Genomic DNA, 72089 nt, shown 5'->3' on the forward strand with positions numbered 1-72089 from the left:
ATCAGGTCTTGGTTTGCTTTGAGGTGCCGAAGGTCACTTTGATAACTGCTTCCCTAACTCCTGCCTATGGATGTTTTAAGTTTTATTTTACAAAATTGAATTGAATAATGTATATATGCAAATAGGACTAACAAAAACTCTACCTACCTGAGGATGCAGGGGAATCTGATGACACAAGCGGTATTTCTATTGTCAGTGGTCGTGGTTGTTGTAGACCTGAATAAAAAGCAGAGTGGATGTTGGGAGGAGATAAAACGGACCTAGCAGATGGGAGGCTTTGGAAGAGACAGGTGGAGGAGGTGGGAGAGTGGAAAACCGACAACCTCTAGGTCTTGAGCAGTTTTTCCCGCAGCTTAACTCTGGTTCGCTCTCAGGCGAAGAGGAATCTTCCCCTGGCAGTAAAATTATTTTTTTCTTTTCTCTGTCTTTTCTTAATTCCAACACTAATTTCACCCTAAAAATAAAAATCAAAAGTTATTATTCATACATATCTTAATTTAATAAATTTATATTTATATTATAATTATCTTTAAATATTTTATGCAAGTCAGTCCTTTAATAAGAAATTAATGTTTTAGTAAAATTATTTTTTTCTTTTCTCTGTCTTTTCTTAATTCCAACACTATTTTCACCCTAAAAATAAAAATCAAAAGTTATTATTCATACATATCTTAATTTAATAAATTTATATTTATATTAAAATTATCTTTAAATATTTTATGCAAGTCAGTCCTTTAATAAGAAATTAATGTTTTTAACTAGCCTAAATTAGGCCTAATGGAATTCCTAATTTGTTTAGTAATCTATATAAATAAAATTAGAGTTTTGTCTGTACATTGCTCAGAATTATATATTTTTAGGTTATTTTTACGTCTTATACATTAAATAAGCAGAAACGAGTCTTATCTCAATTTCTGTCTGTCTGTCTTTCCCACTGTCTGTCTTTCCCTCTGTCTGTAACACTCAAGATGGCATTTTACGCTATCTTCACCTGGAAAACGAGAGTACCTATCAAGATTCTAAGTCATTTTAATGTATTCGCTGGATTGGCGAGATTGTTTTTAGCCATTAAAATATGGCCTCACTACTTTGTAAATAATATTACGAACGTTCAAAAATGTAGTTTTGTGCGATTTATGTCAAGTTTTCGTCCTATTTTTATTGCATAATCATCTATGAAATAACGAACATCTGTTCGGATCAAGGTTATTTTTCCTAGCTTTCACTGATATGTTTACAAATGTTGTTTACAAATACCACAACCTTTTTCAATCACGTTTTGAATGCAAATCCCAACCAAGTGAGATTAAAAACGTTTTTCTTACATAACGGATTTAATTAATCGAAAGTGCAATAATATAGTGTAATAGTGTAACCGTGTAAATGAAATTAATAGGCATCATCCAGTTCAGGAACCAGAGATTCTTTGTGTATAAATTGTTCTTGAGTTTTGATAACCAGAAAGAAGACCTTGAATCAGTGTTGTATATGGCTGAGAAACTTAAATTTAATCATGATCGTCGCCAATAGCTTAGAAACATGGTTTCCACTCATTGACACGGCGCTTCAATGGCGGTTGTGTAAAGTGTAAAGTAAAAATCTCAACTGCAGTGGGTGATTGTAACAGAGGTTTACGGACGATGCTAAACTCGCTTTTCTAATTTGTTATTTTCTGTTCCTACCATTAACTATAGTACCTACTCACCGTGTGATGCAATCGCTGGACCATACAGCCTATAGGCCCATAGCCCATCTCTTGGGTACGTACGCCTACCCAATTATTCATAACAACCTTTTCGACGATGATCCTTGATACCGGTACTTTTCCCTAGAATACACGGCCTACCTTCTTAAGAAATATAATTACAAACGTCCAAAAACCCAACGTTGTGTGATTTTTGTCACATAATCTTCTAATGTTAATAGATTGCCTTTACCAATCATTGTTTAGAGAATAGGTACGTAATCTATTAAATAACAAAAAGTTTTTTGTATGAGATTGTTTTTTTTTCCAAACTGACACCGATAATTTACATTAAAAGTTGTTTACAAATAAAGCAATTAATGGGAAATAACTTTGATTGCCGTTTTAAAACGTTTTACGAGAAAATCCAAAACCAAGAGATCAATAACCTCGGGACTTGCTACCTACTTAAGAAATATTATTACAAACGTCCAAAAACCCAACGTTGTGTGATTTTTGTCACATAATCTTCTAATGTTAATAGATTGCCTTTACCAATCATTGTTTAGAGAATAGGTACATAATCTATTAAATAACAAAAAGTTTTTTGTATGAGATTGTTTTTTTTTTCAAACTGACACCGATAATTTTACATTAAAAATTGTTTACAAATAAAGCAATTAATGGGAAATAACTTTGATTGCCGTTTTAAAACGTTTTACGAGAAAATCCAAAACCAAGAGATGAATAACCTCGGGACTTGATTAACTCATATAATTGGTCGGCTGTACTATAGTTCTCAACTGTGAACGTTGGTTTTTGGTACCGGTTTTATTCCTTAGAACCGTTGGTAGGTACTGTTGGTAGCAGCAAGAATCATTTTTAAGTACCAACACATCACCGTACTTTACAAATCAGTTATCTTTGGTGTTGCACCTTATTTATTATTACAGGCGTATTCAATTTAATTGATGTCTTAACTGTACATTTTTTGCTTTTTCTTTCTTGATTGCAAAATGGTAGTGTTAGATATCAATTTCATTTAGTATAGCATATTATTTTTATTTTCAACGCATACTTTCCATTGCCCTGAGCTTTGGTTTCACCGTTTATCTTTTAACCCATGTCCGGCCGATAAGAATGAAATTTCCCGACCTTTGTACTTTTCCATCGTACGATGCTCGGCCGCGGCACAGTCCGCTACTACTCCTCTCGACATTAAGTCACTTTTCATGCAGCAATACGCTCACCGCTATCATAACCTTTCATATTTCACTACAAATCAAATTCAACCCTCATTAGGCCATAAAAGATCGTTTTGTTTTTGCCTTTTTATAACAAGAAGTGAGTTTTAAGTTTATTTTTCGTGTACATAAACTATTTCTAACTGACTGGGGATACAAATTCTAGACCACTTCTAGATGAGCTAGAGACTTGAAATTTTCGGTGTTTTGTAGGTCTAGTGCCCAAACCACCCATAAAATTCCAAAAAGTCGCATTTTCAAGTTTTAACCCCCCCCCCCGAAATTTTGAATTCCCCCCCATGTTATTCTTATGGGGAATAACATAAAAAATGGCCGACTTTGGTGTGCCCATCTGAACGGTTTAGAAACGTGCTAGAGACTTCAAATTTGCGTAGTATTTTACTATGGGATCTTAAATTGACGGTGAATTTCGCAAAAGTCCCATTTTCCAATTTTAACCCCCCCAAAAATCCAAAATGGCGGACCTCTGCAAACGACAAAACACGTTTTTTTCAAAGGGATATAGCTCGAAAACGGTAAGAGCTAGAAAAGATTTGAAAGTATATCCAGGAACAGGAATTAAATTTTATACTAAACCTCCTCAAGCGTTTTCCGGAAATCGCACTCCTTAAGCTTCAAAAAACGCCCTACTTTCAAAATTTTGTAAATTTCTTTAAAATTTGTATCGGTTTTCGCTATGTTTTCGTACCTTAATAATTATTTTTTGCAAATATTATTAATGTTTCGTATTCTCCTTAGTTTACTTTACATTTCACCCTCTACATGTTTTTTCGTAACTTTACTCCTTGACCCCCAAAAACTTAATTTTAATGTGAAAATTTGATTGTTTTTTACCGCTTTTACCAGCCCCATGTTATTCTTATGGAGAATAGCTATGACATTTTAATACTTTGGTATGCTCATCTGATTAGTTTAGAAACGTTCTAAAGACTTTAAATTTTTTTAGTATTGTAGTATGGGATCATCCGTTTATGGTGGAATTTGCAAAAATGCCTTTTTTAAATTTTAACCCCCAAAAAAATCCAAAATGGTAGACGTATAAAAACGACAAAACACGGTTTTTAAAAACGACTATATCTCAAAAACGGTAATAGCTAGCAAAAATTTGAAAGAATCTTCATGAACAGGAATTAAATGTCCTACAAGACACTATTATGCGTTTTTAGAAAATCACACTCATTCACCTAAAGAAAACGCCCTACTTTCAAATTTTGGTAAATTTTCTTCAATTTTTTTTACCGGTTTTTGATTATTTTTCGTACATAAAAATTTTTTTCTTCAAATATTATTAATGTTTTGTACTCTCCTTAGTTTACTTTACATTTCACCCTTTACACGTTTTTTCGTAACTTTACTACTTGACTCCCAAAACGCGTAGGTCAGTAACGCTGTATAGTCATTTGGTTCTCGCTCTAATTTTTGCTAATGGATTTGGCTACCCATGATTAAGTTTCACTGTCACTTCTTCCTATTTATTGGACTTGTTATTTTGGCGATTTTGCTGCAATTTTCTGTAAGCATGGAATTCTCTTGCGTTGCGTCTGGGTCGTTCCACCAGGGAGATCCCAGATTTACCGAGAGCAACAACGCTCAATGCATGGCAAATGCAACCTGTGCCCTCGCATGGCAAGCATTCTGCGGCGGATTCAGTACCAACGCTATTGACGCTATACTCATGGCGGGCGATAGCTTGTATACACTATCTCGCCGTGAGCACAGCATCACTAACCGGTATCTGTTCCCTGGGGACCTTGCCAGGCACTTCGTGGTTGCACACCATCGTGTAACCATCGAAGAAATTTCTTGTGTTTGGGACGGGTTGTATCCGTTACGAAACGATGGCCTAGATGAGGTGACAACTTCCTTGTCTTCGGTTTTGGAAGCAGCTATGCCCGGTGACTCCGTTGATAGCGGTTTTTTGTTTACGGGACAGTTGGTGACAGTCGCTTTTTGGCGTTTCCAAGGGCGGCTGTACCTCTTTGATTCCCACGCGGTAAACGAAAACCGTCGTCGAGACATTGATGAGGCGAGAAATAAGGCTAGGGTGTTCGTCTGTAATAGTTTTCCTTCTCTAGCTTCCCTCATTTTGGTGAATTCTGCGTTCGTCGGTGGGCAGTACTCCGTCACAAAAATAAAGTTTTTCGTCAACGAAACTCAAACTGTCCACACGGTCGACTGTTCGGACAATGACTGAACTCAGTTATCAGAATCTGCCTCTGAGACAGTTGTTCAGAAAACCAAATGTTCTGGTAGACCAAAAACAATAAAGCGTGGTCGTCCAAAGCTTTTAGACACGACCCGAGAAGAGCAAGTGGATGCGGCGAAGAAGAAGTATAGGGAGACGCACGCTGACAAACTCCGGGATGACAGTCAACGTTACACTCAAACCCACCCTGAGGTGCACCGAAAGGCTGTTCAGCAATACGACCTGCGTAATCCCGGTGCTTCTGCTGAGAGAGTTCAGGTTTTTCGCCTGAAAAATCCGAAAATGTCTGAACTTCGCTTTATGCCCGCATCACTTGCTCGGTCCGTAGTCACAAATGGCCCCATGTCTGTTTGGAATGGGGAGCCACTCAATGAAATACAACCATACAAATTAAAAAAAAATCAGTCTCTGGGTTGATGACGTTTTCAGATCATTGCCAAGCACGGCTCTTCGAGGAGGAGAAGAATAGAAAGCAATGGTGCTGCGGGGAAGGAGCGTTCAACGTTCTCGACCTTCCTCCTTTGCAAGAACGCTTTTATTCTGACCGTCTCTTCCTGGAAAGAGCCCGTGCGTACAACGACCTGTTTGCTTTCTGCGCGCTCGAAGTGTCAGGCGGGTATCGTCATCCCAGTGGTCTTTCTTTTTTCAAGATCGAGGGAAGAATGTACCACCAGGTCTACAATCTGGACGCCCCAGGACAAAAGTTCACCACTCGTTCTGGGAACGTTCAGTTTGTGAATCGGTCCCGCCTGTATATTGACGATGGCGAAGAGCGCCGTAACATTGCGATGGGTAGATCGCTTGATGCCGAGATCATCGACGGTATTGCTGATTTCCTGTCTAGGGAAAATCCTTACATTGAGCATTACCGTCGATTGAGCAACGAGCCTTCCGTAACAGCTCACTTGGATTTTGAAGTAACAAGCAGGTCTACCCATGGCCCTGTTCTCGGTGATCGGCAAACAGGCGTCGAAGTGCACGCCGTGCTCAGCAATGATGAAAACGACACTGAGCCCCGGAGACTGACAATATGGAAATCCGGTTCCGATAGACCTACATTTATTGATCTTTTACACCCCCTAATGGAACCTTTCCAATATCCCCTACTCTACCCGCAAGGCACTGTGGGATGGCACGTTGGTCGCCTTGATAACAAGGGTGCCAAACTGACTCAATTTAAGTACTCGCGGTGCCTCCTACTTTCTGAACCTCGCTTCTCTCACCTAGGCCGTCTCTCACAAGCTTGGCAGGTTGAGATGTTCGCGAGGTACGAGGAGCAGAAACTGCGTTATATTAAGTTTACGCAGCTGAAGAACACCGATAGTGCCTTGCGGGTGGGGCCGGTTGACGAGATTCGGAATGCACAGCAGGTCTTGAACGACATCGCTCGTGATGAAACCGTCCAAGGCGAGGGTGGGGTGCAGGCAGGAAAAGTCTACCTCCCAAGTTCGTTCACCGGGGGGCCCAGGTACATGAAAGAAAAATACGAAGACGCTATGGCAATCGTATCGCGCCTGGGTTCCCCCACTTTCTTTTTGACGTTTACGTACAACGCGACTTGGGGGGAAAACAAGAAAGCTTGCCCTCGTGGAGGTACTCGCAGTGACCCTCCACAAATGGCGAAGAGCGCCGTAACATTGCGATGGGCACTGCTTGCAGAGTTTTTAGCGGATATTCCCTCGGAAGAAGAGGCCGGAGGCCGACTGAGGAAGTTGGTCCTCAAACACATGATCCACGGTCCATGTGGTAATGATCATAGGACTGACTTTCTCTGTTGGGACTCTGCAAAGGGTTACTGCACCAAATACTTCCCCAAGCCCTGCTGTGAAACCACCCACGTCGACGAGAGGGGATTCGTCCAGTACAAGCGAGATTATACCAATCGGGGGACAATTGTATCACGCAATAAGAACATTATCGTACATGACGGTTGGGTTGTGCCTTATAATCCCGCACTGATGTTGAAATACGAGGCCCACATCAATTTGGAGCTGGCGTCTACTCGCCGCGTGATTAAGTACCTCTTCAAATATCTTATGAAGGGAGGATCTCTCCAGAACGTCACAGTTACTCCCTTCAGTAAGCAAGATGATGAGGTACAGCATTACGTGACGAAGAGAATGGTGGGTGCCAGTGACGCGTGCTGGCGTTTATTAAACTTTCCAGTATCAGAATCTGAGCCGGCTGTTGAATGTCTTCCCGTCCATCTGGAGGGCAAGCAGTCCGTCCTGTTTAGACCTGGCCAACTGGCAGAGGCAGCCGCTAGGAACAGCTCAAAACTCACCATCTACTTTGACCGGCCTCGTATTTCACTGTTTGACGACCTGACTTATCAGGGGTTCTAGGAAACGTTTGTGGTTCATGTCAAGCGCCCAAAAACTGCGGAGATATACGAGCACCCCGATGGCGTCCATTTTATCACTGCCCGACAGCGTGGCGAGAAGGTGTGCAGACTGTTTTGGGTCTCTCCGAGCAGGACAGAACAGTATTACCTGCGTATCCTGCTTATGACTGTATCTTGCCATGGTTATGCCGACCTCCTGTCCCGCGGTGGACCAAACTGCCGCACTTTTCAAGGGGTCGCGCGGCATCTTGGCTTGGTGCAAGACTAGCAGGAGTACCACTACGCACTGCGAGAGGCCGCCACTTTTATGACCGGCCCGAGACTTCGTTCTTTCTTTGTGATCCTCTGCAACATGGGGGCTCCTGCAGCTCTCCTGTGGGATGCTTTCCGTGATTCCATCTGCGAGGACCACATAGAGCGTAATCCTCTCGATGTTGAACTGGCCTACAAGCTAGGTCTCATCGATATTGATCGGAGTCTTCGTCGGCAAGGTTCTTGCGTCGCAGATCACGGCCTCCCCGATGTACACGATGACACGACGGAGTTGGGCAGAGAACTGCTCTTACACGGTGAAAATCAACAGAGAGTGTTTGTTGAGGAGTGGGTGCCAAAGCTCTCTGAAGATCAAAACCGCGTATTTGAGTACGTTACCTCCGTTCTCAATGCCCCTGCCAGCGGAACGTCGTCGAAAATCATTTTTCTTGACGGTCCGGGAGGCTATGGGAAGACCACTCTGATTCGTGTCATTCTCGCATACGTGAGAGGTTGTCGTCAGGTTGCACTCGCAGTCGCTAGCTCTGGGATCGCCGCGGGTAACATGCCTGGTGGAACTACAGCTCACAGCATGTTCCGGTTGCCACTCGACTTCGGTGACGGCACCGGCTTTTGGAACATCACCAACGGCTCCCAGCGAGCAGAGCTCATCAGGGCCGCAAGGCTCATTGTCTTTGATGAGGCCCCGATGGCACATCGGTTCGTTTTCGAGGTTCTTGACAGATCCCTGCGAGACCTCATGCGTTCCAGTGAGCTATTCGGTGGTAAAATATTCCTCTGTTGTGGCGACTTTCGCCAGATCGCGCCTGTCGTTGTAAACGCTCGTACTCCAACTGACATTGTTTGTGTCTCACTTCGGGCTTCCCATCTGTGGCAGCATTTTAAAATTTTTGCCCTGACAACAGCTCATCGGACTAGTAGTTCCACAGCCTATTCCGAATTCCTTCTTAGGGTAGGCAACGGAACTGTCAGTTCGACCACTTTCTTGGAGGGACGGAACGAACAAAGTCTAATTCCGCTGCTCGGGATTAGACAAGTGACGTCTTTGACTGATTTGGTCGATTCCGTCTTTCCCGCAAACGTCCTACTCGACTCTGATATGTGTTCGCGACGCGCAATCCTCTCGAATCTGATAGTGAACGTCAAGGAGATCAACGACCACATCTTGAACTCCCTTGACGGTCATCTGTACGAGCTGAGGAGCGCCGACACAGTTGACAGAGAGAACGACGATGGCCTGGATCTCGACGTTCAACTCCTGAACACGGCTACTGGCAAGGGCGTACCAGACCATGTTCTGCGGCTGAAGATCGGCTCTGTTTGCCTCATTATGAGGAACCTCAACATCGCTGAAGGACTCGTCAACGGCACTAAAGTCATCGTAATCGGCATCACCAACCGCCTGATTACAGTGAGACTTCCCGGACAGACGCAACCTATCGGAATTCCCCGGATTACCTTTACTTTTGCGTTTGTCGAGGGTTCGCCGTTACGTGTTCGTCGACGTCAGTTCCCCTTGACGGTCATCTGTACGAGCTGAGGAGCGCCGACACAGTTGACAGAGAGAACGACGATGGCCTGGATGTCGACGTTCAACTCCTGAACACGGCTACTGGCAAGGGCGTACCAGACCATGTTCTGCGGCTGAAGATCGGCTCTGTTTGCCTCATTATGAGGAACCTCAACATCGCTGAAGGACTCGTCAACGGCACTAAAGTCATCGTAATCGGCATCACCAACCGCCTGATTACAGTGAGACTTCCCGGACAGACGAAACCTATCGGAATTCCCCGGATTACCTTTACTTTTGCGTTTGTCGAGGGTTCGCCGTTACGTGTTCGTCGACGTCAGTTCCCACTGATGTTGGCCTATTGCATGACCGGACACAAGAGCCAAGGTCAGACAATAGATTCAGTCTGTGTTGATTTACGGACCGATTGCTTCACGCACGGGCAACTGTACGTCTTGCAAGTAGAGTCAGACATCCTGACCATATTGTCGTTCTGGTACATCCCGAACGTGTCCGAGATGGAATCGCATACGCGAGGAACATCGTGTATGACGATCTCCTTCTCTAAACTGGACTTGACACCAGCAGTAGGCTAGGGGATCTGCTTCATCAAAACTCCCCGTCGTGACTTGACAACACCGGCAGTTGTACATAGGGGGCCTTACCAAAAGTCCCCGTTTTTGTATATTTTTTTCTTTTTTTACTTTCTCCCCCTATACCATAGTATATGGAGAAAGTATTGTTTTCGTCAAAATTTTCGAGTTTGAGTTTTGTGTGGATATATTCGTTTTGGGCCCCCCTGGACCCAAAAGAGTGGTTTTCGAAGTGATGTCTGTGTGTGTGTGTGTGTGTGTGTGTGTGTGCGTGTGTGTGTCTGTGTGTCTGGATGTGTACAGAGCTAGAGACTACACCTGTGGTCCGATTTCGATGAAATTTGGTATGTAGGTTCTAATCTATGGTATCTCCAGGCGTTTTAATGGGGATTTTCCCATAAAAACCCATAAAAACCGGAAAAATAGGATTTTTCCAAAAATGGCCCGAACGATTTTGATAAAAATTTAGTATGTTGTAGCCCTTTAAATTCTGAACAGAAAGGTACAAATCCCATATCTGTAAAAATTACGGTTCAAAAGTTATGGTCAAATATGTTATTTTCCCATAAAAATCCCATAAAATAACGAAAATAGGATTTTAGGAAAATATACGGTTTTAATTCAACATAGTATGTTATAGTCCTTACAATTTTGATAGTTTTTTTACTTTTTAAAATTTTTTTATTTTTAATAGGGATTTTCCCATAAAACCCCATAAAAAACGGAAAAATAGGATTTTCCCAAAAATGGCCCGAACGATTTTGATAAAAATTTAGTATTTCATAGTCCTTTATATTCTGAACAAAATGGTACAAATCCCATTTCTGAAAAAATTACGGTTCAAAAGTTAATGTAAATTATGTCATTTTCCCATAAAAACCCCCATTAAATAACAGAAAAATCGGATTTTCCCAAAAATGGCCCGAACAATTTTGATCTTAATTTAGCATGTTATATTCCTTTAATTTCTGAACAAAACTGTACAAATCCCATTTCTGTAAAAATTACGGTTCAAAAGTTATTGTAAATTATGTCATTTTCCCATAAAACCTCCATTAAATAACAGAAAAATCGGATTTTCCCAAAAATGGCCCGAACGATTTTGATAAAAATTTTACATGTTATATTCCTTTAAGTTCTGAACAAAATTGTACAAATCCTATTTCCGTATATTTACTCTCACCGCTTACACATGATAAAGGTTGTTGACAAACTTATGGGAGAAAGTATGTGTCAGAATGCTGATACCGTTTATTAGTAGTTAGTTTAGTTGTTGTATATATTTCCTTTAAGTAGTTAGTAAAGTTTACTAACTTGTACATTTGTGAATAAATTGTAAATATGGTTCCGACGTTTCCTGGCCTCCTCGTGGCGGAACTGGATATGCCATAAAGTTTATGGCTAACCGACAGGGAAACAAACATTACTTGATCTATTTTCATAAATATATACATGAATATCTACTGTTATCTATTTACTTCATATAATACTCTACAATTATCAACTTATTAACTTGTCAATCTACTCTAATATATATTGTGAAATAATTATTACTTCAATATCGATTTTTGCTATTCAATGCTAAATTATATTATCACTTCGTTTGACCAAATACTCAGTTGTAAATATACTTAACTAACGTACTCTCTTACCGTAACTTTAAAATTAATGTTTTATAATGGATTTTTTAAGTTTGAGCTGAAAATTAACTTGCCAGCCTCCTCAAATATATTCGTGAAATTGTTTTCATATAACTCAATATAGACTGTTTCAATGACTGCTTTGTTACCCGCTTTGTTACAACTATACTACTATTCTACTAATGACGACTAACAGCTAGGGGGCCTGGGGCGAGCCAAAGGCGAGTAAATCATTATAAAATTGAACTATTTCTCATATTTAATATAAAACGATCTTTTGAAAATAAGCTAATTTCTGGGTAGGCCTAAGAGCTCATTGCTCACGTTTTATTACAACACATATTTTGGTTTTTCTTCTCCTTGACTGTTCTTCAGGTGTCTCAGTAGCCCTTTTTATGGCCATTCCCTCATGTATTACTCAGCGGTGAAACGCCTTATCTGAAGTGAAGTCTCGCAAGTTCGTTTTATAAAAACCAGCAGTATCTGCTCAACCAATCAGTCTCACCCTCTTGAGGTACAGCTGCCTCGACCTCAGCCATTGGTAAGCTGTTTCTAGCCTGGGCTTCAGAGTCTTCATTATCCAAATTCAAAGGGACATTGAACTTTTTCATTATCCACAGACCAGTTATGTACATGATCCCTGAACAGATTTCTGTGATTCCAATGCAGGTCAACTGCGTAAATGGGCTCACAAAAGTTTTAATTCCCGCCATGGTTGTAATCATAACTTGGATAACAAGACTCAGGGTGTTGTTTAGGCTAATAACTAGCCAATAACTGTCAGGGTTAATTCTGGATGCTATTTCGGAGTTGGCTATTATTTGGGTGACATTATGTAATATTCCACAGAATATATACGTAAAGCACACCACTAGCCAACTCCCAGTTCCCGCACAAAGCAATAAGGTACAACACTGTAGTAAGCCACACGATCCTAACAGGATATAAGTTGTTTTTTTGGACTTGAATTTCAAGCCAAAATAACCCATTAATAATGATGATACAAAGCCGCAAATAATATTAAGTATTTGTGGAATACCAGTGGCAACAGGTGACCCATGAAGGAATACTCCAAGCAACTGCACGCATATAACCATCTGGCTAAATGCTGCAGTCATCATAACCACATACACACAAAACCCTAGTGTATAGGGATTGTAGTAAGCGGCCTTGAAGTCTTCCCATAGCAGCTGCTGTACGACTGTGATGGACGGCTTTGGAGCTGGACCAGCTTGGATGTTTTCAGCCTGGCCACCTAAGCTGACGATCCTAGCTCTATGAAAATAGAGGGTCGTTTCAGCGTTGGGCAGCAAAACCAGCCAACAAACAGCGAACGCCAACACAATGATCGTCACGTAGTTGCTCCATAAACCGGGAAGTGGCCATAATGAGACTAGAGCAGAGAATATGCCTCCTGCCACGGCGGCCGCCTGGCAAAAGCTTGTCACCTTTGTGTAGTTAATTTTTGGCACCTTGGCATAGATGTAGCTGAAATAAGCCACTTCCGCCGCCTTAGCTGCTCCATACAGGCATTGCCTACCCATCAAAGCAAATGTGTCTTCTGATACCAAGTTTATGATCTGGGCCGCCAATCCAAAGAGAGCTCCAATCACAATGAATGGTTTGTATCTGAAATAATCTGCACAGAAAAACAGCATGGTTGTCAGGATCAGCTGGGTCAAGACTTCCCAAATTCTGGCTTCATTTTGCTCTCGGTTGTCCAAGTGATGCAGAATGAACGGGTCATCTGGCCCAATCTCTTTCATGAACCCGTAGACACACAGAAAAATGGTTAATTTCACCCATTCATCCATATTGATAATAGGTTGTAAATCCAACGAAGGTCTATGGAGGTCTAGAAGATAACTCCTCGGTATGTAGGTTTAGAAAGTGAAGCGCTAAATATCGGTTGTCTCAGGAACTGAAGCCTTTTACAAGGATAGAAGCGCCAAAGCCATCTATCTTTTAGGCCTATGCCAAGAAAAAGATAACGCATTTTAGTAAAACATTTATTCAGCAAACCATCATTAATTGTTTAAACGCTTTACGTTGTTTATGTATCAATAGTTCATGGCCTATTTTGGTAATATTTACTATAAATTACCAATTCATTTCATTTAGTAAGCCGTCATTTCGGGTCATCATCGGTCCAAGCAAATATACATTGTTATGATGAAATTTGATGACATTGACAAATATTTCAGATACTATTAATAATTTTACAAGTACTTTGTTAGTCTTAAAGCGTAGCAAATTCCCTAATAAAGTTCTGAATTTTTGTGTGTATGTCTGTTAGTAACGCATTAATGTCCTTATTTCCAGTGTTTCACGGAAAGGACAAAAGTACCTTTATAATGAAAATGTCAACACGAATAAAGTGTTAAATTGGGAGGTTGAGGTAGTACATTAAATACTTTTAACCATTGTGGAAGGTAACTTTCAATTATAGGCCTACATTAGGGCTATGCCTCATAGATCTATAAATCATTTTTTAGTTTAATCATTGGATTTAACATATGGACCATCACGACCCAGGTTACATTTAATTTCGAAGGATTTGTTTTGGCTTGAAACTGTCAGATACTGTATTTGCGAAGGCTTATATACAGAGTGACCGTTAAGTCTTAGGACGACTTTATAACTTTTAAACGACAAACTATATCACAACCACATTTTTGGTATACCGTTACTTGAAATTGTAAGCTACTTTTCTGTGTACATGGTGGTCGGACATCACCTTTGGGGGACGGCCCGTCGGGGGTCAGAAGAAAATCTTTAATGACAGCCTATGTTGAGTTGTACATCATTTTAAAGGTCTACTTCAACTGAAAACAATCCTGCAAACCGCATTCAAAAGGTTGATCCTGCGCAAAATGGCAGATGTTCAAAGATTTTCAAAATTAGCCAATTTCTTTAAATTAAAACACTTTTTTAAATCTTTAAACAACTGTCATTTTTTAACGGATGGTCCTTTTAAAGTGCGGTTTGCGGCATTCTTCTTTGCTTAAAATTCCCTTTCAAATGATCCCCATAACTTCACATTAAGTAGTAGAGAGTAAATGTCTGTTCTGGAACTTGATTTTTGGAAAAACACTGTCTCTTCTGGAACCGAGCTTTTTGTTTCAAAAGGCGAGTGCTGGTTGAAGCTGGGAGGCAAGAGCTCCGCTGATGAGGTTTAAGTAGTGTAGCGTTGCAGATTTTTTTTACATTTATCCTAACTAGAGACTGCAACTATCCTACATACCAAATTTCAACTCTATATCTCAAATGGTTATGGAGATATTAATTGTAAGGTGAAGGTAAATAGTTAAGCCCAAGTCCTACATTTATGATTTTTTTTCAAATCCTTGCATGCGAGTCAACTGTATTTTATGTCCTTAACATATGTACAAAATTTCATATAATTCGGTTAGTAAATAACCAAACGCAAGGCAACTTTAAAAAATTCACATGATCGTGTGTAGTGTGCAAGCTTATCAACCATTCCGAATTTTGTTTGCACTAAAACAAACTAGAGGCTCTAACCGTCCTACATACCAAATTTCAACTCGATAGGTCAAATAATAACGTATATATTAAGCATTGGGCAAAGGTCAATAGTTAAGTCCAGCCTAAACACGTCCCAGAGGAATGGAAGTTATATCAGTATATGGCTCATATATGAAAACCTTCTTTATGGAATTTCTTAAAAATTTTCTTATTTTTGCTCTATCTCTTACCGTTTCCAAGATATAAGCGATTAAAGAATTTATTGGTAAAAACAAAATTAAATTTAAGTATAAGTTTCAAAAAAGTTAAAGTTTCAAAAAATATTTAAGTTTCAAAATGATTCTAATTCTTAAATTGTGTTTTACTCACCAAGTAAGTGAAAGGAGATGCTCACTGAAGCTAACACAAAACCACAACTTGATTGAACAGAGACAACAAGTAATGTACCCAATCTATCACAATTTCGGCTGACGCAAATGAGTGATAATCACGAGCATGTTGTAAAGGACGCACGTGGTGTTAACAGTCCACTGTGCAATAAAATTTTCCACGGAAGTACAGAAGTTCGCAAATGCGCTAATGAGTGATTGGTAATCAAACATGGTGACCTGGAGGTCAGCGCGCCGCTGATAGCTAAAGATTGCTACAGCATTCTGTTGCCCTGATACCCAAAACAGTAAAAACATCTGTTAACTTCGATATATCGGTATTTAGTTCGATTCGATATATCGATATTTAGTTCGATTTGATATATCGATATTAATTTCGAAAATCGATTTATACAGTTCGATATTATTGTAACTATATTCCTACTACATTCTGCCAGCCGGATAACTGTTTCAGAATTTTTCTAAATCTTTTCTTCAATATTTTTGTTTTAAAAATTAGTTAATTTGTTTGAGTTTTGTTTCAAATGTTTCCTACTATATCATAGTACCTTAATACTTTTTCCAAATTATTTTTGTTTATTTTCTGCGTATTTAACTATATTACTTCAGTGACTATGTTGATGCAACTTGTACTCTGCCCACATCAGCTTTTCTGATGCAACTTGTACTCTGCTCACATCAGCCTTTTGCTGATGTAATTTGTACTCTGATCACATAAGCAATCATTTAGTGACGCACGAGTGTTACTATAAATAATGGCTAAAACGATGGAGCATTCAGCTTGAACACTCAGTTGCTCCAGTTCGTCAACCCTCACTACGCCTTCAAGCTCCAAACCATGTAAGTTTATTAAGACTTATTGTTAAACTAAAATACTTTAACATATTTTTTAACTTAAAACTTTAATGTTGGTTTAATTATTTTATAACTTAAAGTCAAAATAACATTTGAAAAGTTGGTTAATTTTTAATCAAACTTTTTTAATTTTATTCTGTAAGAATAACTTAATTTGCCAAGTGTTTACTAGTTGTTTGATATTAATTATTGTTTGATTGCTTATTGAAAAATAATTCTTAAACTAACTTTGCAAAAGCACAATATTGGTTTGTTAGGTTAGCTAAGTTGTTTACTAAACGTTTTAGTGTAGGATAGTTTTGTACTGAAAATTCTTTTAAATTATTAAATGAATATTTCTAAAATGCTAATATGTGTTTTTACTATGGAATAACATTTGTTTCATTATTTTTGTAACTTAGTAAACACAGAGTTTAAATATGTGAAACATGATTAGCTTCTTTATTTTCTTAGTTAGTAATAAACTTATATTTTTAAATGCAAAGTAATAGTGATCTAATAATATTGATTGATTCCAGTTTGAACATCTTGCTGCTTAGTTCCGGCTTAGTACACCATCTACCATCCTACACCATCTTGTTGCTCAGCGCTACTCCACTACGTCCATACGCTCTACACCGTAAAACTTTAAGTAAGTTTGTAATGTTCAAGTAATTATTTTTACGTAAACTTAATTTTTGTTTGTTAACTATTCCATTATGTTTCTGTTTTTTGGCACACACATTTTAACACTTATATTAATTTAATATCAAAACTATAATGCCATTAAAATTATATGCTTATTGGATTTTAACACACATATTAATTTTTTTATTTAACTTGTATATTGTGTTATAAACTGTAACCCTGATAAAATACAATAGTTACCAGCTTTAGTTTTACAATTGACTTCCATGTAACATAACTAGTGAGCCAAAATATCTTAATAACAATAATTTTTGTATCTCACCATCCCTGCAATATAAATATCTATTTTATTTTTGCTGCATTTCAAATTCAATACTTGAGCTTAATTAATTTAAGCTTAATAAAGGTTTGAACCATCTAAGTTGGTTTGAATATAAACTAAACTATTATATATTACTGATTACAGCTTACTAATTTACTGTTATGGTTTCAGGAATCTGCGTGTGTAAATTCGCTCAACCTCCGACCTTCGCTCAACCTCCAGCCTTTGCTCAACCTCCAGCCTTCGCTCAACCTCCGGCCTTCGCTCAACCTCCAGCCTTACTCTTTAACCACTTTCATCTCCCAGACTTCTACTCTCAATTAATCAGGTATGTGCATAGTTAAATTATTAAAAATTCAGTTTAAAATACCATAAACTATTAATAGGTTTAAACATGCCAACGTTTACAATTGTATCTTATTCTTAATTTCAGAATGAATTCAATTGGGTTTCTAAAGCTGTCCGAGCACGCTTTCATCCCGTATAGACACACAAACAAAGCAGCAGGCTTAGACCTAAGATCACCAATTAGGGTTACTATTCCTGCAAATGGGAGAGCTTGTGTGTTGTTAGATCTAGCAGTTACACTCCCTGCCAATTGTTATGGCAGAATTGCACCGAGATCTGGTCTCGCGTTAAAAGAATGTATTGATGTGGCAGGCGGAGTGATTGATGCGGATTTCGCTGGTAACATAGGGGTTATACTTTGCAATCATTCAGATGAGGATTATATGGTAGAAAGGGGAGACAGAATCGCGCAATTAATTTGCGAAAAGATTTGCTATCCGCAGGTGTATGAACTAGTTTGTATAGATGAAACAGAAAGGGGTGCAGGAGGTTTTGGTTCTACTGGACGATAGATTGCAATCTGTAATGTAGCAGAAGTCTAGGATGGGAAATTTAATTTTATTTAACAATACATTTTATTAACAGTTTAATATTATTACTATATTACTTGTGTAATAATAATAACATTAGTAATTTTACTTATTTACAGTAATGGCTCCAACACGGCCAAAACAAGAAGGCATAGCTTCAAAATATCAAATTAAAATATTGCAGATATTTAAAAAATATAAGAAAAAGTTTCATAAGCTAATTGTAAAATAAGATTTCTGGATAGACAGGTTTCTTGTGTTAGTAATTCAATAGATTTTTAGTGGGTTAGTTGTGAGAATTTAAACTACATTTAACTTTAAAACCCAAAGCTCAAAATCAAATATTACTGTTTCATGAAATGCTATTGCAAGTTTAAAAATTGTAACATTTTTTTTACATATTTGCAGTCATGAATTCTCAGACACCATCTAAACAGTCAGTTGAAGAGGGCGTTGTAAAATCTGCAGTGGGCATGATCAGTTTACTACAAATAGTACAAAATCTAATTACTCTTGGATTAAATTCAGTAGAACGATGGCTGAATATAATTCCAAAATTAAGAGACTCTGAACGATTCTATTCTCATCCTGAACTTGCGAATCTCCAATTGCTGCTAACTCAAATATCTCAACATTTACATTCAAAACTATTTGAATTTTTTCCTAATGATCTGTCACAAGAAAAACTCCCAAGACTCTTGGCTAAGGAAATCTCATCTAAAGATCTAATTAAATGTGTCAAACCTTTGCTAAAGAAAAAAAATTTCAGTGATAGGTTCTTCTCAATTGAAACCAGCAATTTTTTGAGTAGAACAGTGGAAGATGCTTTGGCTGTTTTTAATTGTGGTTTGCCAGAGCCTGAGGTTAGCTTGATTGAAGATGATGATAATGATAAACCTTCAGTTTCAAAAAGAACCCATGAGCCCAGTGTTAAGGTTTCCCTTAAGAGGAAAAGAAATCGTTCACCATCTCCATCTGAGTCATCTGAAGCATCATCGGGTGATGAACATTCCGAGGCTTCTGATTCTGGATCCGAATCAGATAACTCAGACAAGTTTGATAGGTTGTTTGTTGTAAAGTCCACAAAAAAATCCTCTAACATTAGGCAAACATTTCAAACTCAAAAGAAAAGATTGAGGAAGAAACTTATTACACCCGGTGAGGAGGGCCGTTACATGATTAAAATAGAGCTAACTGACACTAAAGATCTTAAGAAATGTCCAACAAGCAAGTTTTGGACTAAAGTATCAACTAAAGCTGTTTTTTTGACAGAGCCAAAAACTCACATTTTCAAAAAGATTAGGAATGTTTTGTATGATGTAGGAAGAGCAATAAAAGAAACGCCTGGAGTAGAGTGTGAGGAGGTTAAGCTGGATAGGAAAACTAATTAACAAGCAATTGTTTGTAGGCGTAGTACGTTATTAGATAGTTAGCTTATTACTAATAACTTATAAATAGTGGTGTTAGTTACACAATTGTAGAGGAGAAACCATTCTAAATAGTTTTGTTAATCCACAGGATGGAGGTAAGCTCGGAAGGGGAGATGGAAACGGACGATGAAAGTGTTGCTCGAACACATTCTAGATTTTACCGGTCGTGTTCTGGACCATTTAATGAATTTGTTGAATTAAGAAATGCATTCAGCGGGAACTTGAAAACATTTTATCTTAAAAACGGTGATGAGGAAAATAAGGACTTGTGTTTTTTGTTAATTTCTGTGGAATCAAAAATTAAAAGTATTATTCAAAACCTTTTAAGTGACTATGGGGCTTTAAAGTTCAATATAGTTAGTGAATGTACTTATATTAAACCAGTGACAGACGAAATTCAACTAAGAACATTTAAAACCAAAAACAAGGCTGTGCTGGAAAGCTCTTCAATAAACTCAATTTTGAGAAAAATGTTTAGTAAGCTGTGTTATGAAGAACATGAATACGAAGGGAAGGGATCGGGGTGGACGCTGTCAACTGTTGATGGATTGCTTCTGAGATTTAGCAGGTATAGACCATTGCGAGGAAGCACCTATATTCCTCTACCAAAGGAAATCGCATTAAAGAAAGCCGTCATCAATCCTAAGAACCATCGGGATATGAACTGTTTTGAATGGTCTCTCCTAGTAAAATACACAAATGATTGTAGAATAACTGCTAAAACTTTAGAACATAGACACAAATTCAACTTCACAGGAATTTCCTTTCCCACACCAATCAAACAAATAAGTAAATTTGAAAAACAAAATCCCGGAACCAGTGTTAATGTTTATGGTTTAAATCAACAGAACATAGTCTATCCTTTAAGAATAACCAATGAAGAAAAACCTAACCATTTTGACTTGCTTTTTATCTCAAAAAATGGTGTTAACCATTACTGTTATATTAAAGATTTAAGTAGATTAATAAGGAAACAATTAACTACCAACACTGGAAAATTGTCTATCTGTAAACGATGTTTTAAACATTACCAAGGTCCTAAGAGGAAAGTAAATCTAACTGCCCATTTAACTGACTGTTCCAAACAGACCCCAGCAAGAGTAGTAATGCCATCCAAACCTTCAGTAAATAATCAATCTGACCCGTTAAACATTTTGAAGTTCAAAAATCATCACTATTTATTTAAACTGCCAATTGTTTGTTATGCTGATTTTGAATGTTTGTTATTAAAAACAAACAAAAAAGTTTCTGATAAGACCTATGTTAATAATGTTCATGAACCAATGAGCTTTGGGGTGTATGTTGCTTATGATGATTCTCTGCCTTCTTATATAGCTAACTATTTGCCTAAAGAACCATACATTTATCGAGGGTTAGATGCTCCAGCAAAATTTATGCATTACATGAAAACTCTGGCTAATTTAATTGGTGATTTAACCCAATTAAATGTCCCTATGTTGCCTTTAACAAATGATGAGAAACAACGGTTTAAAAATGCCTCAAACTGTGAACTGTGTGACTGTGAATTTACATTAATTAACTGTCCAGTTCGTGATCACTGCCACTTTAGTGGACGATTTAGGAATGTGCTGTGTTCACAATGTAATCTTAAGAGACAATCTCAGAAATTTTTACCAGTATTTATGCATGGAAGTTCTAACTATGACAACCATTTTGTAATAAGAGAATTAGGGTGTGATAATTACAGAGTGGGTGTAATACCTAATTCAAAGGAAAAATATGTTACATTTTCCAAATATACTCAATCAGGCATTACTTTAAGATTTGTGGATACTTATCGTTTTATGGATCGATCATTAAGTGAGTTGGCTAATAACTTGCCAAAAGAAAACTTTTCCCATACTAAAAAGTTTTTTCATGAATCTGATTTACCTCTGGTCACTCGTAAGGGAGTGTACCCATACCAGTATACGGATAGCTGGGAAAAACTAAATGACAAACAGTTGCCAGACAAATCCTTCTTTTACAAGGGTTTGGGAGATCCAACGATGGTTGATCCAGAAAATGATTCGTACCCTTATCAACTAGAACCGATTGATGAAAATGAATATCAGCATGCAAAAACAGTCTGGTCACATTTTAAATGTAGGGACTTAGGAAGCTATAGTGATCTCTATCTTAAAGTAGATGTACTACTACTTTGTGATACATTTGAGAACTTTCGATCAATTTGTGTTGAAAATTATGGATTGGATTGTGCTAATTACTTTTCTTTGCCAGGTTTAACATTTGATGCTATGTTAAAATACACAAAAGTAGAATTAGAACTGTTTACAAACTATGACATGTATTTGTTTATTGAAAAAGGTGTAAGAGGTGGAATCACATCATGCTCTAAAAGATATGCTCGTGCTAACAATAAATATATGAAAGAGTTTTATGACCCAAAAGTGGAAAGTTCTTATCTAATGTATTTTGACGCGAACAACTTATATGGCCTAGCCATGAGTAAATCTATGCCACTAAATTCATTTGAATGGATGAACAAACAAGACATAGCATCTTTTAGAGTAGATGATATTCCTGATGACTCTTCTGTTGGTTTTGTTTTGGAAGTTGATGTTGAATATCCAATTTATCTCCATGATTCACATAATGACTTACCACTTTTTCCTGAAAATAAACCACCACCAAATTCTAAGCAAACCGAACTGTTGACTACTTTAGAAAATAAGGAAAGATACGTTACCCATTATTTAAACCTTAAACAGGCTATTCAACTAGGCTTGAAAGTAACAAAAGTCCATAGAGTCTTAAAATTCAATCAAAGCCCTTGGCTTAAACCCTACATAGATTGGAATACTGCAAAAAGAACATTAGCTAAAAACCCTTTTGAGGAAGACTTGTATAAAAAAATGAACAATGCAATGTTTGGTAAGAGTATTGAAAATATACGTAAAAGAATGTCTCTTGAACTGGTGACATCACAAAAACGTTTGGATAAATTAGTTTGTAAGCCTACATTTTTGAATAGAACTATTTACAGTGAATCCTTAGCTGCCGTCTCTTGTTCAAAAGAAAGTATTGTTTTTAATAAACCCATTTATATTGGGTTTACAGTGCTAGAGCTGAGTAAACTTCATATGTACGATTTTCACTACCAAATCATAAAACGGTTTTTTGGTTCTAATGTTAAACTCTTGTATTCTGACACAGATTCACTTTTTTATGAAATTATCACTAATGATATATATGTAGACATGAATAGCCCTGAACTAAAACAGTATTTTGATACTTCTAATTTTTGTAAGAATCATCCATGCTTTTCAGCTAGTAACAAGAAAGTGCTAGGTAAATTTAAGGATGAATGTTCTGGCAAAATAATTATTGAGTATGTAGGTTTGCGTCCAAAGCTTTACTGTTATGAAATATTTGAACAGGTTGTTAGGAAAAAAGCTAAAGGTGTTAACAAAAAGGTTGTGGAAAAAGCCATCAATTTTGATGATTTTAAAAAATGTTTGTTTAATAGAGACTTGAATATTTGTAAGAAACAAACTCTGTTTCGGTCAAAAGATCATAGAATTAGCACTATTACTATCAATAAAATTGCAATGAATGCAAATGATGACAAAAGACATATTCTAGATGATGGTATTAACACCTTAGCTTATGGGCATTTTAAATTATGTCAGTGAAATATGTAAATAAACTTGTATATATGATATTAATTTGTGTTTTTAATTTCCTTTATTATAATGGTATAAGGTTAACATATAACAACATATTTTTAAAACAAGATTTATTTATATAATACACTATTTACATAACTTTTTTGACAGTTCCAGACAATGGAGAGTAATACACTAATCCATCACTTATAATCAAACAATATGCAGCAGTATTTGCAGGAACTGCTTTTGTAGTTTCAATTTCAAGACGTACATCAATTGTGCCACTTTTTAAAGTTTCAGATTGTTTAGAACAATCACATACAAATAATGGTGAACTCTCAATGAAGTCTTTTTTGCTTATACATGGTTGATCATCACTTCCTGCATAGAAAGAAGATTGAAACTTTGCATAGTACTCATATAACAAAGCTTTGTTTCCATTCAATGGATCATATGGGTAGTATATTCCATTTAAATAAAGCCTTATGTTATTTAAATCACAAAAATCAAAATGTGATGCATTTTTATTATTTTTTTCTTTACGTTCAGTTTGGAAACCTACAATAACATATCTAGGTTTCTCAATAACTGATAGTGTCTTAACAGTCCATGTTTGAGAAGTGGTTTGAGGTAGCACAGGGTACTCATGCATTTGCCACCTCCTAAAGGCAATTCTTAAAGGTTGATCTTTTTCCACTAGTTTTAGAAGTGATAGTTTAATTTCATCATCAATTTTCACATAAGGCATTTTCCAGATAAGTTTGGTTATTACAAATTTAACAGTTTGTAAAGATGCTGCAGCTTGCAATATTGCATTTTTGTCTGATGAAGATCTTAACAATACTAGTTCTTGTTTCACATTTAGCAAAATCTCTTTAAAATCTTCAGCAAAACCAAGCAACAGCTTGAGTGGTACACAAAATGAAAAGTTGGTTTTATCTTCAAGTACATCAATCTTAGGTAATGTCCAGCCAGCGTTCCCCATCCAGTGAACATCTCCAGGACGTGATGTAAGTATATTTTTCATTGTAGTAGTTATTCCAACATTTTTTACTCGATCTATTTCTGTTCCACATAGCTCATATCTTATTTCTTCGAATAGAAATGCGATTGCATTATTTATAAGATTAGTTGTAGTATCATCATTTCCATCCTGTTTTTTCAAAGTTCCCTCAATTAAAATATAACTCTCACTTGGTAACGTATATACATCTTGCTGGTGAATTGGTATTCTTATTTCATCACTGTTTCCAAAAGTGTTTGATGAATAAGGATTGTGAGAATGGAATTGAAAGTCAATGACACTGTTGTCAAAGCTTGATTCAGAATTTATATTTAATATTCGATTCATTTCTTCTTGAATATCCCAATATTTTGCAAAAATAATAAATTTTCAGGGGATAAAGTTTTGATAAACTTATTGTTACTACGCACTGTAAAGTTGGATGTGGATGGCAGGGCTGCTCTTTCCTCAATGACTGTATGTTGAATGCTGGGATATTTATGTATAAATGGTTCTCTTTTTTGATTATAATTCCTAAAAAAGACTAATCCCATTTTTTATCTGCGCTGCTTTTCTCTTATAACTATACGTATATTTATATTTTCCCCTCTCAGATTAACTAACTCCCCGTTTTGATCTTCTAAAGCAATTATAAACTCTTCCAAACTATTTTGTTTGTTTATTGGAAGATAAGTTATTGTATTTGGTTTCTCAACAATTTTAAACCCCGGTGCTACAGTTGGATAAAACTCATGTAATACATGTCCTTCAACACCGTCAATATAAGATCCTCTTACAATATTACAAGTGATCCTTATGACATCTACTTTGTTAATGGAAACTTGATTGGGTGATTCAGTCCATTTATTTGGCTCAACCATGATTTTGTCGCTAAATCCAAGGAGAGACCCTAATGTTCCTTTTTTTGTGAAGTCTATTCCCTTGTCACAGAATATTTCACATTTTAAAGTGTTATTGTTAGCAACAAGTTTAAATTTAATGTCAAGTTGCTGCCTTTCTATTTGCTTATTAATAAACTCATTTATACTTTCAATTTCATATGATCCTGTAGGAAGGCTAATCACATCTCCATTTGAAAAATATAATTTATTATTTTCATTCTCCTCCACGTTGGGTATTGAATTATAGGTCAACAAATCATGGAACCCCATTTCCCATTCATTTGATGTTGATAAATCAAATGGTGGAAACAGCGTATACCTAATACGTGATGAACTCCCTTTTATGCAAATCATTATGTATGACTGGCTAGAAAGTCTAAACACAAATGACCACAGTTCACTTCATCCTCCTTTTGTATAGGAAAATAATTATATCTAACCTCAGTGTGGTAAGGTCCACTGTTAAAGTAGCGTTGAAGTTCAACTGGTGGTTTGAGATTTCCAAAGCTGTCAAAATATTGGACTCTGAAACCATTTTTTGTATAACACACCCAATGTGTCCCCTTTCCATTGTTGTCATCCAAATTAACAATTCCAGTTTCCTTTTCACTTATATTATGAGGCAGTAAATCCCGCATAAACACTCCTCTAAAATTAGGTATATTTAAACGTGAAACCCACTTTAAAATATCCTTGTTACTAAGCGGTCTGTTAGGAATACTATTTATCTCCTTTGTTAAGTAGACGATCTTTTTTTTTTCTTTGCACATCCTGATCCTTTATAGGGTCTTAGATATAAGCCTTTACCTTTTCTTTTAGTTGCATTAGCTTTTCTTGTATTTTTCTTATTTTTGCATTTACATCTTCTCTTTTTCTTTACCTGTTTTTTTCTACCAGCACCAAGTTTATTTTTAGCTTTCATTATATTTGTAATAGTCCAAGCTGCTGCCTTTTCACCGAAACTTGAATCAGAAGCTTTCACTCGTTCCCAAGCCTGCTCAGCTAACTGTTTGTCAGCAATAGATCTGTTTTTACTATCAGAAAATTTGGAATATGCAATATCATGCAGTTTACAGGCTGAGTCTAATTTGTTGATACCTGGATCACCACGAGCCAATCTAGTCTTTAAATCCGTTCCAGGACCACAGTACTGATAGCCTGGCAAATGCAGTTCCGTTGGTAAGATGTTTATAGCACGGTTTAAAATGTTCCCAGCTGCGCCTGTAAGACTACTGATCAGGCCGGAGCCTCTTGGATAACTGATGCGACCGGGTCGGGAGAACATCATATTTATTAATGATTTTCAGCTCCTGATTTGTCTTTATTTATTATCACTGGTGCAGGCGTATTAGCTTTTGGTTGCACCAAAGCGTTTTCACTCACTCCAAACAAATCGCTCCAATCACAAGTATGCAACGATTTATTTACTCTTTTTTTCCATTCCTCTTCAGTAAGCTTTGGTTTGTTTTTCTTTTTTAAATTATTATGAATCGCAAAAGACATTTCAGCCAATACATCAGCAATAAATGAATAGCTTATTGCATCTCCTTTTGCTTTAGGAAAACCTATGTTTTTTATAACATTTCCCTTAGCATCATATTCTTTATTTTCTTTTAAGGCTAGAGTATTAACTTGTAAATAACGAAGATTTACAGCATCATGTGACAGTTTTGGATCTTTTACATTACAAATATTTAAATTCTTTGCATTAAAGACACTTTTATCGACAAGTAAAGCATTTTCCTTTAAAGTTCTATAGTTTACTGCATCACCATCCGCTATAGGAAAGCTTATATCTTGCACTCTGAATTGGTGAAAAGAGTAACTGTCAAGCAGTTTTACCGGTGAATTAGAAGTAAAATATAATTTATTAACAGCATCACCATCACTAATTGGTACATCCAAATTGCTTACTCTAAGCCCTTTCGCATCATACTCTTTCTTTTCATTCACCAATAAACAATTTCCAACAGATGTATTAAGTGTAAAAAGATTTACAGCATCCCCAATCTCTGTTGGTGCTCCAACATTACATATCCTTTTGAGTTGGATATCATAATCACCATCATCTGTAAGATTAAAACCATCACCTTTAGGACCCTTTTGACCTTGTGCAATTTGAGCATTACCAGAGCTTGAGTAGCGTCCAAATTTATCAACACTCATCATGAAGTTCAGAACTGAAATGAGGGTAGAGATAATAAAACAATCAGTTTAATTACAATTATTTATTGAAAATTAAACATTAATAACACCGTTGTTTTCCAATTCCAACAATTCCTCAATAATAGAATTTATTTCATTTTTATGTCCATTATTTCCTGCTTCTTGTGATCCATATAGGAGGCGGAGACGGTCAACAAGCTCATTTGGATCATCAAAGTAAATATATTCCGGCTTTCCATTGCCTAATGTAACTCCGTGTGAATCTGATTGTGGAGCAAGCAGATCAGGATATGTTGTCATTGGATTTGCTTTAATAACATAATCTTGCTGTGGTAATTTATTTTTTCTACTTTTTGGAGTAGTTTTTAAAACACCACTACCACTTGCACCATTATTATCCCATTCATTTAATATTGGAGCAATTATATGCAAATACTTATGACCTCTGTTAGACCTTCGTCTACCAAGTGCTGAATAATTCACTCGATAAACATTAGTATCTTTTAAAATACCAGCATAACTTTTTAAATCTTCTTCAGTATAAATGTATTGGTTTGGTGAATTCATAAATATCAGCTCATAAAGCCCTCTTGTTCCTAAATACCTCACACCATTTACTATAATGTCATTTTCATCAATTTCAATTTTTTTATCACCAATCATCCAGTCATTTCCCTCTACACGAACACCATAGTTGTGGTCAATAGGTTTACCCCCTCTAATTAATTTGAGAAAATAATCTTTAGCTATATTGCCTGTGAAAGTATGTTCAACAAATTCCTTAGCATAGTGTCTTCCTTTTGGTGTTTTTAAAAGAGCCTCACCTGTACTTGTTGTTTCATAAACCACTGGCTCATGTTGCATTTCTTCAATACTTTGTTCATCATCTCCTTGATTTTCATACTCCATTTCATTTGTATCAAATGTGGTACTAGGGATTGCTGGACGTTTGGAAGGTGGTAGACCTTCATTTCCATCATCATATTCATAGTCACTTTCATAATCCTCTCGCGTAGGCAGATTAATCTTTTGTTTACGTTTCACTCCTTGATCGGGTGCGCGTATAAAATGTTTAACTGGGGTTGCTTCTTCAAAATTTTCAGTAGGTTTTCTCTTGCGATTATTCAATTTCTCCTTCTCTGATTTACTTTCTTCCTGTTCCTCTGGTAGTTTAATCAAAGGTTCAGCAACAGGTTTCCACTGCTTTTCCAGTAATTCACTATTATCGGTTAATTGACGCTGTAGCGCTTGATGCTTTAATTTAATATTCCTTCTAAGTTCACTAATCTCCTTAACCATTTCTTCCTTTGTTTTATCTTTAACCCAATCATCATAAAATTGTTCAGCCATTGTTTGCTGTCAACATATGTACTGGTAATGGTTAAAATGTAACATGGTAGAAAGTTATATCTTCTCCCCACCACTATTATCAAACTTTGATAAAAACGTCTAATCCATTTCGATAGCGACCTTTACCCATCTCTCTGTCTTTGTCTATCACTACAAATGAATTTTTCCCACTACTCCACACTTTTAAACACATTTCTTTAAAAGTTCCAAAAGTCATATCAGTGTTAACATGGTCATGATAAATATGTTGTAAGTTTCTATTGTCTTGTTTGAATAAAACAATAAAATTAGCGTTATCCCTAACCAATTGTTTTGGTACATAGCTGTATGTTTGGCAAATATAAAACGTATCAATATTGTTATGTCTCCCCATTGAAAAGTAATTTTTAATATTTTGCTGTTTTTCACATGCAACATCATCAAATATCATTATTGAATTAGGAATGATTTCAGAAGGATGCAAAACTTCATCATTATTTGAAAACATGTAAAACCCAATTTCTTCAATTTGTTTCATAACACACTCAAGAAATTTGTATTTAGGCTGATATAAGGATTTAGAAAAAATGTATACATTTTTAAAATACAATCCACTTGGTGAGAAAAGAAGATTTAACATCAAATTAGTTTTTCCACAGTTTGATGGTCCACAAATAATGCACCTGATAGTATTTGGAAGGAGAACACCATGCTTTTTGCTGGATGATTTATTTTTATCGTTGACTCTAATAACCTTATCTAGATTAACAACACTAAAAGAATTTTTTTGTTTGGTAAATTTCATATCTTACTTCACACTAACTCACTCTGGCTAATCCAACTATCATGTGACTTGTCAAAACCCAGCCACCGCACTAATAGCCTGTCCCCCTTTCTCCTTATAACTTTTTGAACTAAGTAAATATCTGAAAACTTAGTTTTACTTAGTTCTTCTTGATAAAACCCACCTTTCAACACTTCTCCTTTGGAGTCTTTCAGAATATAAGTTGGCGGGTTAGTTGGTTGAACTTTTGACACTGTATAAACCTCATTGCTCCACCTTGGCCAGTAACCTTTTGACAATTGTTTGAATCTTAAACTTATTCTAACTTTGTCTCCCACCTTAAACTTTTGCTTATACACTTTTAATTTTCTACTTCTTACAATTCTCAAGAGAATTTGTTTTTCATTATCTTTGTTAACATCAACAGGCTTTATACCAATTGTTCTATGTACTTTATTGTTATAACGTTTAATTATGTCAGGAAGATTTTGCAACCATTTAAAATTACCTTGTACAGTAAATAATTTCCACATTTCACCTTTTAAAGTTCTATTAAATCTTTCAACTATTGATGCTTTTTTATCTGAGTAAGTATAATAATGATTTATATTAAAACTTCTTAATAAAGATTGAATTTGTGAGTTAAACCATTCTTTTCCTTGATCAGTTTGAAAATGCTTCATTTTATGAACTTCCAAAATAGGTTTTAATGCAATAACAACTTCTTTAGCAGTTTTTGATTTTAAAGGAACAGCAATTGCATATTTTGAAAAACAATTAATCATAGTCAAAATGTATTTATATCCATTGTTCACTGATGAAAAAGGTATCATTTCTACTAAATCAGCTTGATAAAGATCATTAATACCTTTTAACTCTACATACCGGGTTGGAAAGTTTTTTCTTGACTGTTTGTGTAACTCACTAGCAATCTCAGCTCTGATATTTGACATTTTACTACAGTGCTTGAAAGGGAATGATGAAAATAATTGCTACAGAACACTTTTAACATAAAATTATTTATTTTACAACACATCAAATAAAACAATTATCAAAAACCTTTTATGTATTTACAATAAATCACAATATGGTGATGCTTTTTTGTGTTCCACCATTGGATCTTCATCAGGATTCCACTGATCCAACATAAGGCCACAGCTTACACAAGTAGTAGCATCATCAATACCAGTATAGTAGAATCCAGCTTGAACCATCTTCTCTATGTTTGGATAAGCTTTAGGGTAAGCTAGAAATGTCTCTCTCATCACATCTTCCATTTCCCTTACACTTCCCTTTAATTGGCTATAATTTTTAAAATCCAAAGACACATTTTTACTCATTTCACAATCTGGATTTGTTAATTTATGTACAAAATTAATGTGTTTTAATGTTAACTTTCTAGAGTGTACCGATGGTAGTTAGTTTTTATTTGAAATAACAAAACAAAATCAATATTATTTAATCATTGGCTAGAAAGATTAAGAAAGAGTGACCAGCAGTTTAGAAGTTTTAGTTTTGTAGGGTTGGTAGTGGTTAGTGATAACCAGGTTCAACTTTGTCAGTTTTAAGTTCACTGGAAATATGGTCATCTAAGTTGTGGTTGCTGTAGAAAATTGTAAGTAGTTTTAATATTGTTTAGTAATAAGATTTTAGCTGATTTATTGTATATAGCTTTGTAGAAATCACTTTTGGAAAAAGATGAAAAGGAATGAATAGTTTTCAAATCAATTTTAATGCATTTCACAAGAAAAGAAAACAAGTAAAGTTTATACAGACCTGTTGAGTTTTGTTCTAGGAGAAGCACATTTTCACAAGAAGTTGTAAAGATCTTAAATCTACTTTTAATTATTAGAATTTATAGAGAATAGTTTTTATTGGGTTTGTGTGATGTTTTCAGACAGAAATCAACCACTTCTTGGTACTACCACTTCTTGTTCACCTTCTTATGATTGGTCCAGTAGCTTTTTGCACCACTTCTAGTTTGCATGGTATCTGCTAGTGCCTGTTCTGACCATTAAACCAGTGTCTCTGTTTAAAGTAAGATCTTTCCACTATTTTATTATTTAGTATAATTTTTGGAAGTAACAACTGGATATTTAATTTCATTTGGAAAGTGTATTTTGAGAAATTTGACATCCGTAAAATAAATGCATCTTTGGCCTACTTTGTCTTTTAATTTATCTCACTTCTACTACCAGCTTAAATTAGATTCATCCTAAATTAAAGTATACTACCTAATTGGCTACAAGGTAGGGGTATACAAGTGCGCAACTCGGCTGATGAATCATTTAAAATTAGAAGCTGGTAAAAGTGAGAAATACATAGGCCTACATGATTATTGAGGATTATGCCTATGTTAGAAGAATTACAGCAAACAAGTAGAGGCTGAAAATTTTCAACATGTCAAAATACAATTTAAATTATCTAAACAAAGAAGAACTTCTGTATGAGATAAGAATAAGAGGGGAAGAAACGAGTGATAGTGATGTAGACTCTTTAAGAAAAACTTTAAGATCTTGTATTAACCAGAATACCGATTTAACAAATTTAAAAGGTTCATACACTTTATCTGGGGAAATAACTATAATTGGGGAAAAGTGTGAACAAATTGATTCTCTAATTGAACAGTGTAGGGAAAATGTGACTAAACTCAAAATAGCTAAAATCAAGGCAAAACTAGTGCATGTACAAAACCGGACTACTAATCTATTACAATGTAAGCTTGAACCAGATAAGAAAGTTAGTTTAGACAAATTAAATCAGCAAATCTTAAATAGTTTTGAGCAATTTAAAACAATGCATACCTTCTCAGACCAGGAGATGGGGGATTTTGAAGAGGAGCTGAATAACTCTATAGTTGAGAATGAAATAATTGGGGAAAAATTAAATCAGTCTAAATCGGTAGTTCCACCAACTGAAAACCTCACTTCATCAACACCTCAAAAAGTAGAAATGGATTGTTTTCAACAAAATGTGCCGGGTCAAGTCATAAATAATCAACCAAACTCATGTACAGTTGTAAATAGTAGCCTAAGTCCTAGTAGCCTTTTTACAAAGTTGTCAAACCCATTGGAAATTTATTTAAAAAATTTTCCTGTGTGTAATGGTTTAGAAACAAACACATTGTTGCAGTTTTTGAGAAACCTAGTTACTGTCCGAAATGAAACTTCTTTATCGGAGCAAGATTTGTATGAGATTCTACCAATTTATTCTACAGCACCATTAGTGAATAAAATATTAGAATTCAAAAGGGAATCAAAATCAATTGATTTGTTGCATGCTAATATAATCACTACATTTTTGCCAATCACCTTAAGGGAAAAGCTGAAACAAGATTTAATTTTTCGACCTCAAAAACACCTTGAACCTTTGTCTATATATGTGCATGAAATAAAAATAAACCACCAGGTATTAAAGTGTGATTTAACTGAGAGTCAACTTGTTAGTTTTATTAAGAATGGAATACATCCTGATTTGCGCAACAAACTAATATTTGAGAAGAACCCTGAAACATTTTTAGACTTAGATCATCTTTGTATAAGTTTAAATAATGTAACATACAATGATTACCTCAGAAATCAAGGTTTTCCAGTTAGTAATAGTAGTGTTAGCAAGCCTTATCTATCAACTGATGATAAGCCTAGGATGGATAAACCTAACCCAGGAGTTCAACGACCTAAAAGTCACTACTCAAATCGTAACAATGAGAGGCCTGTTTGTTTCAAATGTCAAAGAGTAGGTCATATTGCTCGTAATTGTTACAGACCAGATCCAAAAAACTAGTTAAGCCAGGAAAAACACGTAGCCTAGACTACAAATCTGTTTTTCCGGACGGCAAGAAAGAATTCGGAAATAATAAACCTGTATATAGTTCTCATAGTCCCAATTTTAAGTCTGAACTGAGAAGAGTTGTTAAGGATTTTAATAAAATAAATTCACCTGGATTAAAGAAAGTAAAAGCTAAAACTGTAACACATTTACCCTGTATTTCTGTGGATTTAGGAAACAAATTAAGTGTGGGAGCTTTGTTAGACACTGGAGCTAGTCAAAACTTTATAAGCTTGGATTTATACAACAGATTATTGGGAAATAAATTAATTATGAGTGAAAATACTTGGCAGGGAACCATAGTTGCTGCAAACAATGAACCTTTGAACATAAATAAGCAATGTGAAACTTTGATTAAGATAAAATCATTTACCTGGAAACAAACATTTTTAGTGGTTGAGTTAAAATATTTTGACATGATTTTAGGATACCCTTTTATGTGTGCAAGCAAGTTAAACCTAAATATGGATCGACAAATGGGTTATTTTACATTTAAACCTGAAGATGAAATTAAGTTAATTCCAAGTACAAACCTGAGTGAATTAAGCTTAAGTAGTATTAAAGTAGGAGATGTTGAAATGTGTGAAGAAGCTGAGAAGTTAATTAAGAATTTTCCTACTGTTTTTACGGATAAGATAGGATCAGCACTTGATTTGGAAATTGAGCTTAAAGTGACGGATGATAAACCTGTTAGTATCCGCCCGTATTTTTTAAGTCCACCCAAAGTAGAGAAGATGAAAGCTATAATTGATGACTGGATAAAACAAGATGTCGCGGAAGTTTCCACTAGTCCATATAGCGCCCCTGCATTTTTGACTCAAGATGACAGACTTGTAATTAACTACTCTGAACTCAATAAGAAGTTAATCAATGTAGATTACCCGCTAGGAGATATGCAGAATATGTATCAGCATCTAAAAGGAGCTAGATATTTTACAGTCATAGATTTAAACAAAGCATTTTTACAATGTCCCATAGCTTTAGAATCCAGAGATTTAACATCTTTTAGTACAATTTTTGGTAAATTTCGTATGAAGAGAATTCCATTTGGATTGAAAATAGGCAGTAGCGTACTATCACATTATTTGGACAAAATATTTAATGACATCAAATTTCAGTATATGATTAACTTTTGTGACGATATAGTTGTATATAGCCCTGATAAGAGAAACCATATTGAGCGCGTTACAGAAGTGATTAAGAGATTAGCAAAACACGGACTTACGGTAAATCCACAAAAAGTCAAATTCTTTTGTAAGGAAATAAGTTTTTTAGGACATATTATTAAACAAGATAGCATCACAATAGATCCCGAGCGAACTAACTCATTAATGAAATTTCCTGCTCCAAAAACTGTGAGGCAAGTGCGACAGTTTATAGGAATGTGTGGTTATTGGTCTAGATATATTCCTAAATATGCTGAAATATGTTTACCTCTGTTTGGGCTGAAGAAGAAAGGTGTAAAATTTAAATGGAACGAGGAGTGTCAAAATGCATTTGAAACCTTAAAGAGTAAGATAGCAAATCCGCCTATACTACAAATGGCCGATTTTTCTAAAGAATTTGAATTGCATACCGACGCAAGCGACCTAGCAGCTGCTGGTGTTTTATTGCAAAGAAATGAGGAGGGGAATCTAATGCCTATTGCTTACTATTCGAAGAAATTCACACCTACTGAGATGCGTTATAGCACTTACGAAAAGGAAGCTTACAGTGTAATATTGTGTGTAGAGAAATGGCATCAATTCTTGGAAGTAAGAAGTTTTAAATTAGTTACTGATTGTCAAGGTCTTAGTTTCATGCTCAAATCTCGAAAAAGCCGTGGAAGATTGTCTAGATGGTTTGAAAGGTTGTTTAGTCTTCCATTCACAGTTGAACATGTAAAAGGTTCGGAGAATATAATAGCTGATGCGTTATCACGTATGTTTAGTGGAGAGAAAGAGAGTGAGACGGAAATTCACGAAACAAATCTGTTAAGCAATATCAACAATGAAGTCTATTTTTGTAATGTGTTAAATGAAATACCATTGGATCTTAAGGACATTAAAGTACATCAAGAGAGCGATGAAGAGTGTAAGAAAATCATTGAAAGCATCAAGAATAAGACTAATAATGAAAATTATACCCTGAAAAATGAAGTTTTATTGTTTAAAAAGAAGATTTATTTGCCCAAGAAACTGTTTAGTGTAATATTCGCATTCTATCACAACTCATTAATTGGTGGTCATATGGGAATTTTTAGGACTCAAAGTAAAGTAAATGAAAGTTTTCACCATCCTGAATTAAATGAATTCGTAAAAGGTAAAGTCCGTGAATGTAAGATCTGTCTGATGTCTAAGTCGGAACAACGTAAGTTTGAAGGTCGACTGATATCTGTTCCTGTAACTCAAGCTCTAAACACAGTGTTTATTGACCTAGCTGGACCATTTCCCCGATCAAATAAACTCAATCAGTACATTTTAATTGTGGTCGATGCATTTACCCGTTTTGTATGGTTGTATCCTCTGAAGGATTGCAAGACAAAATTCATCATAGAAAAATTGAAGATAATTTTTGATAGTTTCTCAGTACCCCGAATACTTGTGTCTGATAATGCGAGTTATTTTACATCCAAGGAATTTGAGAAATTCATGTTCAATAACTATGTGGAACACAGAAAGCTAGCTGCGTACAGAGCAAATGGAAATTTGTCGGAACGATATTTGAGGGAGACTAATAATGCTTTACGGAGTTTTTATGGTAATCAATATGATAAATGGGATTCAGATCTGGGACTGATTGCCACAAGTTTGAATACTGCTGTAAATAGTTCGACTAAATCAACTGCTTTTGGTTTAATGTTTGCCCATCCTTGTAACAATGCACTGACAAACTTATGGAATGTTAATGACATTATTTCGGAGAAGTTAACTCCTGATCAAAGGAGGGAAAATTTGGAGAAAGCCATAAATAACGTCAGAAGAAGCATTGCCAGAAATCAAAGAAGGGAGAGATATAGCTATCCTCGGAGAAACCATCCATTTAAGTTGAATATGGAAGTGTACATCAAGACACATTATTTAAGTAATGCAGCGAATAAATTCAGCAAGAAGTTAGCACCTAGATACGTTGGACCTTACGTAATACGCTATTTTCTGAGTGATTCAACAGTACTAGTACAAAATCCTAGCAAGTTAGAAGACGTGAAGAAAATTCATATAATTGATTTAAAGAAGAGTTAAGTAGTGAAGAGGACCAAAAGTAACCAATGTATTGATGGAAGAGGAAATGTGAAAAATGGAATTAAATGGAAGATTACGGAAGACTGAAGCTAAATTGGTCTTTATGAAATGTCTGTAAAGTAGAAGTTAGATTTGTTTAGTTGAAATATTAATTAGTTAAGGGATTTTAGCAAGCTAAGAGGGAATTTGAAATTTTGTAAATTAGTACTGTGGGAGTTGTTTTAGGTTCTTAAGAATTTTTCAAAGTTTTAAAGTGTTTTTAGTAAGAGAGTGTATAAATGTGTATGTATTGGTGAATGTGTGAGTATTTGTGGCAGCAAAAGGTAGTATGAATCTGTATGAATCTAAAATGGAGTCTGAACGTAGTGTATGAGTGGGATTTTTACTAAAGGACGCACAATAACATTTTGATTAAATTTGCACTTGTAAACAGGGAAAATAACACAGAACACAAAACACTTCACACGAAACACACGAGGGAACATAAAAACAGGGAATATAACTCACTGGGATAAATAAATTAAGGGAAAACTAAAGAAAAACACAGCACACGCAAACGACATAACTAAACTAAACTGGAGAAGTGAAAGTTATTTGTCTTGTCTGGAGTTGATGTTGGGAGGGGTCAGTGAACTGTGAGCGGATGTGAAGAGTTCAAAAGAGATTTAAATAGGCTTGTTTAAGATCGCTTAAGTAATTGGGGGTTTTAAAGAAAGGTTTTATTTTAAGGTATAATTTTTGTAAATAGGATGGATAATATTTGAATTGTCATAGGAAAATGAAATGGTTCAAAATGAAAAATTGTGTAAATAGAAGTTGTTGTTTTGAGTAGAAGGTTCTGTAAGGTGCTGTAAACATGTGGAGGCTATTTGAACTAGGAGTTAGTGTTTGTAGAATTTGTTGATAGGTAGCGCTAGTTGAAATGTCAAACGGAGTTAGAGTTTTATTATTTGTTTTAAAAGGTTTGTTTATTTTCTTTTGTAGAGTTGTTGTTTTAAAAGGAAATGTAAATATTAATTTTGAGAAAGAGTGTAAAATTTTGTTTATGTAATTTCAAGTTAAGGAGGGGAAATTCTGTACCGATGGTAGTTAGTTTTTATTTGAAATAACAAAACAAAATCAATATTATTTAATCATTGGCTAGAAAGATTAAGAAAGAGTGACCAGCAGTTTAGAAGTTTTAGTTTTGTAGGGTTGGTAGTGGTTAGTGATAACCAGGTTCAACTTTGTCAGTTTTAAGTTCACTGGAAATATGGTCATCTAAGTTGTGGTTGCTGTAGAAAATTGTAAGTAGTTTTAATATTGTTTAGTAATAAGATTTTAGCTGATTTATTGTATATAGCTTTGTAGAAATCACTTTTGGAAAAAGATGAAAAGGAATGAATAGTTTTCAAATCAATTTTAATGCATTTCACAAGAAAAGAAAACAAGTAAAGTTTATACAGACCTGTTGAGTTTTGTTCTAGGAGAAGCACATTTTCACAAGAAGTTGTAAAGATCTTAAATCTACTTTTAATTATTAGAATTTATAGAGAATAGTTTTTATTGGGTTTGTGTGATGTTTTCAGACAGAAATCAACCACTTCTTGGTACTACCACTTCTTGTTCACCTTCTTATGATTGGTCCAGTAGCTTTTTGCACCACTTCTAGTTTGCATGGTATCTGCTAGTGCCTGTTCTGACCATTAAACCAGTGTCTCTGTTTAAAGTAAGATCTTTCCACTATTTTATTATTTAGTATAATTTTTGGAAGTAACAACTGGATATTTAATTTCATTTGGAAAGTGTATTTTGAGAAATTTGACATCCGTAAAATAAATGCATCTTTGGCCTACTTTGTCTTTTAATTTATCTCACTTCTACTACCAGCTTAAATTAGATTCATCCTAAATTAAAGTATACTACCTAATTGGCTACAAGGTAGGGGTATAAGAGCCAGATTCCCATCCACATCCACAACAAACAATATTTTCAAATAATTTAGTTCTATAAAACCCAGATTTAATCAAATCACTTTTTTTAAAATTAAATAAGTTGCAACATGAAGCTTCACCTGAATTACTAGATGTTGAGGAACAAGATGCTGAAGTTGGTGACTCCATCATGGTGCATTAGCCACTGAATCAAGTAATGTGTTTTCATTTTTAGCAAGCAGATCAAAGGTTATCTTATGTTTGCAAAAATAGCAATATTTTCTTTTGATAACTGGACCATCAATTGCATCACCTTCATTAGCAAACTGATAGTGTTCTTGGCAACGCAAGTTTTCTATGATGTCTGGATCAGACTGCAAATGCAGTGGAAGTTTGTGATAGATATATTCTAAGACATTCACATAGTTAATGATAAACTGTTTTGGCAGATACTTAACCAACTCATCCTGCATCACATATCCTTTTTCAACCCATTCTTTTATAGCTAAATCTATATTTTTACTAGTGTAAATAGCAACCTGCTTCTCAATATTCCACCATTGCAGTAAAACATGAACATTAATGTATGCACAGTTAGTTGGGGAATGGCTAAAACTGCAAGTTTTGAAAGAACCTAAGTGCACTCTTGCTTTTAGATCTGATAGCTTTGGACACCCCAAATCTTCTAGATTGAACACCTTAACCTCGAACTCAGACAGAAGTTGAGCAATAAAATGTTTCTTTTCCAAACCCTTAACATACACATTTCCTTTTATATCAATATATTTAAATATATCTTTAATCTGAGAGTAACCTTTGAATCCTGAACTCCAATATAGACCATGCAAATGCCGTTCAACCCAGTGTACTTGTTTCCTCACTGTCTTTGGTAACTCGTGTAGACTGCAGGGGGGTAGAAAAAGCTGAAGCTCGTATATCTGCCCATCTGTAGATATAATTGCTAGCTCCTTAATGATGAATTCATTATCCTTATTCTTGAATCCTTGGAAATCCAAAATAAACTCCATTGAACCTGTAAATTATATGATATAATTTATTCCCCATCCTCATAAAAGCTTCCATTTAAGTCTGAATACTGGTAATTAAATCTTTTATAAAACTCTTTGTCTATATCGGTAATTGATTTCTTTAATTCTGTCCATTTATCTACATCCAAAGAAATACTTTGTCTTCCCAGTGGAGAATTAATTGTTATAATAATTTTTGTATCAGTCTGAACATTTCTAAATTCCACTTTCATATCATGAGTAATAATAAAACTTTTAAACAAATCCATTCTAAAATTTACCTGAGCACTCAAACAGCAGCTTGAAGTCCGTGATGCAAAATAACATATATCACTCAACTATCACACCACTTATATACCAGTAAATCACGTGTAATTATGACGCAAATATAAGTCAAAGTTCATGGTTAAGCTAAATAAGCACATCCAAAGTTCATGTCAGATAAGTTAATTAGTTGTTATAACGTTCCTCAAATGCTTCACTGATTGTAGGAAATATTTCTTGAAATTTTTTCCATCTTTCACTATCCAATTGAATTACACTATCTCCCAACTCTATTTTTACATATGCATTAGTTTTATTATCCCCAACTACTATCTTAAAATTATCCACAATTGAAAACACTTTGTTTTGCTCCTTTTTAAAATCATGCCTTTTGATAAACTCTTGATCAATTTCATGTAGATATGGTTTTAGTTTTTCCCATGCTTGAGCATAGATAACAAAATTATCACCATTAGATTCAAAAGCAATATATGTTTTATCATTAACTTCTCTCAGTAAAACCCTAAAGTTTTCAGAGATATTGAACATTCTTTCTTCCTCCATCCTTCTTAATGGGTGTCAAGAACTATACTAAATGATATAGCAAATAATACACACTTTTATACCAAAAAACAAGCTTTATTTTATAACTAAAAATCACTTAACAAATCTCTCACAAAATGATTAGCATCTTCCTCCTGAACACATGTTACTTTACGATCTTGTAATGGTTCACTACTCCTCTCTGACGGTGCATACTTTGTCTGTGCTTTGTACATCGTTGCATCACCAGGTGACCAGCTAGTTGAAGAAACAAACCCACTCTGAACAGGTCGCCCTGAGCTAGAATCAGCTTGACGTTCGTATTGCCTTTGATATGGGAGAGGAAAATCCAGGTAAAGGTTCCTTCTTAAATCCTGGCCAGGAGGGTTTCTTAGAGGCTGCTGCTGATTGTCTTGCTGAGACATTATAGTCTGTTCACCATGAAATCTCATTAATAAATGGCAATTACCATATAATGCAATATAATAGCAACTGTTTAGAGCACGCTTATCAGAGATCAAGTTAGCTCAGTGCCAAAGTATTAGACTCAAAGTGGTAGGGAACCAAGGCATTGCTCACTTGATCTCATTTTATGAACTTTTTGCTCGAATAGTTCATTATATTTCTGATAGGTTGCGCAGCAAGCGCTTTACTATTCATATTGTGAACTTTATTCTCGATTAGTTTGTTACATTTCTACTAGGTTGCGCAGCAATCGCTCTGATACTACTCTATAATCCAACAAACCTATATGAAAACCTCAAGTAAATAATGCACTCGCCTTTTGAAACAAAAAGCTCGGTTCCAGAAGAGACAGTGTTTTTCCAAAAATCAAGTTCCAGAACAGACATTTACTCTCTACTTTAAGTGATCCAAATCTCTTCAAATCAAAACACTTCAGGGCGACGGCCCCCAAGGAGTCGGAAGTAAATCTTGAATGGAAGCATAGGTTGATATGCACATCGAATTAAAGGTATTTATAAGTAGAATACAATGCCGCAAACCGTACTTCAAAAGGACCATCCGATAAAAAGTTACAGTTGTTAAAAGATTAAAAAAAGTGTTTTAATTTAAAGAAATTGGCTAATTTTGAAAATCTGTGAACATCTGCCACTTTGCACAAAGTCAACCTTTTGAAGTGCGGTTTGCGGCATTGTTTTCAGTTGAAGTAGACCTTTAAAATGATGTACAACTCAACATAGGCTGTCATTAAAGATTTTCTTCTGACCCCCGACGGGCCGTCCCCAAAGGTGATATCCGACCATCATATACACAGAAAAGTAGCTTACAATTTCCAGTAACGGTATACCAAATGTGGTTGTGATATCGTTTGTCGTTTAAAAGTTATAATGTCGTCCTAAGACTTAACGGTCACCCTGTATAATAGTTTTGCCAGCATTTCTGAAAATATGCAAACCAAATTCTGTTCTTAGTAAAAAGGTTTTAATAACTGACTACAATAAGATCCCCGTGCGTAGAACGGGCACACAGCTAGTGATTTAATATTACTTTAAGGAAAATAAAATAATTATCTAATATACATGATTCACAGTGGCAGTCCTTCCCTTATGGATGTTAAGTAGGAATGAAAAATCTATACCATAAAGCCTATAAATAGTTTTTAATGTTACAAAAATCCTTGCTTAACATGACGCCTGAAATCGCCTAAGTAAGTAAATTACTTGAACCGACTTGTACACTTTTTTACCAGTGTTTTGGCATTATTGATTTTGGATGATCATAATAGTCACATCAACATTGAAACAATTGAAAAAGCTCGTGAAGTAGGTATAATCATGTTGACATTTCCCCCACATACCTCTCACAAATTGCAACCACTGGACAGAACAGTTTTGGACCATACAAGACCTTCTACAACACTGCAGTTTCAGAGTGGATGCTTTCTAATCCTGGAAAAGGTGTTACACTCTATGAAGTAGCTCAAATGTGTGGAAAAGCTCATATTCAGGAATTTACCACCAAAAATATAATCAAAAGATCAAAGGTAACAGGAATTTGCACACTCAATGCAAACATTTTTGGTGATGAAGAGTTTTTGTCATCATATGTTACAGATAGACCAATTTTACCAAACACAACAAAATCAAGAGATCAAGAAAATGAGGATCAACCAACAGCGTCAACTTCCTGTTCAATAGACGAAGTAAGGAATCCCATTCAGTCAAAGGCGCAACATTTGGATTCTACTAGCCTGACTCCCCAAGGCGGACTTGTAGTTACAACAATATCCCCTCAGATGATAAGGCTTTTTCCGAAGGCATCACCACGTAAACTGGCTAAAGAGGAAAAAAATAAAATCGAAAATAATAACAGATACTCCTAAAGAAATGCACTGGAAGGAGAATTGAAAATTAAACAGTTGAAAAATAAGAAAGTGTCAAAAAACGTTTTGTTTACAGACAAGAAAAAAGAAATGTGAATCGAAGAAACTAAATTTGAAAAAAATCATAACAAATAGGCCTACAACTGGATCAAGGTCAGAAGAGGAAGACAGTTACTACAATGAATCGGAAAAAGAAATAGTCGTAAAAAAAATTAAAAATAAGTTTTTTAAAATTTAACTGAGGAAATTGAAATGGAAGAGGTTAAAAAGCGAATAGAATAAATGTTAGAGAATCTAAATGTAAGTGTAGGGTCTTTCATCCTGACCAAACTTTACGGGAAAAACAACAGAAAAAGTTCTATGTTGCAGAAGATGAGATAGTTGCAGGCTTTGGATACAGGATAAAGTACTTGAAGAGGGTTGATGAAACAAACAAGTTTGTTCGTGAAAAAGAGGATGTTCAGGCCATGGCCTGTTGTCTGAAGAAATAGAGAAAGTGTTACCCTATCCGATTTCTGTGGGGGCCTCAGAAATACAGGTTTCACAACTTGTTTTTCCGGTTGATTTTTCAAGTTTAAATGTAGCCTAAACCGATTTATAACATGTTTTGAGAACAGTCACGTACAGTTAAAAAAAGTGTTCAAATAAAAGGATCTTGAAACCATACTGAACGTTTTTATTTCAAAACCTTTAAGGCCTGCACACACCGAACGCGGGAAGCGGGAGTGACGCAAATCTAGTTCTAGGAAGTTCCCGCGCGGGACTGTAAAACAACGGCGGGATATGAGAGAGCGCACACCAACGCGAATCGTTCGCGCGGGATCGAGTGGCGGGATCTTTTCGCAGCGTCTTCCCGCCTGGTTCGCTGCATGCAGTGTTTTCCCGTGTGAATAGAGCGGGAACCGTACAGTCAACAGTCACACAACAGGTGAGACAGTGCTTTGTGTTTGATAGTGTAGTCGTGTGTTTAGAAACTATGAGTAATTTAACAGAGATGTTGTTAGAGTGTGTGTACACCTTTATGACCCAAACAATAAGGACAACAAAAACTAAAGAAGAAAGACCGAATTTAGGACGAGATTGGGAAAGAGCTGAAAGTACCGGGTGAGGAATAATTGTCAACCATTTTGTTTGGTTAGATTTTCATTTTAACATAATCTTGGACCGAACTTGGTATGTGTTCAGTGCTGTGATTGGATTATTATATTTTATGGGTTAACAATGTTTACTCTTGATTGTAAAGTGTTTACAACTATTCACTTGGTTTCTTAAGTACAGTACTATTTCCGCTTAACTTATAATTTTGTTTTTAAATTGCAATTTTAACTAATTTAAAATTAATATAGTGTTTAAGAATCAAACATTTATTGGTCTTTATAGCATTAATACATTAGTAACTACCCTGAATTACCCTAATCCCAAATTTAACATCTTCAAAAACGGGGTTTTTGTATTTCATAATAAAAGTTTTATCTGAATTAAGAAAAAACATTTCCACTTTCAACGTTCACAGGTAACAAAATAAAAATATCTTCAAAATATTCACAATAAAACTATAATTCTATAATTTTTTAATCGTAACAGCAACCAAATAATGATTCCTTACTCTTGTCGGCTATGTATTTTTAGAAACAGCTTAATTGTTAGATATTGGTTCCCTAAAGATTGTCATTACACATAATACTAAACATATTTCTTTGCATTAAATTCTGAGAAGTAAGAATGTTTTGATAGTCGTTACTTGACAACCTCGTTTCTTACCAAGCAAGTAATGGATCAGTATTTACAACAACAGTGTTAAATAAACTAGTAAGTTTGAAACTCACAGGGTTGTTACACATTTCCAAAGTGATTCCATAGTTAACCTCACTTACATAAAGCAAATTTAATGTAGGCCAATGGCTTATAGAGCTCAATTTTATTTGATAACAAAATAAGTTTAACTACCAGGAGTCCATCTTCCTTAATTTTAAACGCTTTAGACAGTGTTCTACAACTTCTTATTAAGTAGTCTACTTATTAAAGAAGTCCACAAATCTTTCTCGCACAATTATTGCAAATCGAGGACCACTCTTAAAACTCGATTGCAGTTAACAAAGGCACCAGCAACAGGAGTGTCAGAAGCTTCCTCATCAAGACAATGAAAATAGTTCACATCAGAGTTTTTATCGATTAGGTAATTGTGTAATACACAAGTAGCCATAACAAGGCATTTAGCAGTTTCCACATTGACTTCCAGTGGCCTGCTGTAGATTTATTTATTTATTTTTATTTATTTATTTGTAAACGGTTGCACCATTTTTACATGAAAAAACACAATAATCTTACATACAAAAGAAGCAGAAAAAAATCACATGCTAGTACAAAAGTAGTGAAAGAAAAAAAACTGGAAAACAAGACTTCAATAACAAGACATAAAAAGGTAAATAACAACTATAAATAACAAACTATGAATAACAAACTATAAGTAACAACTATAAATAACAAACTATCTGAACAAGTTGACAAAACGAGAGATTCGAAAAACAAAACCAGTATAGAAACAATAATGATGCAATGCAGTAAGCCGAGTGAAACTTCAGTAAAAGAGGCAGAACAACTTCATGAAAAACAGATGAATCCTCCACTTTTCCAGATGAAATAGACGATCCTCCACTTTTGTGATAATTTTCCAAAAGTATTTTCTACCACACCACTAGCCCTGCAGAGTCAATAATTATACTGGGTGGCCCATAAGTCAGTTGACAAATTTGCATTTAATGAAATGATACACAACAAAATGGAATACATGTCTATTATTAATTCATAACTCAAAAACAACATTTACTGCATTATAAGTTTATTTAATTTATGTCCAATCTTACTTCAAAAGGTGTTAAAAGTGGTGTCCACGCTCTTCTATGCATGCTTTGCATCTCTTCAACACCGTTTTACAAATTAAGCCAGAAATGTTCCTTGATTGTAGGTTTTCGAATTCCAATTCGATTCGCTCCTTTAAATGTTCAACATCACGAATCTTGACTGAGTAAACTTCATTTTTGAGAATTCCCCATACTGAAAAGTCCATTGGTTTCCACCATATGGCCATGTTTCCACCATGTTTGCAAAACAAATACACGCTGTTCTGTTGTTAACTTTCTATTCATTGTTTATCGAATAACAATGAACACACTATCATGAATAACAATCAAACATAACCTCAAACTAAACAACAACAATTACTAAACACAACTCCCAACAGCTGTGGTATTACAGCTGTGTATGGTACTAACTGCTAAAATTAAAAAAAAATTGCAAGCGTCAACTGACTTATGGGCCACCCAGTACTTTCTTTTTCGTCGGTCTTGTCTTGCTTGCCTTTGCGGGATAGGTTTCATGAGAAATGATGACAAAGAGAATGCTTCATCTCCAATCAAACAATAAGGTGTTGACAATCTACCTCCTGGTAAAGGCTTGTCGTTCGGTATGTTAAGCTCATTCCTCGTGATTTTTGTATCCATTACTGATTCTTCAAAAATCCCTCCATCACTGTTTTTTCCATAGCCACCGATGTCAACACAAATAAATGTATAATCTGGACCGACGATGCTTAGAAGAACAATTGAAAACTTCGATCTGTAACAAAAGTAAGTAGACCCACTATTCGCTGGGCACTTCACCGTAACATGTTTTCCATCAATGTTTCCTACACAATTCGGGAACTGCCTCGATCGTCAAATCCCTTTTCTGCCTCTTTCCAAACGTCCATTGTAGGTTCAGGCATTATACAAAGGTTGCAGTATTCTGATAATTGCCTGGCTTACGTCTTTCACTATAGCACTTACAGTAGTGAATCCGATTCTGTAACTATGGCCAATAGTTTTGAAGGTATGCCTAGTAGCCAAATATCTGCAATGAAAAAAAAAAACAGAATGCGCTCATTTCAATGTTAAGAAAACACTGACCCACAGAATTATATGTGGTAAATAATAGAATACAGTACGGTACGTATTTTCAAAGAAAAATAGTCTATTTGAAAACGAAATCATTCACGAAAATAATATTGGAAATAATAACACGCAAAGAAACAGCACCGCAACCAGTAGAAGAATTATAGAATAGAAAGAATTATTTATATTTATTTATTTATTACATGCACGGCAAACACCATTTTACAAGATGACATTGAGTATGAACTGTTGTCAACTATACTAGTGCACAACAGACGCAGTTAGTCAAGGTCAGACGTGTTGTATATCGATGGGTCAGACCAGTTAGCGTCGATGTGTTAATGTTGTGTTTGCGGTATGTGTGTGTGTGTGTGTCTGTGTGTGGTGACTGATGTGAGGGATGGTGAGCGGAAAGGTAGGTGGTTGCCGGTAGGGAGTGGAAGTGTTGTTGTTCTCATGCCGCGCCGGCGCCGTCCTAGTGACTCATCGACGACAGACAGACAACGCAGTATGCTTCATCCTCAACTTGCTCCGTACAAGTTCATACGGACCTATAACATGATTCGTAAACAGTATAATAACAGTCAGATAGCATTCATCATTTCACTTTGTACTATATTAGACTCATACACACTTCTCAGGGCCTATTTTAATTTATATTCTGCACATTTACAGGACCATATAATTTATAAGGCCTCTCGCCACTATACGATTTCGGTCGTGTGACACTGTGTCGTACGATATTCTTATCGTATGTGTGGTCCTCGCCCACTATAGGTACGACACTTTATCGGATAAATTACCAGTTGCTCGGTAGCCGTGGAGGAGTGAGTGTGTTGCGCAATATCTTAACAATGGTTTTTGTATCAAACAAGGAATCCGTTACGTGTTGTTGCTATGTGGCTGGCTGCTATGGCGCAGAATTAAGCGTCGTAGGATTAAGCGGAAGTATTGGATTCACCCTATTAATCAAAGTAGGGATCACACAGGATCATTTCAAACTCTTTTTGATGAACTTCGGCGTGATGATAACAAGTTTTTCAATACCCGTCCTTCATACGGGGTTGGCATGTAAGTGGCAAGTGGCATATTAAAGGGGTTTTTGTATATTTACCGTCTTGTGAGTAGCAGAATAAGCGTAAATACATGTTTTAAGTGTTATAAGACGTTTCTTTTATTTACTTTCCGTAGATTTGATAACACGTAAAATGCACATCAAGAAGTTATTTTGTTTTTTTTAAGTTATTCAAAATGGTTTGGAAGAGAAATTCGGAAATTTTCTGTTTTGCGGGAAAAATGAGTAAAGTTAATCTTTACTACATTTAATCGTCAGCATAAATTTATAATAGAATGTTTGCTATGATAAATAGATACTAACCTGATCAGAAAAAGAAGCAGAAGTCTTTTCAAACATAATTTGACCTCCAAAGTGACCACTAGTGCTCTTCATCATATTGTTCCTAACACATTTGATTGTGTGGGGGAAATCGTGAAGGAAAAAAAACCTTCGCCTCATTGACGAAAAAATATGGGGTCAAAGGTGAGACGTTCAATATCCGGGCAGTTTTCCTATTGACAGAACTCTATATTGGTATACTACAACCAATAACATCTATTAACACCCTTTCAAACTGCGGCACACGTTATTTGTTGTTTTATTCGCTTTTTTTGGAAAATGCCACCATGGCCCCCAGGAGGTTCTAGTGCCATCGTGGCATTTTCTAATTCCTTTACCCCGTCACCCCCAATACACCTGAAATTTGCCACAAAAACACATTATGACACCCTCTCGCACTTTGGCACACATTAATTGCTGTTTTATAAGCCTTTTTTGAGAAATGCCACTTTGGCCCCCTGGAGGGTCTAGTGCCACCGTGGCATTTCCTTATTTCTCCACCCCTTCTCACTAATTACGCTCGAAAAGTGTTACAAAATATTTTAACACTGACCTCTTTACTCAACTAGACCGTTTTGAAGATTTAACAGTGATTTTTACAGAAATTACAAAATCTTAGGTAAAAGACTACTACCGCAGGTCGATATCAATACCTCACCTGCATTTTCCCCCCAAATTCAAGCAAAAAGTTTATAAAACTGGAAAATCCGTATTGCAACCTTCCGAACTGGTATTTTTTAGTCAAACTACAACCAATAACACCTTATAACACCTTCTCACACTGCGGCACACGTAGTTGGCTCTATTATATGCTTTTTATGTGAAATGCCACCCTGGCCTTCTCTGAGTTTATTTCGTGCCACTGTGGCATTTTCTTATTTCTCCACCCCTTCACACCCATTAACCTCGAAAAGTGTTACAAAATGTTCTAAAACTGACCACTTTACTTAATTAGTCAGTTTTGAAGATTTAAAAGTGATTTTTACAGAAATTACCAAACTTTAGTCAAAGGACTCCTACCGCAGGTCCCTCGCAATGCCTCACCTGTATTTTTTCTCCAAATTCAAGCAAAAAGTTTATAAAACTGAAAAACCCGTAATACAACCTTTCTAACTGGCATTTGCCAGTCAAACTACAACCAATAACACCTAATAACACCCTCTCACACTGCAGCACACGTAATTTGCTGTATTATATGATTTTTATGTAAAATGCCACCCTGGTCCTCTTTTAGTGTATTTCGTGCCACCGTGGCATTTTCTGCTTGCTTCACCCATTCACCCCCATAACCCTCGAAAATTGCTACAAAACGTTTTAAAACTTACCTATTTAATAAACAAGTCCGTTTTGAATGTTTTTCAGTTATTTTTTCAGAAATGACTCCTACCGCACAGGTCTTTCGTGATATGCCATCGTGGCTTTTGCCACTATGGCCTTTTGTGATATGCCATTGTGGCTTTTGCCACTATGGCCTTTTGTAATATGCCATAGTGGCTTTTGCCACGATGGCCTTTCGTGATATGCCATCGTGGCTTTTGCCACTATGGCCTTTTGTGATATACGTTGTATAATATCAATGTAAATAATGTATTGCTTCCCTACTTTCACGGATTTGCTTTTTTATACTATTTCTTTCAATACGCAACCAACAAAAATCCATTATACTATCACGTAAAGAAAACTATATTGCATAATGAACATCTCGTCATTGGTGATTTATAGTTTAGGTTATTCAGTGAAATTGTAAATTCTACGTTGTATAATATCAATGTAAATAATGTATTGCATTAGGTTACTTAGTATCAAGCTCCAATTTCAATAATCCCCCTAGTATGAAGATTATTCAATGTTAATAAAACTTCCATACCTGTATTTGTTTTTCTATGTCTATGTAAGTATTTCCATCATTTAAACCAAAATTAAACCAAACTATTATAATACCATAGCAACTGAGATTTATTTTTAAAAATTTACAAGTGGCACCCACATCGTTAAGATTTAAGTAATCTTAAACTATTCTATTACATTATGGCAAGACAACACCTACCTTGTATTCACAATGATAAAATGGAAGAGTCCGAACGTGTACGCAAATACCACTTGAAGACGAGCAATCGATGCCGGATAATGGCAATCCTGCGAACAACTGTGCCTGAGAAGATCTTGGGTGCGTCAAGTCAGGCCAATGTAGCAGACCACGTTATGCGGATCCTCAAAGCACCCAGATCAACGAGAATACAGAAAGACACTCGTCATGGCGTGCGTCGGATGATATCCACATACATCTCGGAAAATATCGGCCACCCAACTGAAGAAATGGCCATAACGTACTATTGCCATGATTGCTACGACGGCGTTGAACTGCACGAATATCTAACGTTATACGGGCCTCCTGGATTAACCCTGATGCAAGGTGGGAACTCTCCTCCTTCTCCACATTTTCAACCATCTACTCCACCTTTGGCGCAACAGCATCCATTGGCAGTACCGTCATGTTCCTCTCCCTATCCCACCATTACCTCTCCTTCTCTACCGGGGCCATCCACTTCCACAGGGCCCGTAACACCGTACACGGGGACACCTCTTCATCTCATTCCCACGCCCCATTGGATGGCACCAAGTTCTTGGCATTCTCCAGCATCGAAGATCTTCTCAGGCACAATTGTTCGCAAGAGTGCCATTATCCGGCATCGATTGCTTGTCTTCAAATGGTATTTACGTACACGTTCTGACTCTTCCATTTTATCATTGTGAATACAAGGTAGGTGTTGTCTTGCCATAATGTAATAGAATAGTTTAAGATTACTTAAATCTTAACGATGTGGATGCCACTTGTAAATTTTTAAAAATAAATCTCAGTTGCTATGGTATTATAATAGTTTGGTTTAATTTTGGTTTAAATGATGGAAATACTTACATAGACATAGAAAAACAAATACAGGTATGGAAGTTTTATTAACATTGAATGATCTTCATACTAGGGGGATTATTGAAATTGGAGCTTGATACTAAGTAACCTAATGCAATACATTATTTACATTGATATTATACAACGTAGAATTTACAATTTCACTGAATAACCTAAACTATAAATCACCAATGACGAGATATTCATTATGCAATATAGTTTTCTTTACGTGATAGTATAATGGATTTTTGTTGGTTGCGTATTGAAGGAAATAGTATAAAAAAGCAAACACGTGAAAGTAGGGAAGTTTGAATTAACATTGATTGATTTTCATTAGTGAGTGGTTCTTTTAGTTGTCGATTGCAATTAACTAGGGAAACTAATCTAATATGCTATTTACAATGGTTTCATATAACGAACTATTGACATTTCCACTGCCTGCATTCTTACACAATAGACTATAATTAACTAATGACGACCTAACAACATCAAGGTAGATGTCTATTTGAGATTACATAATGACTTTTTCGTACGTTGTGGACATAAACTATAAATGGAGATTCACAACACGATATCATTTGTTGACTCTAATACTTACTAGTTGATAATGCACAAAACAAGTACGAGAACAAACTGAGAGGTTGACTACTTTAACAGTGGTGCGCCCTATGAACTACGGGTGAAATCTGTGCAGTTAGTTCTTATATTTGCCGTTGCTAGGCGCATTGTCTGCAGACACTTGTTACCCGGGTGTAAGAATGAATACAAGTTGTATATACGTTGTATACGATTGTTATATGCCGTATACATGGACCAGGTGACCAATAATAAAAATATTTCGAGTTGGATATAAATATATTGAGTACATTTAACATAACAGATTGCATGTGGCCATGGGACAAGTTAGCTCTCATACTGATTTTGGACGACATACATAAAGACTATATATCGAATGACGACATATCAACTAGCACAAAAATAGAGAATCAATGTAAACCTGGATTATTTGAAAAGCCGAGATTGTGGTGACGTTATGGAACCCCATGATTGGCTTATAAACGACACTAAAGTTTAAACTGGAGGTTACAACTAATATACCCTAATTGATATTGATGCAACTTGCATTATTTGTAGAATTGGGTGGTTAGAGGATCCGTATAAGGTGGTCAGTTAGTTGGCATCAATTGGCATTGCAAAAAAGGCCATGTATGCCATAAGCCACCATGGCATGCCACAAAAGGCCACCGTAATATAAAATAAATCAGGCATAGCACAAAAGGCCATCGTGGCAAAAGACACCATGACATATCGCAAAGGCCATTGTGGCTACAGCAACCGTGGCATACCACAAAAGGCCATTGTGCCAAAAGCAATATCACCATAGCATGCCACAAAAGGCCACGATAAAACATGGTGAGCACATCAGAGATAGTACAAAAGGCCATCGTGGCAAAAGACCCCTTGGCATATAACAAAGGGTAATGGGTGTATAGGGGTGGAGAAAATGCCACGGTGGCACCAAATAAACTCAGAGAGGGCCAGGGTGGCATTCAAAAATATAAAGCGTATAATACAGCAAATTACGTGTGCCGCAGTGTGATAGGGTGTTATAAGGTGATTTTATGGCATTTGCTTGTAATGATGTGGTCTGTTTACAGTTAAAGTTGGGGGCATGCAGGACTGTATGGATGTGCGTAGGAAATTACGATGGGGACCGTAGAAAATCTTAGGCGAGGGCGTTTAGAAAAGCGTATTGCTATAGATACTAATACCCCCGTCGCAGCAAACCTGCATACTAAGCGAATTTCCATCTACCCGGCTTGATTTCTACTAAAATATTCCCTATAAATTTTAAGATTTATTTCCTATTTAAATAACATTAATTTTAGTGAGTAGTTAGGTTTGCTGCTACGGGGAAGATGTTGAGGTGTGTTTTTGAAATATTGATAGCTTAGTATGAAATAAACCAAATTGCCAAATTTGATTAAAATATATCCATAAACAAGCAAACTAGAACAGTTTATTTATTCTCCATAAGAATAACATGGGAATTTTAAATTTACAATTTTTTTAATTTTCTCCGTAGTCAATGAACATTCAAAAACACTTCAATATACTAAATTATTTGTTTTTTAAGCTCTTCAAAATAGTCTAGAGAGAAATTTAGAAATTTAAAGGTTTTAGGGTCAAAAATGAGAAAACCCCATTTTTACCCCATAAAACCCCCCATAAACCCCTGATCCCATGGTCCGATTATGCTGGTTTGCGAACTCGTTCGAATAAACGTAGGTTTACACGTTTGTACCAAATTTAATCAAAATCGGATCAATTTTGCTCGAGTTATCGCGCTAACGGACACATATATAAATAAATATATATATATATATATATATATACCCCCGCCGCAGCAAACCTGCAGACTAAGCGAATTTCCATTTGCCTGATTGGATTTAGACTAAAATGTCTCCTTAAAAATATCACATTTATTCCCTATTTAAATAGAATCAGTTTAACACATACTTAGGTTTGCTGCAACAGGGAGGGTAAAAGTGTTTTTTATGTAAAATGTTAATAGTTGGTAAGAAATAAAAACATTTTCCAAATTTGGGCAAAATATGTTAATAAACAAGCACACTACAATGGTTTACTTATTCTCCATAAGAATAACATGGAAATTTTAAATTAACAATTTTTTGGAATTTTCTCCGTAACCATTAGGCGCATTATAACGCTTCAATAAACCAAATTATTTGTTTTTTTAAGCTCTACAAAATAGTTTGGAAAGAAATTTCAAAATTTTATGTTTTTTGGGTCAAAAATAGGAAAATCCCATTTTTACCCCATAAAAGCCCCCATAAACCCCTGTTCCCATGGTCCGATCATGCTGGTTTGCGAACTCGTTCGAATAAACGTAGGTTTACACGTTTGTACCAAATTTCATCAAAATCGGATCATTTTTGCTCGAGTTATCGCGCTAACGGACATATATATATATATATATATCTATATGAATTTGAACGGATGGTGTTTTTGGCCTCTAGGGACCTCAAAACGAAAAAAAAATCGGTCCCGGGTCCAGGTCTTACCATGAGTACTACGGTAATAGCTTATTCCCTATATGGGAAATTCGCTAAAAGGGACGAGACGCCAACAGGGAATTGGTGTGGAATTTATATTTATAATTACATGGGGATTGAAACTAGCCTAGTCATACATTTGCACAATCGGCGGAAGGGTGGTTACGGGACAAGACCCAGAGGTTGCGAAAGTAGCGCTACGGTCGGCGAAACTGAGGCGCACCGAGACGTTGGGGCAATTGATAGAGGCTGAAGCCAACAGTGGGGTGTAATGATATTTTTATTACCTGGTTGGCAATTATATGTTCTGTACAGGGTAGAAGTTTGGAAAGTGCAGGAGTAGTTAGTGGAGGTGTACGCGGTCGAGAAGTAACCCAGTCATTGGACATGCTGGGCCCGGTGGCGTTGACAAATAACCGAAGCTAAAAATTTTGGGCGATTATAAGAGACACACGCCAACAGAAGAACAAGATTATATTTCGTTTTCAATTAGGTAATGGTGTGATCTGTATACTTTTAAAGTTTGGAACATGCAGGACTGCTTGAATGTGCGTAGGAAATTAGGATGGGGACCGTAGAATATCGTAGGCAAGGGCGTTAACAAAAGCGTATTGCTTTAGAAACTACAAGGAGCGGTCTCGACCGGCGCCAACAGCGAATTGGTGTGGAATTTATATTTATAATTACATGGGGATTGAAACTAGCCTAGTCATACATATGCACAATCGGCGGAAGGGTGGGTACGGGACAAAACCCAGAGCCTACAGTGGGGTGGTGCATGGGGTATGGAAAAGGCCGCCGTGGCAAAAGCCACCATGGCATATCACAAAAGGCCATCGTGGCAAAAGCCACCATGGCATATTACAATCGTGGCAAAAGCCACCATGACATATCGAAACCCACAGAGGCATACCGTTCAATTAGGTAATAGTGTGTTCTGTTCACAGTTGAAGTTTGAAAGCTGCAGGACAGTATGAATGTGCGTACGGTAATATCTCAGCTCCCTTGACATCGACTGGAGGGATCTTTTAATCTTTGCCAAAACAATTTTTTAAGCAGGTACATTCTATGGTCATAACAATTTGAATTGTTGTTAAGCCATTGTGGATATAATTGAAAGATTCTCCTCTTTGCCCTCAGCATTACATGCGTTGTTATTCCTACTTTTTCTATGTTACTCCTAAGAGTCGCATTCAATAGATCGAGTAACATGTCCACCACATCCACTGTTTTGTCAGATGGGTACGACAAACTGTTGCGCTCTGCAAGGTATTCTATGTTTTGAATAAGGGCTTCTTCAGAAGTTTCTTCAGCTGAAAGTGGCTTCAGAAGGTCCCTTTTGCAGTCTGAGCATTGAAATTTCTTCAGGGTAGCTCTGATGCCGTAGCCGGTGAAATACCTGATAAAATGTTACAATTTATTAAATATTAATCAAGAGAATCTCACTTTTTATATGAAACCTTTATACTTTTATTTGCTTTATAATGGTTTGATTTTTATTACATAACTCAGCTTTATAGCTTATTACAACGCTAATAAGTGTAGTTACTTACTTTATCAATGCTTAATTACTACAATCGTTCGTTCATACAGTTGTGGAAAAGTTATTATTCATGTTTGATTTTTTCAAGTGATTATCCTTTTTATCTTTTGCTCAAAACATTTATTTAAATTGACAATTTATTTTGCTAAAACATTAATTTAAATCTGCAATTTAATTAACTTAATTAGAAATTTGCAGACATTTTACTGTCAAACCTGTCATTTAATTAATTGTAACATTTTATGAACATATGTGTCTGATGTTCGTTGACAGCGTCAGTTGAAGCATCAGAGGTTGTGAACGGCTCATCAGTCTCAACCAACGATGTTAGTAACTCGTCACTGTCTGGTTCACAATTAGCCCCAGCTGGTGGCTGTACGAGAGCTGCCTGCATACAGTGCTTCAGGTTTTGGCAGAAAAGCCGCACTGAAGGATTTCTTTCGAATCTACAAAATATGATTAAATTAACCATATTGCCCGTCATTGGATGAAATGTTTTCTGTTTTTGTTTCGTGGCAAAAATTCACATACTTGTTCTAACATGTAATTACTACATACTCCTTAAAGAGATAGGTTACAATTTATTTGTACTATGAAAGAAATTAAAAATTAACTTCAAACAAACACACAACCTTCACATTTATAATATTAGTATGATATGACATACAGTGTCTCATGGATAATTCGAACCTCAATGGACCAACAAAAAAATTCTAACCATAGAAAAATTCGAATTAACCCATTTGTATAAAAAGAATAAATATATTGAACTACAGTACTGTACTGTACTCAAAAGCAGCGCGGGCTACAGCCGTGAGTCAAGGCCAAACATTCGCGTTTAAGGGGGGGAAGGGGTGGGTGCGACGACCTTGAATTTGAAGCTATGTTTAGACATTCACCATTCACCCGATACCTAGGCTGACGAGGGATTTGGACTGCAGGCCAATACCAATACAAAGTGTTTTTTTTTTTCGGGAAATCCTTGCCCGGTTTGACTGCCGACTGTCTTTTTTAGATTAGAAACTACGAATCATCCAAAGTACAATTCCAATTATAATTAACCATGGTTATTTAGTATTGATTGTATGAAATGCTACAAACCAGAAGAAATGTACACAGATTTTAAAAGAAGAGGATCAAATTAGTCACGTTTCACTGCATATATATTTAAAGGGTAGCATTTTATTGATATAGATAAGGATGATAATAGTAAATAAAATACAATTTTAAATTTTAATTTTAAATCAAGTGTTTCTATTGTAATATTCGGTGAATGAGTCACATAATAATTAAACAAATAGTTAATTCTGTAGGCTCCAGCAAACAACGAAATTAAATAAGAATATTATCACATACCCGCATTTCTGTCTTGATACAGAGAACTCATTTTCAATGGGGTCTTGATTCAAACGACCAGTTAGCAAATATTTTGCTCCGTCAGCTTGTAGGTCCTCCCACATCAGTTTCGTGGCTAGCAACGACAGTTCAATACTGTCCATGCAAGGTGGCCTTGTTTTACCGTTGACCATTTTCAGGGATGTCGCCTGTCAACAGATGTTTTATGTGCATTTTATTTATAAACTGTGTTTCAAATAGTTTATATGTACAAGTTTAACTGTTTAGGTTTACTTAAAATTAGTGATTGAATAAAACCTACTTTCTATTTCCTCTGACAAAATGTGAGCTTTGAAAAATTTGTGCAACCAACATTACCCATTTTAGGACAGCCTGCAAAGTGTCCAAAGGTGTTCGCAAGTGGCTGTTTGTGGAGCTTGTTATCGCACACTTGTATGGGTTCGGACTAAACTTGCTCTTACAGTTCATTACATCGAACAAGTTGTTTATTCTTTGGATAAATTCTGCAGTGTCTAGAGCGGATGATGGTAATTTTCCAGTTTGAACTGCGGTTTTCATTGCGGCACTCACAGACGAGCTGAACACTTGAGTCGCCAGCCTGACAGACATCTTTTCAAAACTGTTAGGTTTTACATGTTTTTCTGACAGTTTAGTTGCTCGAGATTTTGTAGCTTGACTGTCGATCTCGTACAGCTTCATTACATGGGCCCAATCCGCAATCCCAACGTCATTTGACTCAGCTGGTACTTGTCTGTCCTATAAACAACAAGTTGTGTTAAAACCAGCCGTTCAGGTACAATTTTACGAAATTTGACATTTAACATTTAAGTAGAAATAGACAGGGACGTGACTAGGCTATTTAGCACCCGGGGCAAACACCTATTTTGGCGCCCCCCCCCCCCCCTCAATTGGACTGAAACTAATTCCTTACAAATATTCTTAAAAAACGTGTGGTGTGTCCATCGGTACAATACATTTAATACCATTTTGATCTTAATATGCTTAACCTCAAGTTCAAAGTACTGTACTAAGGTCTAGATAATTATATGTGGTAAATAATAGAATACAGTACGGTACCGTACGTATTTTCAAAGACAAATAGTCTATTTGAAAACGAAATCATTCACGAAAATAATATTGGAAATAATAACACGCAAAGAAACCGGTAGAAGAAAGAATTATAGAATAGAAAGAATTATTTATATTTATTTATTTATTACATGCACGGCAAACACCATTTTACAAGATGACATTGAGTATGAACTGTTGTCAACTACACTAGTGCACAACAGACGCAGTTAGTCAAGGTCAGACGTGTTGTATATCGATGGGTCAGACCAGTTAGCGTCGATGTGTTAATGTTGTGTTTGCGGTATGTGTGTGTGTGTGTGTCTGTGTGTGGTGACTGATGTGAGGGATGGTGAGCGGAAAGGTAGGTGGTTGCCGGTAGGGAGTGGAAGTGTTGTTGTTCTCATGCCGCGCCGGCGCCGTCCTAGTGACTCATCGACGACAGACAGACAACGCAGTATGCTTCATCCTCAACTTGCTCCGTACAAGTTCATACGGACCTATAACATGATTCGTAAACAGTATAATAACAGTCAGATAGCATTCATCATTTCACTTTGTACTATATTAGACTCATACACACTTCTCAGGGCCTATTTTAATTTATATTCTGCACATTTACAGGACCATATAATTTATAAGGCCTCTCGCCACTATACGATTTCGGTCGTGTGACACTGTGTCGTACGATATTCTTATCGTATGTGTGGTCCTCGCCCACTATAGGTACGACACTTTATCGGAATAATTATTTGGAGGAGTGAGTGTGTTGCGCAATATCTTAACAATGGTTTTTGTATCAAACAAGGAATCCGTAACGTGTTGTTGCTATGTGGCTGCTATGGCGCAGAATTAAGCGTCGTAGAATTAAGCGGAAGTATTGGATTCACCCTATTAATCAAAGTAGGGATCACACAGGATCATTTCAAACTCTTTTTGATGAACTTCGGCGTGATGATAACAAGTTTTTTAACTACAATACCCGTACTTCATACGGGGTTGGCATGTAAGTGGCAAGTGGCATAGTAAAGGGGTTTTTGTATATTTACCGTCTTGTGAGTAACAGTATAAGCGTAAATACATGTTTTAAGTGTTATAAGACGTTTCTTTTATTTACTTTCCGTAGATTTGATAACACGTAAAATGCACATCAAGAAGTTATTTTGTTTTTTTAATTTATTCAAAATGGTTTGGAAGAGAAATTCGGAAATTTTCTGTTTTGCGGGAAAAATGAGTAAAATTAATCTTTACTACACTTAATCGTCAGCATACATTTATAATAGAATGTTTGCTATGATAAATAGATACTAACCTGATCAGAAAAAGAAGCAGAAGTCTTTTCAAACATAATTTGACCTCCAAAGTGACCACTAGTGCTCTTCATCATATTGTTCCTAACACATTTGATTGAGTGGGGGAAATCGTGAAGGAAAAAAATCTTCGCCTCATTGACGAAAAATGTGGGGTCAAAGGTGAGACGTTCAATATCCGGGCAGTTTTCCTATTGACAGAACTCTGGTCGCAGACAATTGCTCTAATTGTTAAGCCCGAGGCCTGGAGGACAGAAATGCATTTCACGACCAGCTGTGCCACTGATGCTGCCGTTACTCGATTGTTAGTTGCAAAATAAGCAACTGGCATCTTCCAGCAATAGGTGAGACCTCTTGCCATGAACAGCAAAACATGGGTCGCTGGAAATGGTTTCCTTATTCCATCTCCAAGATCAAGCAATCCTGAAATTCAAATTATGACTAATGATGTTTTTTATTGTACAATCAATTCACATATTGATGATTTGTTCACTTCAGCTTTAATTTTATTAATATCATGCATTAGATCAGGTGTACCTTATTAGGTTGCATAGTTGCATTGTTGGATTTGAATGCCGCGCTAAAATGGCACCAGTGGCGCTGCGGCGGGGCGCACACGAACTACCTCACCATCAACTTGGCCGGGGAATCGAGCTCGCATCAACGGCCCCATATACAGGGTGTTGAAAATGTCTGGAACCAACATTATATCTGGTGAGTGGTTAAAGAAAAACAACTGATATTTTGTGTAAGGATATACTATGGTTTTACCTATCTTTTGGTGCCTTATGAAATTTTTTACCACTTATAGGGAACGTCCTGTGGAGGATGCAGTAAAAAGTTTTAATGGAAGCCTATGGTAAATGATACATCATTTTAAAGGCCATTTTTTTCTGAGTAAGGAGCCGCAAGTCTCATCTCAATAGGACCACCCTAGCAAAAATGGCGACTGTTTGAAGTTTTTGAAAATAATTGAAAGCTTAATTGGTATTTCTGTTAAAAATAAGTTTAGTAAAACAACACAAACAATTTAGTTAAATGTTTTTTTTAGTCATTTTTCAGTTCCTTACGTGATAAACTACTGTACTTCGTAACTGGCTTGTAATAGCATTTAAAGGAAACAAATACGGACCATTTAAATAGCAATGTTTTTAAATTTCAAACAGTCGCCATTTTTGCTAGGGTGGTCCTTTTGAGATGAAACTTGTGGCTCCTTACTCAGACAAAAATGGCCTTTTAAATGATGTATCATTTACCATAGGCTTCCATTAAAACTTTTTACTGCATCCTCCACAGGACGTTCCCTATAAGTGGTAAAAAATTTCATAAGGCACCAAAAGATAGGTAAAACCATAGTATATCCGTACACAAAATATCAGTTGTTTTTCTTTAACCACTCACCAGATATAATGTTGGTTCCAGACATTTTCAACACCCTGTATATGATTTATCTACTTGAAGAGTATGTTTTATCTATGGTACAACTGACCACAAGACTGTCACCCTCCTACCAACTGAGTTCAGGTTCGCCGCGAAATTTCCCGCGTTGTGTGTGCGCCACCTAGGTTCCCGTGACTAAATTTCTAGGAACTAGAAAATTCGCGACGCTCCCGCTTCCCACGTTTGGTGTGTGCAGGCCTTCAATGAAAATTCTAATTTTTTATTCTCATCAACTGGAGCAAAAAATATTGTTGTTGATGTTTGTCCAAAGGTACAAATGGTCTGCCCAAAGGTACAACAAGTAGTCGTACCTTTGGACAGTTTACACAATTTTATATTTTCTTCTATAAACTAATAATTTTTTAGGTATAGCAATGATAAAATTACACACATACCTCAAGATTCCAACTATCATTTAACATTTGTCAGAATTTAAATAAGTCAACTAAACTAAGTCTAATAATCTTTTAAGAAAAAAATATTTTCTTCAATTTGTCCAAAGGTACAAAACTCTCCCTAGTTGTAGAGAAACTATTGTACTATAGTTTGATATATAAATAATTCATAACAACATTCAATTTAAAATTGATACCAACCTCAGATTTACTTGTGATTGTTCAAATCTCAATATGGCTGTTTCCTTTCTTCACAGGAATGTCAGTTGAGTGGTTCTTTCCTCAAACCTGGGCATCAGGGGTGCCAACCAAAAACTCAATTCAAACTTTCATTAAAATACCCTACGTATGGGGGAAAATCCCTAGCCCATTGTACCCCATGACTCATTGTGCCCCGGTCTCCCCCAGTCTGTGTTTCATCTGTTTGAAGACTTAACACCGAGCGATGACTTGTCGTAACAACCTTACTTGTGGAGTTAATGGCTGCACCAATTTCCATAATAAACTGTAACACGTGACCTCAAAGGAAGGTGCTAATAAAGAGACACCTATTGGAAATTCACAGTGAACATAAGGGGTTTCAAGAGTAATCTATTGCAAGAGTGCTGTTGAGGGTTCTCTCAGTAACATTGATAGGAAAAAACGGCACGCTAATTGAAACGTTTGCTTTAATTGATGACGGTTCAACTATTTCTGTCATCGAAAAGAGATTGGTAGAAGAACTCTCTATCTTCTCCCCGCGTTCTTTTTTTACAAGCTCAATGGCCTCCTCTAAATGATCAGTCATGATACTTGTCCTATGTTAAAGGTGGCGTTTGCCGTCACACTACTGTCGTCACACACCACATATAGCTTCTCCGAACGTCGCGACATGGCGACCCCCAGCAGGGCCGACACCTCCGGGGTCGTGCCGTCGTCCGCCGTGACATGCAACTTAACCACCGGGTAGGTTCCCCCTTGGTTGGACCTGGCCGTGTTCTTGCGTCTTCCGTGATCTTCTGCGCAGCCACCTTGCTGAAGCACATAGATAAGGCTGTGGCCGTAATGCTTGTGTCCGTCGGAGTCGTGAACACGATGGACGGTTCATCCGTCGCCACCTTTGTCAAGCGTATTTTGTACCTGAACATTTTGTTCAGCAGGGCCACCGTGTCCGGCGGGTTCCTGAAATTGACCACCAAATCATGCGTCGAGACAGAGGCCAGGTTGATGTAATTCTCTATGTACAGCCCTTCCGTGGGCTCCTGAACGCAGCTCTGTTTGTCATCGCCGACCAAGAAGATGTCGGTTGCCGCGTTCACGAAAGCGACGTAAGCTAACACGTCGTACGACAATGAGGTGAATTCGTCCACGAAAATACATGCGTGTCCACTGGTCTCCATTGCACTGTCCGTCGTCTTGAACTGCAAGTTGTAGAGCTCACCATCTGGTCCTTTCAGGTTCTCGTAGTCAGGTTTCAATTTGTAAAACGGCGCCACCACCAGGTCATTCTCATCTGCCAGTAAGCGGATCAAGTAAGATGTTTCGCAGCCTGGTCCTGCAATCAAGTAGTGCACCCGACACTTCTGCGTGAATGGTCGTGTGGGCATCGCGTCCAAAGCACGCTTCATGACTGCCGCCAACCCCGAGGCCACCTCATCCGTGGACAGCAACGCTCCTCTCGGGTTGCTCAACTGGCCCTCACTCAGCGAGAACTCATGCCACGTGTCTTCCTTCTGGTGGCACACCACGACTTGGGCACCTAACTTCCCGTGCAGCGCTAGACATTTTTCGCATGCCGGCAGATCTTCTTCGTTCGCATGGTCTAGGTAAAGCGACGACTGCACCTCCATTCTCGGCACCATGTCCATCTTTGTGTCATCTCCGGGTTGCATAGGGTCAAAGTCCCATGCCACTCTCCTCGCGATCACGTCCCCATACTGCAGCCTCTCGTTGTTAGGTGTGAGCACTAGCTCCTCCGAGATCCTTTGCTGGCAAAGTAACGAGAAAAGCATTTCGAACCTGTCTCTCAATGTCAGGCGGCACCAAATTTGGAGTCTCGCCTTGAAACTCTCCCACCATGTCGCAAAATCGTAGTTGTCAGAGTCCGCATACTAACTCACTTGGCTCACCTGCAGAGTCACCCATACTGTCTCTGCCAAAGTGAAAGGCAAAACGTGCCTTTTCGGCAAATCCCACGGGGCGACAAGCTCTTTCGCCACCAGCGACATTCACCCATCCTCCTACGCACGTAGCTCATACAGTAGACCAAGGTTCGCGATTTCACATCCACCGACATCATGTAATTAGCCGTGTAAAGGAACTCGTCCTCGCGGACGGATATGTACTGCAAAGGCAACACAAGTTTTCCCGTATCCATGTCGTGCACCTTCGGCAAGTCCAAGATCCTGACAAACGTTTCAGCCTCTGACAACGCGATGGTCCTCACGATCGTTTCAGGGTGCTTCCATTAATGGAAACCATAAAACACCCATACGATCCTATTAGTATTGAGGCCTGGGTAAGGGATCTTAAATCTGACAAAAATACTGCTGTTTTGCATTTCAAACCCCAGGGAATGACCAGTAATGACTTCCCTAGTCTTAAAGAGGAAGACTTTTCACTTATATACATGACTAATGCACAAAAAACAATGTTGAATGTTCATGACAAAGATATAATTTCCATTAGTACACACATGGCCTCAACAATTACAATCTTCAATTTTACATTCTTCTTGTACTAGACGAAAGCAGAGAAGGTTTTCCTGCTGCATTTATGTTTACCAATAAGAGCGATGAAGCTGTTGTAAAGATTTTGTTTGACAAGATAAAAGAAACGTGTAGTGTAATAAAACACAAAGTATCCATGAGCGATTTGGATGAAACATTATACACAGCATGGCGTAAAATAATGGGGCCTGCCAATTTACGAATCTTTTGTGCATGACATGTTCTCAAGGCATGGCGAGGAAACTCAAATAGAATTAAAAACAGAGAGAGAAAAGATGAGGTATACAAGGTTTTGAAAACATTACTTTATCAACTTTCATAAGGACACGTTCCACAAATTGCTGGATGCTGCCACAGAAAATTTAAAGAATGATGAAGAAGCAAAAGAATATTATAAATACTTTGAAGAACACTACATTAAAATTGCACGTTATGAGCAATGGGCTTATTGCCATCGCATAAATAGCGGCATTAACACAAACATGTCGCTCGAATATTTTAATAATGTTTTGAAATATTGTTACCTTAGAGGGAAAAGAATTCAGAGGTTGGATAACATTTTATGTGCAATTTTGAACCTACTTAGAGATAAATTGTTTGACTGATTCATAAAAATGAATAAGGGTAAATTGTTAGCTTATTAAGAATACTCAGGTAAAGGCAAAAAAGAGCATTCTTATGTCTGATGTTAGTATAATAGCGATCAGCAATGACAAGTGGCAAGTATTATCGTCAACTCAACAGGAGTTTTACATGGTAAAACAATTCAAAAGTGTTCTAAATGCCAGTTACTGTGCATCCACTGTGAATCATGTTTCCATGAATACACTTGTTCATGTATGGACTGTTCCATCCAAAATAATATGTGCAAACATATTCATTTAGTTGCACGTAATGTACGCGCCAAACAGGAAGTTTGTGGTTCGCCAGCTGTTGTACACGAAGAACATGATAGTAGACAAGTAATTGAAGAAGATTTTGACAAATGTAGTCAGCCGGTTGAAGAAGTCATGCTTAGTGAAGTCCAAGTTGAAGAAGATCCTGATGATGACAAAAATATACAAAAACATAGATTTAGCGACAAACTAAAGAAATTTGTAGTCTATTGTAATGAAAATGCCAAAACAAAAGAACAAATGGCATATTTAGAAAATATAATGCGACAGGCAATGTTAACTGTAGATACTATGGCTTCCTCGCCAAAACAAATCGTAAATGTAGGAGAAAATGAACACACAAGCACAAGACCAAACAATATCTTACCTAAACCATACACTCAAGACATACCACACAAATGGACTCAATTTGGATCTTAACACAACCAAAGCATACACAATTTTAACACTATACACCACACACCCCATAGGTACAGTTGGCGCAAAACGTAGAGAGCGGAGCACATGAATAAACACATAATCGGACCATGCGAACGGGGTTGAACGGGGGGTTTTATGGGGTAAAAATGTGTTTTTCTCATATTTTACCCTTAAAACACAATTTTGATCAAACTTGGCGGATTTATTTATATCATACAAAGCTATTGATATTTTAATAAAAAACACACATTATTAGTTTCCCTATAGCAGCTATGGAAATTCGCTATGTCGGCAGGTTTGCTGCAACGGGGGTATTACCACTAAAAAATGTTCATATCTTTGTATATCTTGATGACATTATTATCATAACACAGACTCTTGAAGATCATCTAGAGGTGTTAAGGAAGGTTTTTCAGCGCCTTCAAGCAGCAAATGTGACCCTTAATAAGGAAAAATGCGACTTTTGTCGGAGCGAGCTACGCTATCTTGGTTATGTGGTAAATGTTAGAGGACTTCGGGTTGACCTTGAAAAGGTGTAGGCAATTACCAGGATACCAATTCAAACTATTCAAAAGTCAGTCCGTCAATATTGTGGTACTGCATCGTGGTATCGCAGGTTCATTCCCAATTTCGCCAGTCGACTGTACCCTTTATCGTCCCTTCTCAAGAAAAACAATAAATTTGTGTGGACAGAAGAGGCGCAAAAATCTTTTGATGACATACGGAGCTGTCTTGTTAAGGCGCACATCCTTAGCTGTCCTGACTTCAGGCAGACCTTTTACATTTTCTTGTGATGCTTCTGGAGTTGGTCTTTGTCTGGAGCTGTTTTGAGTCAGACAGATGAACAAGGTGAACATGTGATCGCCTATGCCTCACGAACATTAACAAGGGCGGAACAGAAATGTTCTGCAACTGAGCGGGAGTGTTTGGCTGTGATCTGGTGATGGCCAGTCAACAATCCCTTCAACATATTTTTGTACAACACAGAACATTGTTTTATAAAGACCAATATTAAGCAAGGTCTAAATCAATTAATTGGTTCCTAGAAATTTATCTATCGATTGATCTGACAAACACATTTTGAAATTAATTAATAGCGTAAGTTATATTAGTTATAAAGATTTCGAACCTAAGTTACTAAGTTTTTTACTGAGTAAACGTCATTGTAACTCCGCAACATTATAATAACGATAAACATAACCTCAATTAACCAAACAAAATTAACATATAGTTTGCATAGACGTAGACGTGAAGGGTTCACCCTCGCAATCCACAAACCGCCTTCTCCTTCGCACAAAAGGTTCTCATCAGTTTCTGGGTGGGGAAATAGTGAATACCATGTGCTCCTGTCTTCAAAAGCAGTGATACACAAAAACAATTGTGGCCAGTACAGTTGACGATTCTCGACGTACCACCTTTTGTCAGGCATCTTTATGTGAGTGTTTATGGACTGTGGTTTGGGAGTTCAAAACCCAATATAAATACTTTTTAAGCCATTTTGTAATTCTCTTAAGTCACTATTTGACGTTGGTTTAATTGGCTTCACCCAGTGCTGAAACCTATTATAAATTTAATAGTTTTGGCTCCAATCTCAGTTCTTGATGCACCTGCAAGAGCATTGGTAGTCAACACCAATCAGTTCAATGGAAATTTTGGCTGTTTGAGGTGCAAAGCAGAAGAAGAAATTGTTACCCGTGGTAAAGGACGAGCAAGAATATATAAGATGCTCAACCAAGGAGCGACAAATAGATTCGAGAGTATGCAAATCAAGCAGTTCGGGAGGGCATCTGTGTCGTTGGTATTAAAGGTTATTCATGGTGAGTGTCATAGCACACATAGATTTAGCAGGTAGTTTTTCACCTGATTACAAGCATTCTGTGTTATTTGGTGTTGTAAGATATTTCCTCTTTCAGTGGACTGATAGCACAAATCACAATGAACGTTGGTATTTGGGTGATAAAAGATTTAATAATTGACAGTATGTTGTTGTCAATAAGGCCTCCTGCCTTGATCAAAAGGCTTCCAAGATCCATCAACAAAATCAAACTGTGGAAACCTTTTGAATTTAGATCATGGCTTTTATTTTATTCTCTTCCAGTTTTGAAAGGGGTGATACTAGAAAAATATTTTCAATCATTCATTTGGGTGATAAAGTTTTAATAATTGACAGCATGTTGTTGTCAATAACGCCTCCTGTCTTTATCAAAATGCTGCAAAGATCCATCAAGAAAATCAAACTGGAAAGCTTTTGAATTTTTATCATGGCTTTTGTTTAATCTCTTCCAGTTTTAAAAGGGGTGATACTAGAAAAAATATTTTCAACATTGGATGGTGCTTATCTCAAGTTGATTACACAAATGTTTGTAGACCTTAAATCTGTCAATCAAGCATTCATAGATGAAATTAGATCTGAATTTCGTACACTTAGGAGAAATGTTTGATTCACACAAGGCGGAAATGAGAGTAATAGCACAAGGTTTGACTAATAAGGTTAAGTTAGTAGTTGAAGAAGTTGATCAAGTACAACAATCAGTTGTATAAATAGATAGGTAGATCGTACCATTCGATGCCCATCTTGGCAGCGATGTTTTATTGGCAGCAGGAATTCATGAATCATATTCAATTAAGTTTGAAAAACATTTTATGGGTAAACTAACCAATGACAAAATTTGAAGAGTAAGCATTGAAGATTCCTTAGTTTTTTAAATATGTTGACTACATATTTCAAAAGAATTCAACTGCAGATCCCAGCCAAAGAGTTAACAATCTTCAATCAAGCAGCATGCGACTGATGGGGTATTTATACCTTCATTTACAGAATCAAAATACCTGCACTTAAGAGTTTTGCACAAATTTTTGATCCGATACACTTCAATTCAATAGTTACAACCGTTAAAGACATGTGTGACTACGATGGAATAGTACCAAAAATCTGATTTAATATCTCCATCAAAGGCTATTAGAATAGGCATTGAGTTAATAAACATTGGTGAATTTGTACATGGGGAAAACATAATTAAAACTGATTCAACCAGAGAAAAAGCCAATGAGAGATTCGTTTACCTGAGCAATACTCAATGGAATACAAGGATATTTTGTACTGCACGCTCCACGCTTGAGCTAAGGAAATTCAATAATGCTGAAGACCTCTTACTAGTGATCTACTAAAACTTAAAAAACATATTAAGGATTAAACTGAATCTTCAAAATCTGTACTCGAGAAAGGAGTAGACCCTACTGCTTCTGTACTCGAGTGAGAATCTGTACCCCACTGCTTTTCAGAAAATATCAGTTTAAAGTTTTGAATTTTAGAAAAATATGAATGAATAAAAATCTTTTAATAAATAAAGTTATTAGTGTTATTAAATGTTCACCAAGGAACAGTAGTATTTTATTTTATTTGCTCTACAACATATACAACTGGAGACTTAAGAAACGTGTCATCAAGAAACGAATCAAACTCCAAGAACTTGGTGTTAGTCCAACATGTAGGTCACAAGAAGTTTAAAAAGACGTATATGTGTGCTTCATTGTCAGAATGCAAACAATTCCTGGGGTACGATGTAAATAAAAGATGAGAGACAGTCGTGTACAGGGGGACCGGAGTACAATGGGTCATAAAAAAACTGAAATAATTTGTAACAGAGTGTTTAATAAAATAAAAACTTCTTAAATATGTACCTGGGACTATTGGACATTATACATAGAGAGATTCACTTGGAAAAAAACTTTTGTAGGGTTATTTCCGTTCCAACGTGAACAGTAGGAGTAGGCAGTTTCTTCACTGTGTCAGTTGAAAGAACGAAATACAAATCTTCACTTAAAAAAAAAAGTTATATGAAGGGGAAAGTCTTTTTATGTACTTAACTCCATAGCCAACATCTTCAACTTCCATCACCTCAGCTACAAAGTGGTGACGTTGCCTTTCCTCTCACCGCAAACTTCAACGAGTAGAAAGTCTCCAATGTTTGGTTTTCCACTTAGGCTGCTGTCATACCTACCTCCCTCAGATTCTTCTTCCGAAAACTCTATTCCAAGATCGCTTTCAGATGACTCTTTCCATTCCTCTTCTTCAGAACTAGGTACCGGTATTTCCTGATAGTTTTCTGAAAATATTCTTACTTTTTTACTTTTTCAGGATTTTTTTGTTCAGGCCGTTATTTTCCCTTTTTAGTTTCTCCATTTCGATTTCTAGTGACTATCGATAATAGGAGGGGCTTGGCATGGAAAAGGCTGCATACCGTCGTCCGTGCTCGTCTACCTGATTGACCTCAAGTAGGGCGAAGTTCTTTTCTTCTAATCGCCCTCTCCTAAGGTTTCGGGCGCTTTTCTTTCGCCATTCGCACGGGTTGATAAGTCTTCAATGATCCCCGAATTACGAGATAGCTTTTCCGCCATCGCACACAAAGAAATTCAACACGACGACTTATCAGGCTGTCGCGGGGCCTCGTCTGGTGTTTCAAAGAAGGACCACTCCCCGGGGTTGAATTTGACCCCGATCAATGCCACTTTCATTGGGTAGACCCGTACTGCGCCAGGTCTAAATAATCCCTCTCTAGCAAACGCCCGTACTGCGCCAGCACTAGTCCAGGTAGGCGAGGGGGCGCCTTCTGGTTAACCCACACCTTTACGCATCATTGGTATTGCGAATGTAAACAAACATCACAGCTTTCGTTATTTCACCTTGGTCAACACCCCTTGTCGCTAATTTAACAAATCTTGCTCTTTACCTCAGTGCCATTGAGGAATCACAATTAGATACATGTTTAGCAATCAACGGTGCTTTGGAAAATGAAAAAAAGTACAAGAAAGAAAGCCACGCTTCTTCGACAACAGTTTGTCAAAACAAAAATTAATCAATTAAGAGCCGGTGACTTGGACCTACTTTGTTTCTTGAAGTGTGTTGCTATCAAGTTTGCACCCATTTAGGCCTAAACAAAAACATTACTTTTTTGCAACACTACTGTGAAATGGCCTTTACACCATATACAGAAGCAGGTACTTTTCCATCGGTACTTTTCTTACGCCTATTCTCCATTTTTAGGCGTTTCCGTGATAGCAAGTAATAATATCGGTCGTTTCTGTCATCACAGAAAATTGTCACGGATGTTACGCACGCATTTGCTTCCTATTTGATCACTTTAGCTAGTGGGATGGTGCTCAGAATGTTTACTTAACTAATTTGCTTTAGTTGAACGCTAAATTAATTATTTTACCGTGGAAAGCGTGACATTATATCGCAATTGAAATTTTGAAAGGTTTTCTATTAATACGGTAGCAAAAAATACTGAATTACTAATTCATCAACATAATGAGTAGAGAGTAAATGTCTGTTCTGGAACTTGATTTTTGGAAAAACACTGTCTCTTCTGGAACCGAGCTTTTTGTTTCAAAAGGCGAGTGCATTATTTACTTGAGGTTTTCATATAGGTTTGTTGGATTATAGAGTAGTATCAGAGCGATTGCTGCGCAACCTAGTAGAAATGTAACAAACTAATCGAGAATAAAGTTCACAATATGAATAGTAAAGCGCTTGCTGCGCAACCTATCAGAAATATAATGAACTATTCGAGCAAAAAGTTCATAAAATGAGATCAAGTGAGCAATGCCTTGGTTCCCTACCACTTTGAGTCTAATACTTTGGCACTGAGCTAACTTGATCTCTGATAAGCGTGCTCTAAACAGTTGCTATTATATCGCATTATATGGTAATTGCCATTTATTAATGAGATTTCATGGTGAACAGACTATAATGTCTCAGCAAGACAATCAGCAGCAGCCTCAAAGAAACCCTCCTGGCCAGGATTTAAGAAGGAACCTTTACCTGGATTTTCCTCTCCCATATCAAAGGCAATACGAACGTCAAGCTGATTCTAGCTCAGGGCGACCTGTTCAGAGTGGGTTTGTTTCTTCAACTAGCTGGTCACCTGGTGATGCAACGATGTACAAAGCACAGACAAAGTATGCACCGTCAGAGAGGAGTAGTGAACCATTACAAGATCGTAAAGTAACATGTGTTCAGGAGGAAGATGCTAATCATTTTGTGAGAGATTTGTTAAGTGATTTTTAGTTATAAAATAAAGCTTGTTTTTTGGTATAAAAGTGTGTATTATTTGCTATATCATTTAGTATAGTTCTTGACACCCATTAAGAAGGATGGAGGAAGAAAGAATGTTCAATATCTCTGAAAACTTTAGGGTTTTACTGAGAGAAGTTAATGATAAAACATATATTGCTTTTGAATCTAATGGTGATAATTTTGTTATCTATGCTCAAGCATGGGAAAAACTAAAACCATATCTACATGAAATTGATCAAGAGTTTATCAAAAGGCATGATTTTAAAAAGGAGCAAAACAAAGTGTTTTCAATTGTGGATAATTTTAAGATAGTAGTTGGGGATAATAAAACTAATGCATATGTAAAAATAGAGTTGGGAGATAGTGTAATTCAATTGGATAGTGAAAGATGGAAAAAATTTCAAGAAATATTTCCTACAATCAGTGAAGCATTTGAGGAACGTTATAACAACTAATTAACTTATCTGACATGAACTTTGGATGTGCTTATTTAGCTTAACCATGAACTTTGACTTATATTTGCGTCATAATTACACGTGATTTACTGGTATATAAGTGGTGTGATAGTTGAGTGATATATGTTATTTTGCATCACGGACTTCAAGCTGCTGTTTGAGTGCTCAGGTAAATTTTAGAATGGATTTGTTTAAAAGTTTTATTATTACTCATGATATGAAAGTGGAATTTAGAAATGTTCAGACTGATACAAAAATTATTATAACAATTAATTCTCCACTGGGAAGACAAAGTATTTCTTTGGATGTAGATAAATGGACAGAATTAAAGAAATCAATTACCGATATAGACAAAGAGTTTTATAAAAGATTTAATTACCAGTATTCAGACTTAAATGGAAGCTTTTATGAGGATGGGGAATAAATTATATCATATAATTTACAGGTTCAATGGAGTTTATTTTGGATTTCCAAGGATTCAAGAATAAGGATAATGAATTCATCATTAAGGAGCTAGCAATTATATCTACAGATGGGCAGATATACGAGCTTCAGCTTTTTCTACCCCCCTGCAGTCTACACGAGTTACCAAAGACAGTGAGGAAACAAGTACACTGGGTTGAACGGCATTTGCATGGTCTATATTG

At 36.5% G+C, this 72089-nt stretch overlaps 3 protein-coding genes across 3 annotated transcripts; 2 read left to right on the forward strand and 1 right to left on the reverse strand.

Moving 5' to 3' along the window:
- Positions 1-5571: 5571 nt before the first annotated feature.
- LOC129005247 (uncharacterized) lies at positions 5572-7500 on the forward strand. The gene has a single exon (XM_054434087.1). The coding sequence runs from the start codon at positions 5572-5574 to the stop codon at positions 7498-7500; it is 1929 nt and encodes a 642-aa protein (XP_054290062.1).
- A 351-nt stretch (positions 7501-7851) lies between these two features.
- Positions 7852-9312, forward strand: LOC129005248 (ATP-dependent DNA helicase PIF1-like). The gene has a single exon (XM_054434088.1). The coding sequence runs from the start codon at positions 7852-7854 to the stop codon at positions 9310-9312; it is 1461 nt and encodes a 486-aa protein (XP_054290063.1).
- A 2667-nt stretch (positions 9313-11979) lies between these two features.
- Positions 11980-13329, reverse strand: LOC129005249 (thiamine transporter 1-like). The gene is made up of 2 exons (XM_054434090.1): positions 12555-13329; positions 11980-12155 (listed from the first exon to the last, which is right to left on the reverse strand). The coding sequence occupies exons 1-2, from the start codon at positions 13327-13329 to the stop codon at positions 11980-11982; spliced, it is 951 nt and encodes a 316-aa protein (XP_054290065.1).
- Positions 13330-72089: the final 58760 nt, after the last annotated feature.

The sequence above is a fragment of the Macrosteles quadrilineatus genome, unplaced genomic scaffold (genome assembly GCF_028750875.1).
Source record: "Macrosteles quadrilineatus isolate MER2022 unplaced genomic scaffold, UCM_ALF_1.0 Scaffold_18__1_contigs__length_3160703, whole genome shotgun sequence".
In the NCBI taxonomy this organism is placed as follows: Eukaryota; Metazoa; Arthropoda; class Insecta; order Hemiptera; family Cicadellidae; genus Macrosteles; species Macrosteles quadrilineatus.

Coding starts and splice junctions, on each gene's coding strand:
- LOC129005247 (XM_054434087.1), top strand. CDS start 5,572: ATGACGTTTTCAGATCATTGCCAAGCACGGCTCTTCGAGGAGGAGAAG.
- LOC129005248 (XM_054434088.1), top strand. CDS start 7,852: ATGGGGGCTCCTGCAGCTCTCCTGTGGGATGCTTTCCGTGATTCCATC.
- LOC129005249 (XM_054434090.1), bottom strand. CDS start 13,329: ATGGATGAATGGGTGAAATTAACCATTTTTCTGTGTGTCTACGGGTTC. Junction 12,156..12,554: donor TGGGTCACCTGTTGCCACTG/GTATTCCACAAA, acceptor AAATCTGTTCAG/GGATCATGTACATAACTGGT.